At 33.5% G+C, this 72089-nt stretch overlaps 5 protein-coding genes, 3 non-coding genes and 3 pseudogenes across 8 annotated transcripts in view; 3 read left to right on the forward strand and 8 right to left on the reverse strand.

The window, feature by feature from the left end:
* The first annotated feature begins 7565 nt into the window (after positions 1-7565).
* On the forward strand, positions 7566-26994 carry LOC128165095 (myosin-9-like). Its single transcript, XM_052829305.1, has 9 exons — positions 7566-7649; positions 8380-8528; positions 10968-11112; positions 11251-11463; positions 11569-11766; positions 11877-11981; positions 12073-12240; positions 26110-26379; positions 26515-26994. Exons 1-9 carry the CDS (start codon positions 7566-7568, stop codon positions 26992-26994), a joined length of 1812 nt encoding a protein of 603 aa, XP_052685265.1.
* Positions 26995-28394: 1400 nt separating this feature from the next.
* On the forward strand, positions 28395-30645 carry LOC128164598 (uncharacterized; annotated as a pseudogene).
* Positions 30646-31495: 850 nt separating this feature from the next.
* LOC128164599 (P2X purinoceptor 7-like) lies at positions 31496-32682 on the reverse strand. The gene is made up of 3 exons (XM_052828530.1): positions 32240-32682; positions 31901-32122; positions 31496-31787 (listed from the first exon to the last, which is right to left on the reverse strand). Exons 1-3 carry the CDS (start codon positions 32524-32526, stop codon positions 31634-31636), a joined length of 663 nt encoding a protein of 220 aa, XP_052684490.1. The 5' UTR covers positions 32527-32682; the 3' UTR covers positions 31496-31633.
* Positions 32683-35902: 3220 nt separating this feature from the next.
* On the reverse strand, positions 35903-37241 carry LOC128164980 (prostaglandin E2 receptor EP4 subtype-like; annotated as a pseudogene).
* A 7981-nt stretch (positions 37242-45222) lies between these two features.
* On the reverse strand, positions 45223-46603 carry LOC128167401 (allatostatin-A receptor-like; annotated as a pseudogene).
* A 3287-nt stretch (positions 46604-49890) lies between these two features.
* On the reverse strand, positions 49891-52662 carry LOC128167400 (prostaglandin E2 receptor EP4 subtype-like). The gene is made up of 3 exons (XM_052833104.1): positions 52578-52662; positions 51347-52179; positions 49891-51098 (listed from the first exon to the last, which is right to left on the reverse strand). The coding sequence occupies exons 2-3, from the start codon at positions 52130-52132 to the stop codon at positions 50880-50882; spliced, it is 1005 nt and encodes a 334-aa protein (XP_052689064.1). The 5' UTR covers positions 52133-52179; positions 52578-52662; the 3' UTR covers positions 49891-50879.
* A 1369-nt stretch (positions 52663-54031) lies between these two features.
* LOC128164841 (prostaglandin E2 receptor EP4 subtype-like) lies at positions 54032-59797 on the forward strand. The gene is made up of 3 exons (XM_052828866.1): positions 54032-54126; positions 57109-57932; positions 59099-59797. The coding sequence occupies exons 2-3, from the start codon at positions 57129-57131 to the stop codon at positions 59306-59308; spliced, it is 1014 nt and encodes a 337-aa protein (XP_052684826.1). The 5' UTR covers positions 54032-54126; positions 57109-57128; the 3' UTR covers positions 59309-59797.
* Positions 59798-63566: 3769 nt separating this feature from the next.
* Positions 63567-72089, reverse strand: part of LOC128167656 (phospholipid phosphatase 3-like) — a 12228-nt gene continuing 3705 nt past the window's right edge. The window contains exons 4-7 of the mRNA XM_052833496.1: positions 68085-68302; positions 67653-67773; positions 66785-66961; positions 63567-64904 (exon numbers count right to left, since the gene is read on the reverse strand). Of these exons, the coding sequence (XP_052689456.1) occupies positions 64659-64904; positions 66785-66961; positions 67653-67773; positions 68085-68302 (762 nt within the window). The 3' untranslated portion in view covers positions 63567-64658. The remainder of the gene's footprint in view (positions 64905-66784; positions 66962-67652; positions 67774-68084; positions 68303-72089) is intronic.
* LOC128168453 (U4 spliceosomal RNA) lies at positions 68585-68723 on the reverse strand. The gene has a single exon (XR_008241390.1). It is a non-coding gene; the product is annotated as a U4 spliceosomal RNA (small nuclear RNA).
* Positions 69574-69712, reverse strand: LOC128168399 (U4 spliceosomal RNA). Its single transcript, XR_008241340.1, has one exon. It is a non-coding gene; the product is annotated as a U4 spliceosomal RNA (small nuclear RNA).
* On the reverse strand, positions 70567-70705 carry LOC128168409 (U4 spliceosomal RNA). Its single transcript, XR_008241348.1, has one exon. It is a non-coding gene; the product is annotated as a U4 spliceosomal RNA (small nuclear RNA).

A 72089-nucleotide genomic window follows, 5' to 3' on the forward strand; every position in this document is an offset into this window, starting at 1 on the left:
ATTTTTTAAACTATTAAAGAAACAAACAATACTTATTTTCATTTGGAATTATTTGAGTAATTAGTGATATTTAATCACAGGTGCTCACGAACAGAGGATCGTGTCCATACATGCACCTCATTTCTCAATGTATGCATAAAGGAAACGAAAGCAGGCATATATAAAAAAGAACTTATTCAAAATAAATATGACTGGACAAAACTTTCAGAATCAGAGGGGCAATCAGTTTTTGAAACGCAGTTCGCAGTTTGTCATTCGCAATTAAATTAGATTGGGTTGCTAGAACGCCGTTCGAAATTCAAAAATCAATATTCATATTCGAGGCCTGAGAGGGGAAACGAAGAGAGTTTCTACGTACCTGTTTAAATGTGGACACTCGTGTTACTTAACTTTTTTGAAAAAAGAATCAATGTCCAAGATATCAACATATTATTATAGTTTTTAGCTCACCTGAAACGAAGGATCAAGTGAATTCTCTGATCACCTTTTGTCCGTCCGTCCGTCTTTCCGTCTGTAAACTTTTCACATTTTTTACTTCTTCTCTAAACCCACTGGGCCAAATTTAATCAAACTTGATAAAAAGCATCTTTATGGAAACATGACTCTAAATCGTCAAATTAAAGGGCTAAACCCATTTTGAAAGGGAGATAATATTGTGAAACAGTGAGTATAGGGGGTGTGCCCTTTAAACTCTTCTTCTCAAGAACCACTTCACCAGAAATGACAATATTTAAAAAAGCTTGTATACAGTACAGGCAACGCGGATCCCGTGTTTCCCGCGACCCGTCACGGTATAAACACATCGAGGTGATCGGCCAGGTGAGACAGGTATACCGCGTTCCCATCACGGTAAACTCATCATCTACCTGTCCCCGCCACGGTAAAATTATCGATGGAAAAGTATCGTATACAAGCGGGAGTTATCTCCCCGAATGACAAATAAATTGCATGTTTCTTTATATTTAATGACGATATTTAACCAGATTTTGACATAGATTATAATCGAAATACTTGGAGTCTTTTTTACAATTTTTTTTTAATTTCATAGCTATTGAATAAATTATAAAAGTATTTAATTTAATACTTGTGCAGCAATTGCAAATAAAATATTTTCGAATCCATTATCATATTTTAAAAAGGTCGTTAAATTAAAAATTATCATGAAATGATTTTTAATTGCCAATAAAATTATAAATGTGTACGCAGTGTGATTGTGTTTTCTTAACAATTAATTGGTCCGCCTACATTTGTATTGTTTGTTGTTGAAGTCCATGCGTGTCAACTAATGATAAGCAAGTGATTAAAAATTAGAGCTTCCTATAAAATTACCAATCCAGTAATTTTAGAACGTTCCGTTCATTTCTTACAAGGTCTTCTGTGTGTACATTTTTTGTGAATTCACGTTTTAGTGAATTTGTGTTGCGTTACTTTAGGTACATGTATGGCTCGTCGTTTGTCATTGCGCGAGGATTCCCACTTTCTATAGCTAGTGCGTTACGTTTGCGACGACAATCTTCAAGTGCGAAGCCGTGTGTTCTTCAAGACTCAGTCTGACTTAAATATTCAGTGTGGAAATGAGTATGACGTTCAGTGGGGCCGGCCTGAGGAAATCGATCGAGCTGTGGTCTTGCATACTGGATGTGAGCAGGACATGAGGGCCAAGCTGCGAGAGATGGAAGATAGCGAGTGTCTACCGGTCTCTCCTTCCTCATCAACTTCTTTGCCACCTTCGAATACGCCCCATTGTAATGCGAAAAATCAAATTAACGTGTATCTCTCTGAACTGAATTATAACAAATAAAGAGTAAGGAGCCTTAGAGATACCCAGAATTGCATAATATTATGTAATCGAAAGATATTGTGGGTATCCCATGTCATGGTGTCGTGATGGTGTACCAGCTACCTGCCGTGACGGAGGTTATCGTTGGCTCGCGACCGAGCCTCTCTCTCTCTCTCTCTCTCTCTCTTAACAGAATAACTAGATAAATTTTTTTGAGAAGGAAATGTTGTTAAACCGTTCTTATACATTTCAAAGAAATTAAGAACATGTTTTGAAAGTTTTGCTGTTGATATTTCATGCCGATAAAAAACATTTCAGTAAATGTATTGATATCATTTTATGTGTGCATGTACATTTATTCTTATTGACAGTTACTACAAATATGTAAACCTGTTTCCTGTTATCGTAACCTTACCCCCCCCCCCCCCCACCGCTTTATGACTGTCGGAGTTAACTTTATTTGACTTTAGTCCCAATTGTTTTACACAAAGGTGTGAAACCGGTGGTCGCACTGACAGGAATATCACTCCACGCTTGAACGCACAGAATACACAGGAATGAGGCAGGTAGATAATCTGTGAAACGATTGACCAAGAAGAATTCTACATGCATATCAAACAATTTTACTGATAGTAATATCAAATAATTGATTCATTTTACTGCGTTCTTTAACCGCTAAACGTGTTGAAGATTTTCCTTCCCGCAAAAAACCTCCATTATAAACTAAACGAGAGATAGAGAAAAAACACAACGAATTAAACTTTCCAAACACAGTATATCATGCATCACGAACATTGTATAAAAAACTTAACTGTTAAACATACTTCTTATTTTCTTTATTAAAAATAAAACTAATAGAACGAAACTTTATCATGGAGGAAACAAGTGGTAGAGCTAGCGGGCTGATTTGATTGACAGATGCAGCACGTGGACTCAAATTTGCAATTGCATGATGGATTCAATCACAGTGTACCATATTCTTTTATGAATACTAATTTTATGAATATTTAGTATTGGATATTAGTATATTTTACATAAGTGTACGTTAATTACGCCTAAACGCCCCCCCTCTCTCTCTCTCTCTCTCTCTCTCTCTCTCTCTCTCTCTCTCTCTCTCTCTCCTGTAAGTTGTTGTGCAATTAGACGAAGCCGTACGCGATATAGACTTTTTCTTTGGTCGTGAATAGGTGTGAAAACCCTCAAGGGCATGTCGTTTTCTACCCTAAGTTTGTTAATCACTACATGTATACACAGAAAATGATCGTGACTTAAACTTTATATGTATACACAGGAAACGCATACTGATAACACGTTATGATTCCATGTGCTTTAACGCAGCACTAACTTTATATATGAATGATAATTTTATCATTGAATGAAAAATAGATTTGTTAGTTGATTCCCGACATTTGTTCATTTCTCAATTTAAAACATACACTTGTATTGACAGTTTACGGCGCTATGCGTGTCAACTTATAAAAAGAGAAGATGATATTGCTCTGCATTGATACGAGTTCATCTAATGAAAATATTTAATTTTAAGATTGTTATAAAAACAGGATTATCAACTAATAGAAATAATAACTGAAATAAGCCCGTCAAATCCAAAGTTATGTGTTCTTATTTACACATCACAAAATTTAACAGCGTATTAATCATGTTATGTTGTAATTCGAATGTAGTTTCCGATTTCATGATATTCTATTTCATAAATATAATTTATTAATTTTATAATAATATGGACCACAATTTATTTACAATGCAGCTGTTATGCTTAAATCTGAAGTCGCATATTTGATGTGGATTTACGCGACCCGCATTGCCTGTAATGTACAGTACAGGTAAAGTAACAACAACAAGCAGCAGCAGGAATAACGGTATATCACACCGTCGCGGTGTCATCATGGTCGCAATCCATACCGCGATCAAAAACCGCGATGGTGTATCGCGGGAACGATAAAAATACCGTGACGGTAACGCGGGCCAATACGGGATCCGCGTTGCCTGTACTGTATATACCGACGATACTAAATTGTATAAATTGTGACCCCGAACAAAACTGGGCCTCAGGTGGTGTTCAAATTTAACACAGAAACGCGTAGGAAAAATGTTTGAAAATCTTCTCAAGAACCACTGCACCAAATTAAAAATGTTAATATTTACACAAGTGCTTGTACAGTATATATAGTGAGGTTCTATGAACAGTCCTGTCCTTGGACATATGAATTTCTCTCTCTCTCTCTCTCTCTCTTTTCTCTCTCTCTCTCTCTTTTCTCTCTCTCTCTCTCTCTCTCTCTCTCTCTCTCTCTCTCTCTCTCTCTCTCTCTCTCTCTCTCTCTCTCTATTTATGCTATTTGAATGTGTCATCGCACGGATACAGCTGAGATACGTTTTCATGGGCTTACCATTGTTAAGATGGGTTCCAAACTGTTTAAGGTAGATTTTCTTCATTCCCCACTTTTATAGTGTCTTAAAAATTCTATTATTTATTTATTTTGGTTTGTAGCTGAAAACTACGAATAGATTGCGGAAATCTTGCTGTTTCTATAACAATCGGCAATAATGGGTACTGGGCAATAAGGGCTATTTTCACGTTATATCAATTAAATAAATGTATGTATTACATTGTTAAACTGAATTTAACAGTTTGGCGTATTTAATTAATTATTGCTGGAAAATACTTACTGCTGAAATATACAAGAAAAAAATCATTATGGCTCGGAAACATGCATATGAAGTAAATATGTATATGTGTATACCAAGTGAATTGGAATATAACACAAGAAAACTCTCTCTCTCTCTATCTCACTCTCTCTCTCTCATGACATTTAATCCATAAATAGAAAGTAATTTACAGATCATGTGAATTCTCGTTTAAACCTTTATCTTGCATTCAAAAGCGAAACACCGTATCATTAGTGTGCATTGTTGTCCATAACAAAATCAAAGGTAACTTTATGCATTTTAATCGATAGTACAATTTATATAGTCAATTATCTTTTAAACTATTTTTATACTATTCTAAACTATATATTTTCAAACTATACTTATTTTCATTTGGAATTATTTGAGATATTAGTGATATTTAATCACAGGTGCTCACGAACAGAGGATCGTGTCCATACATGCACCTCCTTTCTCAATGTATGCATAAAGAAAACGAAAGTGGGCATATATAAAAAAGAACTTATTCAAAAATAAATATGACTGGACAAAACTTTCAGAATCAGAGGGGCAATCAGTTTTTGAAACGCAGTTCGCAGTTTGTCATTCGCAATTAAATTAGATTGGGTTGCTAGAACGCCGTTCGAAATTCAAAAATCAATATTCATATTTGAGGCCCGAGAGGGGAAACGAAGAGAGTTTCTACGTACCTGTTTAAATGTGGACACTCGTGTTACTTAACTTTTTTGAAAAAAGAATCGAAGTCCAAGATATCAATATATTATTATAGTTTTTAGCTCACCTGAAACGAAGGATCAAGTGAATTCTCTGATCACCCTTTGTCCGTCCGTCCGTCTTTCCGTCTGTAAACTTTTCACATTTTTGACTTCTTCTCTAAACCCACCGGGCCAAATTTAATCAAACTTGATACAAAGCATCTTTATGGAAACATGACTCTAAATCGTCAAATTAAAGGGCTAAACCCATTTTGAAAAGGAGATATTTGTAAATCAGTGAGTATATGGGGTGTGCCTTTTAAACTCTTCTTCTCAAGAACCACTTCACCAGAAATGACAATATTTAAACAAGCTTGTATATATAGCGAAGATACTAAATTGTATAAATTGTGACCCCGAACAAAACTGGGCCCCAGGTGGTGTTCAAATTTAACACAGTAACGCGTAGGAAAAATGTTTAAAAATCTTCTCAAGAACCACTGCACCAAAAATGTTAATATTTACACAAGTGCTTGTACAGTATATATAGTGAGGTTCTATGAACAGTCCTGTCCTTGGACATATGAATTTCTCTCTCTTTCTTTCTCTCTCTCTCTCTCTCTTCTCTCTCTCTCTCTCTCTCTCTCTCTCTCTCTATCTCTCTCTCTCTCTCTCTCTCTCTGCTATTTGAATGTGTCATCGCACGGATACAGCTGAGATACGTTTTCATAGGCTTACCATTGTTAAGATGGGTTCCAAACTGTTTAAGGTAGATTATCTTCATTCCCAACTTTTATAGTGTCTTAAAAATTCTATTTTTTTTTTATTTTGGTTTGAAGTTTTAAACTACGAATAGATTGCACAAATTTTGCTGTTTCTATAACAATCGGCAATAATGGGTACTGGGCAATCATGGCTATTTTCACGTTATATCAATTAAATAAATGTATACATTGTTAAACTGAATTTAACAGTTTGGCGTATTTAATTAATCATTGCTGGAAAATACTTACTGCTGAAATATACAAGAAAAAAATCATTATGGCTAGGAAACATGCATATGAAGTAAATATGTATGTGTGTATACCAAGTGAATTGGAATATAACACAAGAAAACACAATCTCTATCTCTATCTCGCTCTCTCTCTCTCTCTCTCTCTCTCTCTCTCTCTCATGACATTTAATCCATAAATAGAAAGTAATTTACAGATCATGTGAATTCTCGTTTAAACCTTTATCTTGCATTCAAAAGCGAAACACCGTATCATTAGTGTGCATTGTTGTCCATAACAAAATCAAAGGTAACGTTTTGCATTTTAATCGATAGTACAATTCATATAGTCAATTATTTTTTAAACTATTAAAGAAACAAACAATACTTATTTTCATTTGGAATTATTTGAGATATTAGTGATATTTAATCACAGGTGCTCACGAACAGAGGATCGTGTCCATACATGCACCTCATTTCTCAATGTATGCATAAAGGAAACGATAGCGGGCATATATAAAAAAGAACTTATTCAAAATAAATATGACTGGACAAAACTTTCAGAATCAGAGGGGCAATCAGTTTTTGAAACGCAGTTCGCAGTTTGTCATTCGCAATTAAATTAGATTGGGTTGCTAGAACGCCGTTCGAAATTCAAAAATCAATATTCATATTCGAGGCCCGAGAGGGGAAACGAAGAGAGTTTCTACGTACCTGTTTAAATGTGGACACTCGTGTTACTTAACTTTTTTGAAAAAAGAATCGAAGTCCAAGATATCAACATATTATTATAGTTTTTAGCTCACCTGAAACGAAGGATCAAGTGAATTCTCTGATCACCTTTTGTCCGTCCGTCCGTCTTTCCGTCTGTAAACTTTTCACATTTTTGACTTCTTCTCTAAACCCACCGGGCCAAATTTAATCAAACTTGATACAAAGCATCTTTATGGAAACATGACTCTAAATCGTCAAATTAAAGGGCTAAACTCATTTTGAAAGGAAGATAATTGTGAGACAGTGAGTGTAGGGGGTGTGCTTTTTAAACTCTTCTTCTCAAGAACCACTGCACCAGAAATGACAATATTTAAAAAAGCTTGTATATATATAAAAGGAATCTGGAAATTTAAAAGAAAAGTCTTTAAGAGTTGTTGAATTTGAAGTTTAAAAAATATGTAAAAACAATTTTAATGTCAATACCATGCATAAAATTATTAATCGTGATTTCAGATTGGAAGAAGAGGAACGATCAAGACAAAAGTTACAGCTAGAAAAAATCTCAGCAGAGTCTAAACTCAAGAAATTAAACGAAGAATTGGCAGTTCAAGATGATACTTTTCAGAAGTTGAACAAAGAAAAGCGTTGTTTGGAGAAACGTTATAGTGAAGTGCAGAGTCAACTTGTAGAGAAATAAAAAATGGCCAAACAACTTGGGAAACTAAATGATAAATCTGAGGCCATCATTGGTGATCTACAGGAGCGGTTAAGAAAAGAAACACAGGTATCATAAATAGTCACCTTCAGCTTAATTTCTGGGAGTAGAAAACCAAGTGATAGTAAGGGGATTAATAGCTGTGATATATGATTAAGAAATTTTTACAGGTTGAAGAAAAAAAAAAAGACACCATTACTTTCCACACATTTACTTTGATAATATAAAATTAAAAAATGAAAAATGCATCAGGACAATACTTCAACAGAAATTAAGGTAAATTTTATTGTTATTCAGAGACATCATTTAAAGTAAGGTATTTACACTTGAACACACGCGATTATGTTCCAAATTCCAAACTACTGAGAGAGTGGGGTATAAACTATCATTTTTCAATAGTATTTAATCAGTAACCCATATGTAATGAGTGTTTGTTACATAAAGGTATCCAAAATACGGTGAAATCGGATGCCATTTTATAGTTTGTAGAAAACGTTAAAGCTACGGGAGAATTGAAGACATCAGAATTATGTGTGAATTTGATATCCATTGTAAAAGGTGTATTTTACTTTAAAAATCATTGGCTGTTGACTGACAATTATGCATCGTGAATTTGGTATTGATTTATAAGTGACATTAATTAATTAGTTTAAAAAACTACCCCATATCCTACTAATAAGCATGAGGTATATATAGGCAACCCCATATCCGACTTATAAGCATGAGGTATTTATAGGCAAGTATATAAGAAACACAAATTGTAAGTAATCAGTTTTCATTATCTTCGTGATTTTTCAAGGCTCGACAAGAATTGGAAAAAATAAAACGGCGTTTAGAAACAGAGATAAATGACCTCAGAGAACAGTTGCTACAAAAACGACAACAAATGGAGGAACTTCAAGGTGTGCTGTCCAAACGTGAAGAGGAGGTGCAGTTCACTCTCCAGAAGTAAGAGTGCAGTTATTACTTGCATGCAAACATTGCAACTTATAATACCTACACAGGGCGAAAAACCATCTTTAAGCAAGTCCTTAAAGGTGGCTTAAAGGTGACTTAAAGGAGCTTAAAGGCTATACAACCTTTAAGCCGCCTTTAAGTCACCTTTAAGGAAGTGCTTATAGGTCCTTAATGTCCAAACTTCTTTAAGCCACCTTTAAGCCACCTTTAAGCCATCTTTAAGCATCTTTAAGTGGCATTTACGCTCTCTTTACACTGCCTTTACACTCTCTTTAAGTGGCCTTTAAGTCAATATTGATCAAGCTGAACAATAAAAACATATATTAAATGCAAAAGCTCTTTTATAGAGATGGGAGGGGGTCATCCGAGTGATAATATAATTTCCAAGGAAGGGGGGGGGGGGTGTGTGTTCCAGGCGGTTTTAATCGTCGCTCCATTAAACATAGATCGCTATCATCAGCACCGCTCCGATGGACACAGATTGCCGTTATAAAATTCTTTATAATATTTTGGGGGTTTCAAAATTATTGTAGGGATGAGCGCAGTCTCTGTATCTTAATATGTGCATAAAACTAATTAAAGTATGTTTGTTTCCTATTATAAATTAATCGGTGAAAAATCTCTCTCTCTCTCTCTCTCTCTCTCTCTCTCTCTCTCTCTCTCTGTTCCTCCGGTTATTAAACAAAATAAAGATAATGAACCAAAAATGCATGATTTAATTTGATAATCGGTTTAAGGTTTGTATTTTTTTTTTTCAATTTTCATTATTTCTAACTCTAGATCTGCTTGATACATGTTAAAGATGAAAAGACTCTCAACTGCCTTTGTTATATCGGGCAGGATATTACTGCTTTGTTTGTCTAGACATAGTTTTGTTCGTTTGTGTATATCTAATTAGAGTCTATTGTTTGTCCAACTTAAGAAAACCCCTGGAACTAACACAGAATATACAAGATATACACAACAGTTGTGTCGTGTGCCCAGGTGCATGTTTGTGTATATCTAATTAAAGTCTATTGTTTGTCCAACTTAAGAAAACCCCTGGAACTAACACAGAATATACAAGATATACACAACAGGTGTGTCGTGTGCCCAGGTGCACGTCAGGGTTTCTAAAGGCGTTGAATCTTAGTATGTACGAGTATACGATGTCTAGTGAATAAAAGTTAATTTACATTTGTAATTCATTTTCAAAGTATTATTTCCTAGCTCTGGGTTTCAAAGATGTTACGTCTACAAATTAACGATACATGTATGTAAGAGTAAAATCTTGAGGCTAATTAATTAATGTACCGGTGATCATAAATAGGGGTTGATTATTTAAATATATGTATAAGGGTAAATATGTCAAATATACCCGACCTGGCACATCATACAATTGTATATACAAGTCATTTGCAATTGCCACATGCAGTAAATACGTCACCGGTAATTGGTAATTTTGTTTGTTATAGAATTGATAGTTTAAAAATCATGTACATACAATTACATGTAAATATTTAAACATATTGGAACGGCGCCGCGATCATGAAAACCGGGAAATTGCGGGAAATTGAACAAATACCCTAATAGTATCAATGCATTTCATAAAAGAAATGATTTCATTTTCTTTCTCACATTTTTATAGCTATAAATTAGATGAACGTATATCTACTCGGTTTAAATTTATTAACTAAGAAAGCCTACTATAGTGAACCTAACGGTTTCCATTTAGGTATAATATATTTTTGTTCACTGAAGACCAAGTTCCGTATTTCATTCTAAATACACGCATGCATGTAATTTATAGATTAGATATAATTGATTGTTACAAACTGAATGGTTTGTCAAGATCTGTTCAAGTAAACACATTCAATACAGTGATTCAATATCCACTGATATATAGGATATAAAAACACTCATAAATATGTAAGTTGCCGTGGCGCAGAGGAAGTGTGTTGATGCTAGTAAACTAAGGGTCCCAGGTTCAATTCTCGACGTGGCCGGTGTTTTTTTTTTGTGTTTTTTTTTTTCATTTTTCTTTCTAGAACAAAAACCGTTTTAATACATTTTCTTTCATAAAGTTAATACATTTTGTTGGAAATTAAGCACAATATTGAAATAAAAATTTTTTAATGGCTTAAAGGTGGCTTAAAGGTAGCTTAAAGGTGGCTTAAAGGTGGCTTAAAGAAGTTTGGACATTAAGGACCTATAAGTTGTCCTTAAAGGTGGCTTAAAGATAGTCTTTAAGCTGCCTTTAAGCCATCTTTAAGCAACACATATAGCTTAAAGGTAGCTTAAAGGTGGCTTAAAGATCATCTTTAATCTACCTTTAAGCATCTTTAAGCTATCTTTAAGGAGAACTTAAAGATGGTCATTCATCCTGTGCTAAGACAAATCGGATATTAGTGGATTTGGATTAGATGATTTTAACTCCTCTTTTTTTTTAAGAGTGGAAGAGGAAGGAGCTGCTAAGAGTACATTCCAGAAACAGCTCAGAGATCTCCAGACACACTTGCAAGAGTTGCAGGAAGATTTAGATGCTGAAAAAGAAGCCAGAAACAAAGCTGAAAAACTGAAAAGGGATCTGAATGAGGTAGGTTTATACAATGAAGGAAAAATGAGCTGTTTTCTGTCCGTGTTTCCATCTGGTCAGACAGAGAACTATTATGTGATGTTCCAATGAACATTCATGTACTGCATTGAATTCAGTTTATTGCATTGGATGTTTCAGGAACTTGAGGCTTTAAAGACTGAACTAGAGGAGAACCTTGATGCCACTGCAGCTGTCCAAGACATCCGAACCAAGCGCGAGGATGAACTCAGAAAACTCAAGCAAGCATTGCAGACCAGTCAGAAACAGTATGAGACTAATGTACGTGATCTCAAACATAAATATCAACAGCAGGTAGATCAACTTAATGAAGATCTGGACAATGTCAAAAAGGTAACACTAGTTGTTGGTTCGATGACTGGGATTTTATCTCATATTGTGGTGTATGATTTGAAAAAAAGTGTATTTATCAATTTTGTTGAAAACTTTTTTTTTTAGAATAAACAAACCTTAGAGAAAACTAAACAAACCCTAGAGACAGAGAATCAAGATTTATGCAAATCTGTTCTGATGGCTAAAAAAGAGTCTGAAAGGAAACGCAAACAAGTTGAGCAGCAGCTGCAGGAGGCCACTTTCAATCTACAGGAAACAGAACGAAGTCGAGCTGAAGCAACAGACAAATGCAACAAGCTCACTGTAGGTGTTTGACTGTGAAGGGACACTGAAAACAATAATGACACTTGATACAGCATAAACACTTGTCTTCATGCTTTACATGTACATTATTTATTCATTTAATATTTTAGCTTGAATTGGAATCTGTCAGTAAACAACTTGAGCAAGCTGAAACAAAAACTATACAAAACAGCCAGAAGATCAACTACCTAGAGGCTCAGCTGTTAGATGCACAGGTGACTTGTTTGTGCACAACTTTGATTATCTACTCTTGAAATAATTATAAGCAAGTAAAAAACTTCTTTATAATAAATCGGTAATTTTCAGGAACTAGCAAATCAGGAAACGAAAGCTAAATTGCTTGCTCAGTCTAAACTCCGGCAAGCAAGTGAAAATATTTCTTCATTCGATGTGCGAATGGAGGAGGAAGAGGAAGGCAAGAGACAGCCTGAAAAACAAAAGTCAGAGCTGCAAGCCAATGTTAGTCACAAAGCGGTAATTTTTCAACAGTCAATATAAGTCTGTATTTCGACCCTTCCCACTTCCAAATTTCACCTATTTTCCCCCAATATTATTTAGCCTGTACTTTTTAGCTCACCGAAGCTGGAAGCTCAAGTGAGCTTTTCTGATCACATTTAGTCAGTTGTCCATCTGTCCGTCCGTCCATCTGTAAACTTTTCACATTTTGAACCCGTTTTCTAAAACCACATGGCCAATTTTAACCAAATATGGCACAAAACCACCTAAGGAAAGGTGAATATCAATTGCAGAAATGATAAGCCGGTTTTCATTCAAAGCCGAGGATACCTCGAGACTGCAGTTTATAAAATCTTTATCTCCGGAACTACTGAGTGAAGTAATTTTGCATAAATCATTATTATGGAAAGGAAAATATAAACTGTATTTCAGTTCCAGATTTGAGCTTATTACAAAAATAATAATAGCTTTTAAGTCTGGGTTCGTTATTCCATATCTCGAAAACGAGGTTCGTTGTTTTAAGCAAATTCATATATTACATTGACCCAACTAATATTGGATGAGTTTAAAGATTTGTGATAATACTATGCAAACATTCTAAGATAGTGTAGATTTTAAATTGTTTAAATCATATTTTGCTAAACTGAACCGAAGGTTTAAGTGAGCTTTTCTGATCACCCAATGTCCATCCGTTCGTCTGTCTGTAAACTTTTCACATTTTTTACTTCTTTAGAACCACTGAGCCAAATTTAACCAAACTTTATACAAAGCATCCTTATGGTAAGGGGAATCTAAGTTCTTAAGGTAGTCCATCCATAACTAAGGTGAATTTAACAATTTTTATTGATATATACTACCTCAAATACACATTTCAAAGCTATTATGAGGCTGACATAATCCAAACTTGGGTGTATGTATGTAGTCAATTAAATGAACTTTTAGCACTTAAAACTTTTTTTAAGAGTTGTCTGCCCTTTAGGAAAATTAAAAAACTCATTTTCTGAAAATATGTATGGTAAACTATGAATTATTTTAGCATATTCGAAAACGGAGAAAGCTTTTACAACTTTTTACCAAGAGAAATGTGAGAAAATTACTTGTACTAAAGAAATTGTTTAAAAATGCATTTTTCACATAGACTTCAATGTTAACTTTAACATATGATAAATCTATTAAAATTAATTTTCTTTATTATTTCATAAACTCCTTAAAGTCACACTAAGAATTTAGTGATGAAACTTGCAATCTACTAGATATGAAATATGATAGTTATGGATGGACAACCTTAAAATAAAGGACAAATCCCTTTTTAAAAGGGAGATAATTGCAAAACAGAACAAATAAGGTGCATGTCTTTAAAAAATCTTCTATTAATGAAGATTCTCAATTGTTAAGATTGTGACCCCCGGATCAACACTAGGGTCCGAAGAGGGGTTCAAATTTTAACATAGAAATATATTGAAAAAATGTTTAAAACTATTTTTCCTAAGAACAACAATGCTCCATTAGTGATATTTCTATGCAAGCAACTTCAAATAATGTAGATTCTAAACTGTAAAAATCGTGACCCCAGGACCAATACTGAGGCCCAAAGAGGGGTTCAATTAACATAAAAATATTAAGGGAAAATGTTTAAAGATTGTCTTCTCGAGAACTACAATGCTACAATTCGTGAGATAACTATGCAAGCATCTTCAAATAATGTAGAATCTAAATTGTTAAATTTGTGACGCTTAGACCAATACTTGGGCCCCAAGAAGGGTTCAAAGTTTAACATAGAAATGTCTACGGAAAACATTAAAAAATCTTTTTTTCATTAACTATAATGCTACACTATGTGAGATTGCTAATCAAGCATCCTTAAATAATGTAGATTCTGAATTGTTAAATTCGTTACCCCAGGGCCAATACTTAGGCCAGGAGAGAGGTTCAATTTTAACATAAAAATATATAGGGAAAATGTTTTAAAATCTTCTTACGGTCCCATGAACTACAAAGATACAATTCGTGAGATTACTATATGCAAGCATCCTCAAATTATGTAGATTCCAAATATTTAACACTGTGGCCCCCGGACCAATACTGAGGCCCCAAAGGGGGGGGGGTCAAAGTTTATCATAGGAATATATAGAAAGATATTTCAGAATTTTCTTCTCAAGAACTACAATGCTCCACTTTTTGAAATTACAATGCAATCATATTAAGATGATGTAGAAAGAAAATTGTTAAAATTATGACCTTGGAATAATTCTTGGGCCCCAAGGTAGTTTAAAATTTTACATAGAAATATATTGGAAAAAAGTTTTAAAAACTTATATAAAATAATGCAAAGAACTGTTGTTCAGGTGAGCGATGTGGCCCGTGGGCCTCTTTTTTGTGTGTTTTTTGGAGTTGATTTTAATCAACTCTCTTATGCAGTTACTCAGGCAAACCGAAAGTGAAACAGTGCTTGGACCTAAGCACAAATCAACACCGCTGACAACATTTAAAAATAAAAAAATAATCAATAAATTCGATGTAATGAGTTCTTAAGCATTGCTTTTTAAGGAAACTGATTTATAGATACCTTGTAAATAGTCAGATTTTAAATGGTACGAACAATTTAGATATTTTTTTGCACTCGTACATTGTAGGTATTCCTACGCCAGAGTTCAATATAGTCTCGTTCAACCAGACGCTCGGCTGTCTCCGTAAATCTCCGACATGCAGAGTCTCTCTTGCTTGTCGGAGATTAACGGATACAGCTGAGAGTCTGGTTTAACGAGACTAGAGTTCAGTTTTGCTTGGATCCATACAATTTCTCATAACTATTTCGATTACTGATACGTAGTTTGATGGAATTAATTCTTTGAATATTACACAACATGATTGATATTGGATTTTCACGAAATTCCTGTAGGAGAATTCATATTAAAAAAATGTGCATAATTCAAATACTTATAGGAATTTACATGCCATGCATGCAAAAATAACATATCGTTGATTTCAAAATAAATAATAATCGATAAAATCAACTCCCGTCAGTACTTCAGTACTTTGATTTTTAAATTGATGATGAGCAGAAACAAAAGGCGGGGCGGGTATAAGAAAGGAAGGTTGGTTGTTTCACTCTAAACTCTAAATGATTTTGTTTTCTTAAATTACTCTCAGCTTAACAGCCTATCAGTATGCATTGTACAATACATATTCCATACAAATAAGGAAATAGAACTGGATAATAGGCAATGTTAAATTTTCGTTGCAAATCATTTAATAATTTTTTAACTATTGTCTAGTATACTTTCCAAGATTATTTATAATTTTTCAAATTTTCTGAGCTTTAAGCTCACATGGTTGAACCTTTTGAACCACACAGGTTTGAAAATTGAGGACCTAGCTTCTCCAAATATGAGTTTTATTTTATATTTTAACAAAAAAATATCATACAAAGGACACACTTATATAAAATGAAATCTTCCATACAATTTTAAATATTACAATATATACATTTTGTACATTTCTCAGATTTCTGATTTCTGCTATTGAATCGATAAGTTTCAACAGCAAGGTTTTGTGAAGACAATTTGATTCTAAAAATACATTTCAAAAGCATTCGTGAAATAAGTACAAATATTTACTAGAATTTTCAATCCACTCAAATATTTATTGTATTGCTTGGTCAAATATTATTTGTGTAATATTGGTGTTCTTGCTGGTACTATCAAGAACATAACACAGGTTTGATTGAATATTGTCAATTTATTTGACTATAAAGAAAAACAGACTAAAGGGAAGGTCTTTGCAATAGTGAGATCATCCGACATTGGATTTAAGATCAAATAAAGTACGAAATGTAACTTCCCCTGCACACAACTAAAATAAATAATTTATATACAACATACGCATACAACCATATATTGATAAAAAATACAGCCGTCAGAAGCAAACATACTGTTTGCAGAAGGGTCCCCACAAGGTGGACTAGCCCGATAATGACAGACAACAAAAACACAAGTACAGACAGAAATGGAAGAAAAACAAATATAAGCACTAAAATTAAAACTCATAGAATGTATAGATACAAGACTTTACCCGTACTACTTGCACTACAAGTGTGTGTTGAAAAACACAATATGATGTTGAGACTTTAAGCTAATTAACATATTTTTGGGTGATTAACAGTAACACAGCTTACCAAAAACTCATAAAACAATAAAACTAGCACCTGTCATCTATAAATTAACATACATTTTCCAACTATCATGCAAAGTCCACACCATGGTGAAGAACCAGTAGACAAAAATGGAATAATAATAGTTACCAATAAACTTCAGTTGACCTCTGACCTGTGTGATACCTGATTGTACGTTAGAATGGGACTATAATACGAAAAAAAAACAGTCTGTGGATATTGATTTAAACCCCCAAATGACATCATACAGATAGATACTATGAGAGCACAGCAGTTGACATTTGACTTATGTCTCAAATGTTAGATGGGGAATGTGGGAAGGGGGGGGGGTGCAAAAATCTTAACTGGATTTTGCACCAGGGATATATATATATTAATATAATACTGGAAAAAAAGGACTAGATAACACAATAGTTGCTTTAAGAGTTCTATTTACTTTTGTATTATTTCTTACTTGAATTAAGTAAACTATATGGAAAACAACACTGATAAAAAAAAAGCAGTTGACGTCTAACCTGTGACTAGCTAACCGCAGTAGTCATTGCACTTTGAGAGGGTGGAATTAAAATGTAAAGCGTGACAACCGAATGTATCTGCGAATTGCATCCGATTTCCATCCGCTCATCTTTTGAATGCAGTTTTCAGAATAACCTAATTGTATCGCATGAGTGACTGCCCCTATTTTAAACTGTGGCCCTTGTAAGGGCAGGGTTCAAACCAATGAAACGAGAATTATGTTCTGAAGATGTTTTGCTATAAATGCATAGGTAACTGGCTTACCTCCAATGAATTGAAACAAGGGACCAGACTTATGACCAAAGGTTTGAACATATTTGCAGAGTGTTTTAACGGGGCACATATCTTCACTACCTGAAGCCATTAGATGGATTCGAAAAAGGTCATGAGTTTTATTTGTTTTTAAATTTCTTAACACAATTACCACAGCTATTGGTGCTGCATGCGACATTTTAAAGGTGATATAATTTCTTTGTATTACTTTATGCTGATCAGTTTTTGTTTTTACAACAATCTCTCCCAAGCGTAGGAAGGCATTGAAGGCCAACAGAAAAATTGACTTGAATAGTAATTTTGTATACAATTTTTGTATTGAAGTATCTATACTTCTCATTATGTTTCCTAAAATGGGGCCAGTAACAGGTAACACCCTTGTAGAATTTTCTTGACTAAGAAAGCTTCACCTGGATCCTGCAGATTGAGGATTCTGTGTACATTACTTATGGCTGAAACAAAGAGAGTAGCCAAGTGAAAAAAGTTTTGCAATGAAATTGCATAATACTGTAGGTGATAGAGGAATGGATGTTATACATGGAAAGCACTGTATAAAGAGACCCCGTGTTCTTTTGTAAGCAGTCTCTGTATTATCTGATAAAGCTGCGGCTAAAAGATTCTGTGCCTGAGTAGTCAGAGTTCTAACATTAAAAGAGGACAGCAAATGAAATCCAAGTGTCAATATCAGCTTGGTTTCATCTGAAAGATCTATCACGTCCTGTTGAAGCCCAATCAAAGATTGCAGCTCACGAAAATTTGTTTTGTCTTTACATTGCATGTCTAAAAGGTATTTTCTAATCTTATCAACTTTTTCAACAGGAAGACGTGCTTCCATTTTGCATAAGTCAATTTCAATGCCATATATATAATGATTGATGTAGTAGGGGTTTGAGTTTTTGACATTTTGATATGGACCCCAATGGTTTTGCAAAGGTCAAGAAAATTTGTAAGATCATTTTTGCAGCTTTGTGAATCAGCTAGACCGATGAAGAATAAATCATCCAAATTGTGTGACATTGCACCAGCCTTGTGTTTTGACTGCATCACACATTGTAAAGCCACATTCACTATTTCAAAAATTTGACAAGAACTACTAACCCCCATGGGTAAACATCTGTCAAAATGATAAACATTTACAGTTTCCCAAGAAAAACTTAGCAAATGATTATCTGCAGGGTTCACAGGGATAATTCTAAACATATTTCTATGTCTGTTTTTGCCATCAAGAAGTTTTCTCCATAATTTCGCACTACCTGTATAATGCAATCGTACCAAAGAGTTTTCTTTTGTGACAGAATTGTCTTTTGGATATGAGAGGTCATAAATGATTCGAAATTATTTACAAAATTTACAAGGTTCGGATTTAGGAGCAACACCTAAAGGGGAAGATACAAATGGGGTAGATGGTGGGGTTGAAAATGGTCCTACAATTCTTCCAAGGCTAAAACTTTTTGTATATGGTTTTTAATTACCTCCTTATGTTTTAAGGCATAATTGTGTTTTTTGACAAGGGTGCAGTGGGAGTCTCAACACAGCCTATAGAGAAACCATACCTAAAATCATTTACCAAATAAGTGCTTAGCCCCTATGTCATAGCCTAATTACCTTGCTAAATGTCATGTATAAACTTATCTCAGGGTGCATTAGTTATAGAATAGTATCTACCCTTGATTATCTTATTTCAGAAACACAGTCAGGTTTTATGAAAGGCAGATACATAGGTGAAAACACAAGGTTTATATATGACCTAATGGCATATACAGATTCATTAAAAATTCCTGGTTTACTTGTTCTCATAGATTTCGAAAAGGTAATTGATTCTATTGCATGGGAGTTTATTTACAAAGTGATGCATTTTGGGGGGTTTGGAAAAAATATAATTAGCTGAGTTAAGATTTTAAATACAAACTTTAAAGCAGCTATTTTGCAATGTGAATATCTGTCTGATCAATTTGACATACAGAGAGGTTGCAGACAAGGAGATCCAATCGCTCCATATTTATTTTACTGTGTGCAGAGATCCTAGCCATACTTATCAAACAGAATAAAAACATTAAGGGTATTATAGTCAATGGTAAAGAACACAAGATAACTCAATATGCAGATGACACAACACTGACACTTGATGGTTCACCAGAGTCTTCTTTTAATTCTCTGGATAAATTAGATTTTTTCTCAAAACTTTCTGGATTAAAAATAAATAATCCAAGGTGGTTTGGATAGGCTCAAGAAAGTTCTCAGATCAGGGTTTTCACCATACTGGATGGAAACTCGATTGGGGTAGTACAACTTTCAATCTGTTGGGGATAAATTTCTGTTTAGAATTAAAGAAAATTACTAAGTTAAATTACAACATTCAACTGCCAAAATTCTTTCACTGATTCAACAATGGAATAGAAGGATTCTAACTTCTGTTGGTAGAGTTACCGTGGCCAAGACTTCAATTTTGCCGAAATTGAATCATCTATTTATTTCACTTTCCATACCCAATTAAGCATTGTTATCCTTATTGAATACAGCAATATTTAATTTTATATGGAAATCTAATGGTTATAAAGTAAAAAGACAGATAGTTCCTCAAGATTACACAAAAGGTGGTTAAAAAATGCTATATGTCCATAATTTTGTGTTTTCTCTAAAATGTTTATGGATTAAAAGGTAAACTCTCAAACAGAAAACATGGATGGATATTTTTTTGGCAATTAATGGGAAATAGGTTGTAATGAAAATGTTAGAGTTTGGGGATTATTTTATCAGAAAGATGATTAAACAAAATAATTTTTTTGGCAAGATGTTTTTCAATCATGGCTCCAGGTAGTGAACATGTTTAACAAACAGCCTGGTTATATTCAGAAAAATATGATCAATGTTCCAATATGGCACCACTCCTGTATTACAGTTGCCAATAAATCTTTCTTTATTAATGTATTGTACCAACGTGATGAAAAGTTAGTTTGAGATTTCTTATCTACAAATGGAGCTTTTTTGACATACGATATTTTTTCTTTACATACGTTTAACTTGCCTGATTAAATGTCATGCAACACAACAGTATAATTAGTGCTTTTTTAAAGTTTTTAAAATCAGTTTATGTTGAAAGAGTAAATATTGAAAAAAATTGTACTCCTTTTTAACAATGTATTTTGAAGTGATTTTATTGAATGAAATATGTACCAAGGCAATTTATAAAACTTTGAGCTATACTGAAGTGGTCCCAACTGCAATATCAAGATGGAATAATGAATTACCACATGGACTTAAAATTGTGCATACAAGACTGTTTCAAAATATATGTTTAATGACAACTAATGATACATCTGTTCAATAGCTACAGTACAGAGTTCCCGACAGAATTCTTCCTGTGAACTATTATTTAAAAAAAAAAAATCAAGATCATTGCAAATGATTGCTGTACTTTTTGTAAAGAAGTAATAGAATCAATAGAACATGTACTTTTTAGTTGTACTAATGTTTTACCCTTGTGGAATAATCTTAGTATGTCTATATATAGAAAAACAAAAGGGAGAGTTGGATTCAATGTTACCAATATACTATTTAGAGAAAATTCTCTAAACGTAGACAATAGACCTGTGTACTTTATAACTTTACATATAAAACAATTCATATTCATATGTCTGAAGCAGAGTAAGATTCCAAACTATGTTGATTTATTACATCATTTGAGTTTTGAATACAATATAGAGAAATATGCATCAGTTCAAAATTTTCAACTGAAGAAATTTGAAAAATGCTGGTCACTGTGGGAAGATTTATTTTGTTTATAATTGTATAATTATACCATAGAAATAGAATTTGCTATGAATATTATTGTTTCATATTTTTTTCTACCCATTTTAATATACAACCTCAGGTTCATTTCCTTTTGATTTTCGAATGAGTGTGTGAATGAAAGTAGTATGGAAAGAGAGTGATTAAAATATTTTTAAAAATTTACATCAGTTTAATAGAAATTGTGTATGTTTGAATTTGAAAAATGTAAATAAATTTTTTTTAAATGGTCAGAACTATCATTTGTGGTCATGAAATCTCTCAGACGACGATTGTATGAATGTCCAATTATGCACACATCAGTTGCCATCGTCAATGGTTTGGACGGACCGTATGGGACGCCGTTTTAATATTTTTTAGGCATTTCATAATATCAGAAAATGTTTTTTTTTATATCAAGAATTCGAATTTCTGATATAAAAAATTCGAATTCTTGATATCAGAAAATTCAATACATTTTTATATCGATTTTGTGAAATCAAAAACCCCTTTTCTGATATCAGAAAATGATTCGATTTTTTGATATAAAAGATTCAAACTTATTTTTTGATATCAAGATTTATATTTTCTAATGTCAGAAATTCAAATAAAATGGCGAATAAATTTCACGTTTTTAATGAATACTCCCTTGATCCAAAATAAAATTGCTGAACTACAGCATGAGCCCAGTTTGCATTTTAATTTTGTTTTTTATTTGAATATTTATTTAGTGTAAAAATTTATTAATTGTTTTTGATAATTCTGGGCTTATCTATTGAAAGCGCTCACTGTGCACCAGTATAGTTCCTTATTATAATAAGACGCCATCATGTTTTAAGGAATTTCATTCAATATTCACAGCAAATCGCAAAGAAAGTAGTGCTATTCATTGTATATGTGTATAACCTTGCCAAAATGAAAACAGGTTTAGAATTAGGCATAGATTATTGTTCTTATCATGCATCTACAGGTTTGAAATACAGTTAGAAATTAAAAAAGTTGCATCACAGGGAGCATTTATAAAGTGGTAGCAATCTTATGTAGGTCTTATTTCCTGATATCAAAAAATCGATTTTCTGATATCAGATAATACAAATGATTTTTTGATATTAAAAAATGATTTTCTGATATCAAGAATTCGACATTTTCTGATATCAAGAATTTAATTTTTTGATATAAAAAAATCTACTTTAATTCTTGATAACATAAATCTATTTTGTGATATCTGGAAATCATTTTTTGATATCAAGAATTCGAATTTGTGTTATCAAAAAATGATTTTTGATATCACAAAATAGATTTTTTGATATCAAGAATTATTTATTGGTATCAAGAATTGTGCTTTGATATCAATAATGCAAATTATTGATATCATATATTTATTTTTTTATATCAGAAAATATTTCAAAAAAATTTAAACGGCGCCTCATAGGAACCAGCAAACTGAACTCTTGGAATTTGATTTTGGGTATCATGTTGTTTTGTAAAAAGGTTTAAAAAATTCTCTGATAGTCCTGGGGGTCAAATAATTGGTAAAAAATGACGTTTTTTCACAAAAAACCTTCCTCGAACTCTTCCTACATTTTCAACAGTAGACAAATCATCTTTTGGAATATGTTTTAGGGTATCCTATAAATGCGCAATAAGGTTTCGGAATTTTTAATTTTGTTCTTGGGGTCATTTAATGGCTGAAAAATGACGGTGTTTTTTTTTTTTTTTACAAAATAGCTAGTTTCAAAAACGTCATTTTTTTGGCAGTAGCCAAATGATCTTCTAGAATATGATTGGGGGTGTCATATTGAGGTGTGATCATGTTCCAGAATTTTTATTTTTATATTAAGGGGATCAGTGGGCAACAAAAAATGACGTTTTTTTGCAAAAAAAGTATGGTTCCCAGAACTCTTCTTACAACTTTTGGAGTAGCTACGTCATCTCTTGGGATATAATTGGGGCTGTCCTATAGATGTGCAATAAGGTTTTAAAAATTTAAATTTCATCCAGGGAGTCAAATAGTAGCAGAAAATTGACGTTTATCACTTTAAAAAAAACATATATCCAAGAGCTCCTCTTATGATTTAATGGATAGACACATCATATCTTGGGATATGAACGGGACTGTTCAAGAGATGTGCAGTAAGGTTTTAAAAATTTAAATTTCATCCACGGAGTCAAATAGTATTTATCACTTCAAAAAAACATAGATCCTAGAACTCCTTTTATGATTTAATGGATAAACACATCATATCTTGGGATATGATAGGAACTGTTCCATAGATGTGCATTACAGTTTTGAAAAATTAAATTTAACCTTGAGGCTCATTACCTACATACCTTTTGATGCCCTTTAAGGATCAAGAATATATATGGTTTAAGGGTGGGGATCTCAATTCTTTTGAAGATATTAAGGGACTTGCTGTTTGAAGGGGTCAGGACCACCCACAGGGTCCATGACCTACATAACATTTGATACTCCTTGACATCAGAAACATGAATATATATATGGTTAAGGGGTCATGATTATAACAGTTTCTGAGATATATAGTAATTTCAAATTCCTGGAGGGTGGGGTTGACCCCAGGGGTCAGATCTAATAAACCCTATATATTGCCAGTAACTGTCAATATATGATTATGAAAACCCTATATTATTATCTTTGTCCGTTTTCAAGTTACCATTTACAATAGAGTATACGATTCTTCCTACAAGTTTCAATGTTAGACCCCACACCCTTTGACACCCCCCCCCTCCAAAAAGTGGTTGTCTAACCCAAAATGAGAAAAATCAAACCAGAGTGCACAACTAGATATGCAGGCCTATCATATCCTAGAGTTTTGTACTATTCTGTTCAGCCATCTCTGAGAAACAAGTTCAGAGCGGGAAAGAAGAAAAAGAAGAAGACGAAGAATAATAATACATGTATTAAGAACTGTACAAAAACAATAAGTCTCCAAATTTCATTCGGGAGACTTAATAATAAAGATTAAATAGAGATAGGATCATCAAACATCAATAATTTAAAGATAATTGACAATTTCTGATTCTAATAGGGTCAGGATGACCCCTTTGGGTCATGACTTACATGCCATAATGATCTGATGCGCCATGACCTAAGGAGGAATAATATCTTTGGATAAAGTTGGGGATCTCAATGGTTTTTATGATATTTGATAATTTCAGGAAGAGCACTTGGGATCATGACCTACATACCATCTGAAATGCCTTGAAACAATAATATAATATGTACATGATATATGATTCAATTTAAGAACCCAGATATAGATCAATCATCTATGTTTCGTAATACTTCCTATGTATATATACATGCATTACGGTAGTTGTGTTTTGTTCTATACTATTCATGTTCATGACTTAGTATGGCTATAAGTCTTATTTTAAATTACATTAAAAAATTGTCAAATATATGACTTGGAACCCCCACCCCCAAACAAACTCAATTATAAACTGTTATATATAAATGATTCAAATTATAAATGTTTATACTCATCATTCACCCCCCCCCCCCCCCCATCTAACCTGGTTCTAAAGATTCAGTCTTCTTAATACATTCTTACATGTGTACAGTAGCAAATTTCAAACCATTGGTTGATTGCTTTTTCTCTCCTGATGCACATTAAAATTTTGGAAATTGCTCAATTCAATTTTCTGTGGGGTCAGAACAGTCCTATAAGGTCATGACCTACATTGTATTTGATGCATTATAATACATTAAGAAAGAAATACTCCTTCCTTTCTATTATAACTCATATAAAAATAATAAGTGTCTACACTTACTTACATGTAATACACAAATTTAATAAGAAGTTGTTTATACAGGGTCAATATGGGGTCAACTCAATAGTGCAAGTCTGACAAATGAAAAAAATAACTTTTGCAACTAAAATGACAGAAACTTTACAAATGCAATAGGATAGGTAACGATGATAAGCTTATTTTAATATTAAAAGATGATGATACAGTATGATGTCAAAGGGAGATCACATTTAGAAAGTGAAAGTAGAACTTATGTATGCCGGTATCTCATTATATTGTGCTACTGCTACTACATGTATTATGCTTACCTATATTGGTCAACATCATAATGATAATCCAATTAAAACACAATAATGAATTCCTTTTGCTGATCTTAACTAATCCTTTTCTGCATATGGAAAACACAGACATGTATGTAATGACATGTATGTATACAATCGAAGAGCTGGGTAAAACTAGTACCCGCTAAGGGGACCTGCAGACCTGTGTTGTGTACGTAACTTCAGACAAGATCAGTTATTTGTAACATGCATGTATTTTTATGACCTATTCTTCAAATCCACTTGCACTATTTTATTAGGTAAATAACAGCTTTAAGGTGGTGCAGGACACCTGCAATATTGTGATGTATACTTCCTATTGAGATAAACAATAAAGTATATTAAATATTAATTAAATATTTACCCTCGAAATAATGTTACCTAACATTGAAGAGCAATGGCTTAGAGCGTTTACATGTCTGTAAGAGCATTGGGGTCCAAGGTGTATTTTTGGTAATTTTACTATTGATATAAATGAATTTTCATTGGGGGGGGGGGGGGGAAGGGGGTCTGGACCCCTCACTCCCACCCTTCTCTAAATCTGTGCACACGATGATGTACATGTAGGTACACAGAAGCAAATCTGAAACCGGCAACCGCCACGGGGAGGGGGCATAATTTAATTTTCAATTTTGTTTGTAATAATTATATAGACCATTATACTTTCTATGACATGAAATGTTAAGATTATTGATTAACTGAAAATTCACTGCAAACAGTTCAACCCCAAATTGCACATAAAGTGCTGCTCATGTGTATTATCATATGGGAAGAGATCTCATCCTTCAGTTATGAAAATTATAATTTTTAAATGTATTACCGGAGCTTGCATGTGGCCTTCATTTTTAACTAAAATGGTACAAAACAGTGTTATTTAGGGGCAAACACTTGGTGCGGGTATTACTGTTTAATGACAGCAACTAGTTTTTTTCTGGGAATGATTTCTTCCAATCAATCCATCTGTTAACTGTGGTTTGTTTTAATCTTGATTCAGTTGATTCTATGAATACTTGTATCACCCATGCTATTGTCAATAATAGAATTGTATTTCATTAACGATCTTTACAGATGGCATTTTCAGAATCCAAAATACCATTCACACCCCAGCACTACTTGGCATGTGGTATTGAAAACTGTGAGAAAAACTGCCAGTTTTACTGCAATGATTGTCACCGACAATTGTGTGGAAAATGCAGAGATGAACACCAGAGGAGTCCAGATAGCAAGAATCACGAAGTAGTCCCATATCATCAACGCAAAAGACAACTGCCTGACGTGAAATGCCAAATTCATGTAAACAAAGATGTAGACATGCTTTGTGAGCCGTGTCAAGTTCCGGTATGTTCAAAATGTGCAACTCAAGACCATGGTGGACACACATTTATAGATTTAGAAACAGTATACATTGAAAAGTGTGCAATTTATGTAAATGTAATAGCAGAAATTGAAGAGTATTTTCTCCTAAATTCACAGGATTTACATAAGTCCACAAAAACCGATTCTACAGAAATAAAGAAGATCATGGAGAGCATACGCAAATCCATGAGGACTGAAGCTGAGTCTCTCAAAAGTCTGGTGGATGCCGTAACATCAGATAATATAAAACAAGTCAATGAACAAGAAAAGTCTCTCCTTCAGCTGTTAAATTCCCAGGTCAAAAAGTATATTGATTACATTTCTTATCTTAAGGAACTTCTTAAAAAGTTCCATGGCTACCTTTCGTTTGAAAATCTTCAAAGAATGATGAGTGAAGATACAAAAAATCTCAAAATAAACCCCATACCAGTTGTCACCAAACCAGTCCCTCCAGTATTCACTGCTGGTCAGTTCAGCAAGGAGGATGTCACCAATCTACTGGGTAGAGTAACTGTTCCTGACACTAAACCAGAAAACAGAAAAACAAAACTCATGGAGCAGGGATGGAGTCAATTACAATGGAAAGTGATTAATTAAAAATATAAATTACAATAACTTGCTCAAATCCTTCAATTAAATTACCATTACCATTACAAGAGTTTTCAAATGTAATTAATAAATTTACTAAAACCATGAGCCAAGGCGAATAATCTTCATTTGGGACAACTCTTTACCAACAAACTGACAGTGTACAAGTATCTGCAGTGATTTTTACAATGATTCTGATAATATGCAATATTTGAATATTATGTTGTTAATGAACTAAATTTAGTGGGAATTACATATCTAAAAGGCTGTAAATATTAAAAGAAAAAATGTATAAAAACATTTTGTTTCAATTTAATCACAACAGTTACGGGTACTTTCAAGGTTCATATGGCATAAACTAAAATGCATACTAGTAAACCTTAAAAAGAAAATGATCAACAAATTTTAGAGGAAAATATTGATCAGGTATATTATAAATAAAACATTCTAGCTTTGACTGCATGTTGCAAGCGTTTTATGAATAGAGACAGATTTAGATATTAACTTATTTATATTTTGAAATATGCATATGATTTTATTATTTACCTTAATTATTTTTTGAATAACTGATAAAGTGATGATACTTTTAGCACGTTACCAACTTCAAACATCAACACAACATTATCTTAAGGAATTAGAATGGTTATCATTATGGTTTGAAATGTGTTTTTTTCCTTTATTATATACAGATTGCATTGTTTAAAAGATCTGGTACATTATGCATACATAAAAGCAAAAGGTTTTACCTTAAGAAATACCAAAAAATGTACTTGGAAAATATATCTATATAAGGTAATATTTACACTCGGTGTATATTTCCCATTATGTTTGTATTAGAAATCTGTGAGGTTCTTGACTAACTTTATAATATGTTTTATGACTGTTCCACCTATTATTCATATCGCTGACAAAGAGCGTATACGTATAATGGCTTTAAAGTGACAATGCACAAATATTTCATACAAATAATTAGATAAAGTGGTTGATCACTGGTGCATTGATAAAGTTAAACGATCCTATGAGGTATGATCTTCAGGATATGACCTTTGGGTCAAACATGACGAAACCTTTGTATAATTCTTGAACTTTTGATGATTTAAATAACTGTTATATGGACCAAATTCAAACTTGATTGAGAGATGAAAAAAATAATACGGCATACTCTCCAATAACTGCAATCTGTATCCCTACATCAGTACCTATGTTTATGTCACGCCTAGCTATATCAGTTGCTATGATATATCGGTATATTTTCAAATTCAACCCCTCACCTTCATGTTTTGGTTTAAGGTCACATCATGAATTAATTTGGCAAAGAAAAGAATTTGTTTGCCTCTAGGTCTTACTAAGTGGCAGTTTTATCACGACAATTCCGCGCCTAAAGAAATAAAAGCATGAAAAATCTTAAAGGATTTGTGACACAATTTTGTTAATCTTTTATTTTCCTGTAAAAAATGCTAATGGAGCTGATAAAAAAAGAGATAACCAAGCATTTCTATTAAGCTGTTTGTATATCCCGCGGTGTAGTGCTGATAAGACAGCTGGTCAGAATATGCATAATTCTAAACTGATAAAGAGGCTCTACGTCAGAGGTTCGTCCCAGTTATCAGCATCAGTTCTTTGTTTACAATTGAGATATAGAGGTTACACACGTTTTTAATGTATAATGGTCAACTGTGCTGCATTTGGTTGCAACAACAAGGCAGGAAAGGGTAGTGGACTTAGTTTTTTCCACTTTCCAAAAGATTTTAATTTGAGGAAGCAGTGGATTTATTACTGCAGAAGGAAGGATTTTACACCTGGAGATGGACATAGACTGTGCTCAGTACACTTTTCAAACAAGTGTTATGATCAGGATCCTGAGATGCTGAGTACTCTAGGCCTAGAGTACAGCTTTAGGAAACGTTTAAAACCTGATGCTGTGCCAGATATACCACTTTTGTTTGAAGAAGAACAAGGCAATTCAGAAAAACCTAGAAAAGTGCGAGGAGCATATGCAAAACGGCAGCGAGCAGAGGTAAGTTTTTTAAAGTAAAATTTACACTATAGAAAAATTTGTTTTTCTGTATTACAGTATTTATTCATATTCTTTATTATTATATTTCAAGTCTCTCAATATGCTTTTGTTAAGCATAGATGACAGTTAATATGTGCAACTGAAGCTTTGTTTTTAATACTGATACAGGTTCTAAATGAAGCTTTGAATGAAAGTTTGTCACTCCCATTTGATGATTCTTTGGAAAATATAAGTATCCCTGAAAACCTTTCCACAGAGCCCTCCAAAGAAACTAGAAACAAAAAAGTTCAGGTTGATCTCCACCCTCCTCAACGCACAAGGTCCAATCAGACAGACGAGCGAATAGTTTCATTGAAAGTAAAGCAGAGATCATTTGGCACTCAGACAGATGACACAATAGCCCAAGTTCAATCGACTTCATCATTGTCAAACCAAGTTATGGAAGATATTCCAAGTGATGAACTTGAAGATAATGATGAAGATTCAACTGAGGAAGAAGAGGAAGATTCAGACGAGCTTTATCTTCCAGATGACTCTGATCTTGAAGCTGATGATGACGAGGATGGTGAAGGGGAAGTTCAGACGGCGACTTACAAGTTAAGACAGGATACAGCACCCATGGATGAGAAGCAGTTCTTAGTCAGTGAAACTGCACTAGCTGAATTGTTGTCTGTATGTCGCTACTGTAGTGCAGAATGTACACCTGTTATCAAGTTTTTTAGAGGGACATTCATTTACACATCTTCAAAATGTTTAAATGGGCACGAATTTACTTGGAGTAGTCAACCATGCCACAACACTTTGCCTTGGTCCAATCTTTTCACAGCTACTGCCATACTGACTAGTGGCTGCAATGCTACCAAAGTATTGCAAGTATTTAAGAACATGAACCTGCAGATGTTCACTGCTAGGACATACAACAGACTACAGGCATATTATGTTGTACCTTCTGCAACGAAAACCTGGGATTTTGAACAGTCCCAGTTGTTAACAGAAATAAAGGATGGACCAAGCCAAGATGTTGTTGTAGGTGGAGATGCTAGGTGCGACTCACCCGGATACTCTGCTAAATATGGGACAAAATTCTAGATTTTCAGCTTGTTCAGGTAAAACATTCAGATGGCATTTTACCAAAGTTATGCACATTTACTATCATTTTCATAGATGGAAACAATTTTCTTAAATATACTTTGTATCATATACTTTATGGGTTTTTTTTTTTTGCAGAGTAATGAAGTCAAAGGATCATCCCACATGGAACTTGCAGGTTTGAAAAGAGCTATGGGATTTTTAAAAGATCATGTGAACATCAAAACACTAGTCACTGATCGCCATTCCATGGTCAAAAAGTACATGAAAGACTGTCATGCAGAGAAAAATCATTACTTTGATGTCTGGCACATTGCAAAAGGTAATTCAGGTTAATGCATTTCTAAATATATTGAGATTTTCATTAAATTTCTATTTAAATAACCGGCTTCTACTTTTATACTTTACTAAGGTGTATCTAAGAAACTTGAAACAGCATCAAAAAAGGTCAGCGGTGAGCAAATACGACCTTGGATTAAGTCTATTGCTAACCATTGCCACTGGACAGCTTCATCAAGTGAAGATGATGGTGAACTGAAGCAAGCTAAGTGGGCATCTGTTGTCAACCACATTGCCAACAAACATGAAAACCACTCCAGGAAGTACCCTAGATGTGAGCATGCTCCAATCAATGATGAAAGACTATGGATTAAAGAGGGTAATGTTTTCAAAATCAGTTCGGTAAAATCAAATAATTTATACTTGTTGCATTCAAGATTTAACATAATTTTTTTTAACTTCAGGTTCGGTCCCCTACAAGCTGATGAAAGAAATCATTTTGAGCCCTTTCCTTGTAAAGGACATTGCCAAACTTTCACCTGCTCACCAAACCTACAGCCTTGAAGTGTTCCACTCCGTGGTGAATCACTATGCACCAAAGAGCACTCATTTCTACTACCCGGCCATGTATGCAAGGTATTCACCAAAATACATTAACATTGCATGATAATTCTATACAGTTGCAAATACAATGTATACCATGCATATTTTTTTTTCTCTTAAGATTGTTGCAGCTCTGCATTTTAATGAAAATAGTGGAAGACAGCAGGCAACTTCCAAATCTGGTGAATTGCAGTATGGAATATCTTATCCGAAAGCAAAAAAGGGATTAGAGGCAGTCGTCAAACCAAAGAAAACACCTCCAACATTTAGTATGTAAATCAGTATTTACATGTACTTTTTAGAATACTATTATTGTATTATAAATATCTATAAGTTTTGTTTATTGCATATTTTTTTCATTTTTTAGACTATGTGACAATAATTAAACAAGCTGTTCATGAACGGAGAGGTTCAGAGTGCCCATCATATAGATCAGCTGCACTGGATATTTCTGTCCTAAATGAAGATGTTCCAGTGCCACTCACTCAGAATTTTGAACATTTCGAGAAGGCAGCATTAATTCGCAGGCATTCATCAAGATATGCAAGAAGATAAATTATGAACACTATAAAAAACTACATTATACAAACAAGATGAAATGTATAACTATTTATTAATGATAGGACTGATTGTGTGAGATGTGCCTTTTCTGTTTGCTTTTCATCTGGCATATCTAAAACCACAATATTGTTCTGATGGAAATGTCTCTCTTATTTTGGATACCACACATGCAGGTAATATTTTTCTGTTGCTTTTTCCTAAGAAGTGCCATATCCACCTGACAAACCGTCTATAGTCAAGATGTCTGTATACCCTGGAAACAAAAAACATTGAATGTAAGACATATAGAAACTGGGTGTTTGGTGCACGATTTTTTAATGTCAATGTACATATATTTTCAAAAATTTATAAATTCACAGAACTTACTGGTGAGATGGTTGATTGTCATCGATTGGTCCCACATTTTGTAAATATTCATACATTGAAACGTGTAAAACATGTCGATTTAGACAATTGTCTGTAAATATTGGACTTTCTGTTATGCATTGGTGGGCCCCTGCCTCAATTTCTGCACTAATTGCTGCTATTTCCTGACAACAAATGCACTCTTGTTGAGTTGCCATGGATATGCAAATGCCACATTCACACCTACAATTAGAAAATAAAATCTTGTTTTATATATTATGTGATTTTCTATAAATTGTTGTCATAATTATAATTTTCTATCTGGATTAAAACTGATGAAAATCAGAATAATTAACTTACCAATTAGTATTGACTTGTCTATCCTGAAAGTCCTCTACATCAGAACTATCATTGTCTGGTGTAGCACTTCTTGGAGTTTCACTAGTGTTAGCCAAAGGTTCAAACTGATACGGTCTAATGTTTTCAGCATCAGAAAGATCAACGTTTGGAATTTCATCTTCCAGTGTTTCCATTATTTTAAACTTGCTTGAATGATTTGCTGTGTGTTTGATAACAGAGAGGAGAGTGATGTTTGATAACAGTGGGGAGAGTGCTGGCGAACCTCTGACGTCATGGCCAGAGCTCATTAACGCTAGCTGCTGGACTCAGCAGGCTGCATTTATCTCTGTGTTATCAGTGAATGCAGTAAAACCTGACCAGTGTTACATTAATTACAGACAGAAACTGATTTATCAGAGATATTTATAGGATATATAAAGTTAATAAAAATTGTGTCACAAATCCTTTAAGAGTATAAATTATGGAACATTGGTTTTTACAGAATTAGGGTTTTAGATTTTTTAATGCTACTCAGAAAATTATTTTAATGCTGGGTATAAAATGTGTGTTTGGTATTTTTGAAGTCTGTAACAACGAAAATCTTTTGAATAATGAAAACAAAGAACGTATTTTATTTGTACAGATATGTCTCGACTGTTCTTGATTATGACTCTGGAGTTTCATTCTCTGTAAGAAAACAAAAAGAGCAATTCAATGTTAAACTTTATTGTATTCTTAAAGTTATTGGACATTCTTAGGGGGTGTGATGCGTCAATTTGAAGTTATAAGATATTAGCTAAAAACCCAATTTTCTGACTATTTATAATATTCCTTTCAAAAAAATTAAGATGATAAAACCAACATATATTGAAAGAGCACACGCGCAATCGAGAATAGTCTGAAAGAGCGGAGCTATGGATAATTTGTTTTTGCGGGGGAGGGGGGGGGACTTCAAGACCTTCTTTCCATAATTTTACAATGTGAATATAATAAGTTTAAATTTTCAACGGATTCCTATGACCCTGTATAGATTTGGGCATGGAGACATAGGAAACAATTCATATGTTTAGGGATATAATCATTTGCTCTCATGCCCCTTCTTTTACATCATTTATAGAAAACTACTATGTTCTTGATAATTAAAATTAAGAGTGAATATTAAATATGCCACATCCTGATTAGTGTTAATAGCTGTTATCTTTTTTTAATTGTAATGATTTACACATGATCAATGATTTTGTATACCCTGTAACAGTAAATTTTGTTCTTGTTTGTGATCCTGTCTTTCCAATGAATAAAAATGAAAAAAAATGAGTTAACATAGTGCAATAGACGATATGCATATGAACGAAATAAGCAGATCGGACAACATTCGTTTAAATATCACGTGACTAATTTTATCGCCAAATTCTCAGCAATTGGTGGAAATAAAATCCGTTGATAATACAACTCATCACTAGTGTATTCACATAAATGAAGGTAAATGACATATTAAGTCGAACACGCTTGCCGAAATCTATTCATGTGACACAGCCGAGTAACATAACAGGTTAAGCGAGTTCACACCAGGTAAACATCTTCAACATATATTAGGGTAGACACACTGGACTTTTGCATTTTTATTTATATATGTTTGCAGTGAGGTACATTATTCTCCTATCAAATATAGATAGAATTCATTGACCAGCTGAAGGAGAAAAATGTATCTGAATGCGCTCATGTATTTTACAAACGTGGAGCGGAGATAAAAGTTTTCGTTGATTGAATAAAAAAAGTGTATCCCTAGCATAAACAATGATTTGAATCACCCATGTGATTGGTTTTTTTTATATGATAAGAAAGGAAATCTATAATAGAGGTCATATCACAGATTAAGTTCATGCGAAATTAAAAGAGAACTTCCGATTTTTCCCCCAATTTACTGGGGACCGTATTACAATCATCTTTATTCTATAGCAGAATTGTCAGAGTTGAACTTACTTTTAGATAATATAACATTATGAAAAACAAGGATTACTTGATTGATTAAATTGTATTTAACATGTAAATAGGTACCACTCCCGCTCTTCACCGATACAGTACTTAATAAGAATGACACGTACAGTCAAAATGGCTTGAGGTGGAGTGGTCAACAATTTAATTAAATCATCAGACCTACCTTAATTTGTTTTAAAGAAAAACGAAGATTTAGAAGTATTTATTCAGCTTTGAGACTTGAATATTTTCTTAAATCTTTATAAAGAGCTCTTCTTCTAAGGAGATCAATATAGTCCAAAAATGGCCACGACCATCCAGCCCTCTTGATTTAAACATCAGTCGATATATGTTATGAACATAATCTAACTTGTATCAATTTTGCACATTTAAAATAAAAAAGCTATTGATGATAGTTTCCCAAATCACACGTGACACGTAACACGTTAATGTTGTCTGGTATATTTTCATGACAATCAGAAATTTCAGTTTATTTAACGGAAATAACTATTTTCATGCAATAATATTTGTTTCTAATACAATGTTATTCAGAAAATTTGCCAATCTCAGTAAATATACTCTGATTAACGTCCAAAAGCATATTTACCGACAATATGAAGATATGTCCTGCACATGTTCTATATGTATATAAATTAAGTCTGGACATACGTTCACATTTCCGATGAAATTTATCTTAGGCTTTATAACACAAAAGAAAAATATAGATCAGAGAAGAAAAAAACACTTGATATGAACAACATAAAATATTGTCTTTTAATTGTGTCCTATATAATAGTTAATCTCAGCTCCCTTGTACATTGTACAAATATTGTCAACAAAATTGATAAAACAAAGTAGTGGATAACACAAATAGCTATATGAACGCATTTTTATTGTAAATTTTCAAGCATAGAATTTAAAAAAATGTATGACTAATTCTTACCAGCAAAAGCACAAAGCAGACTGCAAAAGGAGCTAAAATTGCAAACAAAAAGGCAATCATTATTATTCAACTGGTTGTTTTACAAATACCTACCACAATTCCTTTCTTTCAAATTTTTCTTACGCCCCCCGCCCCCCCAAAAAAATTTTCTGACGGTTATATTTTTTCCTGTCAGGGAATCAGATTATCAGCCTAACATGCAGTAATTGATGGAGCACATGCGCGGATCCAGAATATTTTTCCACTGGGAGGGTCCTTAGAATAATTTTACTATGTGAATTAAGTAATTTTGAAGTTTCAATGGCCGCAGGGGGGATGTCCGGACTCCCCGACACCTCATTCTAGATTTGTGCATGAAAGAAAAAAATCGTTATATAATGAAACTGCCAGACGCAATAAATATTATGAACATAACCTTACATGAATCAAGTTTTCAATTTTGAACTTTTTAATAGAAAAAAAACCATACAAAATAAACGATGATTTTCATCATTAATACTGAAATTTCAAAACACAAATGTTGTGTGCCCTGTAATCATGATAATTAGAAATTTGATTTGTTTTAACGGAAATTGCTTTTCATGCAGTAATATTAGTTTCGAATAATCCAGAAGCTTTGTCAATTTTAGTACAAAGACGCTGATCAATGTCCTAAAAGCAAGTAAATTTCAGTGATTCAAATACATATCTTCAATTCTGATGCTAAGAAGTATCTAATATTGAAAAACTTTTTTTTATTACATGATACATAAAACACGTAAACAAATCTACAGTGACACTGATTCGGTGGTATTTTCTTGGTCTTTGACTCGACAACACTGTCGCATGCAGGGAAATCTCTGTAGAAACATAACAGTTTCTTTCCTGAGAAGGATGTAAAGCCAGGGATTCAAAACGGAATTTACGTAGGCCAGGCGGAGACCCAATACCTCGAAACTCTCCATTCCTTCAAGGATGCGCAATGGGCGAGCAAACACGTTGATCTGGAAGAGATAGACATAGAACATAAAAGAATAAAACATAGGGAATGAAAATTATCAGATATTTTGTTTTGATTATGTTACAAATATTAGCCAACCTCAGCTCCCTTTCCACATTGTACAGGATATATTGGTACAATTGTTTAAGCAACGTAGAGGATAGCATAAACAAATGGATACATTAATTCATTTTTATTGCTATTTTTCAAGCATAAAATTTTGGAGGGAAAACCTCGTGAATTAATCTTACCAGCAAAGGTATAAAGCAGACTGCAAAGAGAACGACAATAGCAAACAAAAAGGCTATCATCTGTTTACTCTTCTTGCTTATTGTTTTTTGTTGTTTCCTTCCGTTTCGTGTAAGCAATGTTGACGTACAAGAGTAATGATCACTGAAATATTCAGAGCGGCAACCAAACATAGAATTATAAAGCCAGCGGAGGCGTAAGTCAAGGAAATGCCTCGATCAATCCAGGCGTCAGACATAAAATCTACGAAGCACCAAGAACCCGGATAAAAACTGCGACTGTGTCTTCCCGCCAAATGTGGAACGGTCGATAGAAGGAGTTATATGGCGCCACCAAACATCAACAACAAGTGAGTTCGCCGTTCTTTGACGGACACACTGTATTTCAACGGAAAAACAATCGCAATAAATCTATCAAGAGACATGGATAATACTACACCAGCCGAGTTCAAGATAGCAAACATCTGAATAAAAGCCATATAGTAGCAGAGGCCGTGGGAGAAAGTAAACGTGAAGTTCGAGGCGTATCGAGCGATTCCAAAAGGTGCTGCTAGAGCGATCCCTAAAAAGTCGTTTATGGCTAATGCCAGTACGAATCTGTAAAAAGGACGCCATTTGTGCTCTCCAGAAAAACGACACAGAAGAAACAGCACCAGTCCATTTCCGAGCGTTCCAAGAATTAGAAATAGAATAGGAGGTGCAATACTAGCTTGTGGTTTTCCCTCACTGAACCCAGAGTCTGTCGTGTTTGTAAGGTTCATGTAAAAACTGCCGTCGGTTCGGTTCATTTTGATGTGTTGTAGTTTAATCCACTAGCTTTATGATTTTGACAAAGATCTGCAAAACCAACATTTGATTAAATACCGTATGTAGAAAATAACATATACTTAAGGACCAAACACTATTCTGTTTGTTTTCAAATTTGAAACAGGAAACGGAAATCACACTCAACTCCCTATTTGTATAGCAAATATGCAGATGTCATATTAACAAATTAATACCACTTAACCTTTATTTTATGAACTTAGATGATTTACATATGTAAGTATATCACTGAGAGAAAAAGAGCACGCTTAATAAAGCTTTATTATTGGAATGATAAATATAATCTAATTTCTGCAAGAAAAGAAAGAACCAGATTAAAACATATTTACCTGGAGTGTTTCTTTTCCCGACAAATTACAGTTAAACGTCTGTGTTTACTTAAATGAACACTTAAAATATATATATTGAGGAAAATGTCGTCTCGTCAGTTTTTGTAGCCTAGGCAAATAGCCAAGAAAATCTAAAAAAATATACAATTACAGACCTTTAGTATTCTTTTTTAGCATTAAGAAAACGGGAAAGTCACTTGACAGGTTTTGTGTACTTTGATTGGTGACGTTTGCTTGAGCTTGAAACTTAAGAGCGTTATTATATACCTGTAACAGAAAGCTACTTGATTTTGTGAACGTTTAATTGACTTAAATTTATGTTCAAACATTATGGGTAATGTTCACATCCACTAAGTATTTGCCTTAAATATTCATTAAGAAAACCGATTGATATTCATACAGAAACTGACATGACGGAAATCTACGCGATCCTCTTAAACTACAGTCAATGACAGTGAACATACGCATTTGTTAACTCTTAAACAATTCGTAAATCCGGATTTTTTTTTCAGGGAGAAGGATTCGATGGATGATGTTGTTTTCAATGGAGAAGGGGGGGGGGGGGGGGTCCGAAGGATATCAATTGTTTTTTAACTTCAGTATAAAAATTAAGAAGAGTGAAGATTAACCCACTCCGATTTCCTCTATTCGCGCATAAAAATACTGATTTCAAATGCATTGTTTAGCAAATTTAATGTTAACTTTAATTCAAGTAACTATATCAAATCATTTTAACATCGTTAATTGAAGTTTTTTTTGTACTTTTGGTGTTGACTTGCACGGACTGATCTCATATAATTTCTAAGTACATGTAACTGTGGTTACCAAACTGATAATGCAACTTAAATCAGTTTCTTTTCAGTTTCTTTTCAATAGAGGGTGTTTAAATTTGCAGCCTTTCGCTAGCAAAAAGGAAAAACGAATTAAAAAAAAAACCAATTTACTCTTCGAATTTTCTTGAAACAATCATAGTCGTAGACCCTTAAACATGTATTTTTTAAAAAGCATGTTTTAAAGCAATTTTAAAAGGCGAGGGTAGTAATACGCCTGTAGTTCTCATTTTCCTCGCGGAACAAGTTGTCAATTGATAAGAAACGAATAGCTGTCAACTTTACAAAGAAAATAAGACTCTGCAATGAAGGATTGGAATACTACATTCCTAGACTACTACATTTTTTATTGATAATAGCTGGACCGGTTTCAATGTATTCCTGTTTGCTGAGAGAATGTTGGAACACGGAGGGAGAAGCAAACACGGACTACCTTATCCAAACGAAGTATTCGCATAAGACGAAGTCGTTGTTGCCGGGGGAGCTTGAGTGATGATATCTTTCTGCATATAGCGAGCCATACCACGAAACTAGTGCGGTGTAACCTGATACATGTAAGACGACATGACGTACATGTCTTTATGCATATCAACATAACATTTGATGATGATGATATTATGTATAGTTTCATGGATACCAGCGGAAGACAGGTCAAGGAAAGATGGTTCAAAAACGATTCCCAACATTAAAACAATTTAACCGGGCCATTTTATACTGATGTACTGATTAAGCACCATTAATTAAAAGGGAATTTCCAAAATAAACACCGTCAGCAAAATGAAAAGCTATGAATTTTCAATTGTATGCAAACAATATAAAACAAAAAAATATACCAAATGAAAAAGAAAAGTTTTAACTACATCAAGACCATAGGCGTCGGAACCGGGGGGGGGGGGGGGGGGGCTAGGGGCTAGGGGGCGGCCCTACTTTTTTTGCAAAGTTAGACCTAACCATTAGGCACATAGCACCCCCCCCCCCCCCCCCCCACGGATTAGGATTTTCATGATTTTGGGAGTTATTTTTTTTTTCGCTTGTCAAGATTTCTGAGGATAAGTCTAGCCCCCCCCCCCTCCCACTTTCAATTTGCTTCCGACGCCACTGAAGATATCACATCTACATCAACTATTTTTTAAGACACTACGTAACAAAATGGTGATTTTAACGTTTTGCTTAATGTTTGTATCGATAGATTTGGTTGCTAAGTGGTTAGAGGATCGGGCTTGTGAACAGCAGGTCACGAGTTCGAATCCGCCTAAGGTTTTGTTCATATCTACTGAATTAAACTTTTAAAATTCATTTTTTCAAATCTAAGTCTGCATATTTTTTCGTCTATTTGAATAATATTCTTCTAATGAATCATGCTATCTATCATAATAAGGTAATTTTCAGCTGATTTGAGAATATCTTTCAAGGTGTAGTGAGCCTCCTTAAAAGATAAACAATAAATAAATGTAATTATGTAATTATATGTATTTACGAAAGAGATAAGTAAGTGAATTCTCACGAATTCGTAGTCTACACATACGATTTGACAACATTTATATGGGTTGATGGCTGTTCCAAGAAACGGTTGATTATATTTTATTTTGCAATTTTAATTCCCAATCGACGAAAATTCTTGGATTTTGGTGCTTGCTACACTGTATGTTTAGAAGTCAATCTCAAATCTTAGTAGTTCCATGGTTGTTGTATAGTTGATATTTCCTTAGCATTTACTTCCTCGTTATATGAGATATTAAGCTCAATTAAATCCAAATAAGAAGAATAAACGCTCTTCTCTTCTTTAAACTTATTAAGAGTTTTTAACTGGAGTTCATTCAATCCAGCAATGACAGATGGCAATTTGTTTTTTCTCTTAACTGCTTAATTTACACTGTTGTAATGCTCGCGATGATTATTATAAAAAGCTGTCAAAAAATATATCCGAGTGTAACGACTCAAGGAAGTGGTGGAATATGGTAAATAAAATATCCAACACTCAGATTCGCAATGACTTACCTCCCTTGGATGTTAATGGCAATGTAGTCGATAACAATTTTGAAAAAGCAACTGCTTTTAACATCTTTTTTACAAATCAGTCAAATATCGACGATTCATCAGCGACTCTTCCAAATACTAGTACTAATAACAACGCTTCTAACCATTTATATACAGAAATAATACTTTCCGACGACGAAGTAAAAAATGTTCTTCTTTCATTAGATACGTCTAAGGCTACTGGGCCAGACCTCATAAATCCTCGACTTCTTAAGGAAGCTGCGTCGATTTTAAGTTTTCCATTGCGCAAATTATTCAACAAATCACTTCAAAATTCACATTTTCCTACGGAATGGAAACAAGCTAACGTAACACCTGTTCACAAAAAGGGTAAACGTAATGAAATTAACAATTACAGACCGATTTCATTATTGTGTATTACTGGTAAAGTCATGGAAAGATGCGTTCACAACCATATTTATAGTTACTTTGTAGAAACAAAATTCTTGTGCAACAATCAGTCAGGTTTTATCTCCGGTGACTCAACAGTCAATCAATTATTAGACATATCTAACGATATAGGAAGAGCCTTAGACTCGGGAAGGGAGGTGCGTGCCGTGTTTTGTGATATAAGCAAAGCGTTCGACAGAGTTTGGCATAAGGGTTTGCTTTATAAACTTCAACAAGCCGGGATAGGAGGTAAACTTTATATGTGGTTCGAAAATTATCTCCAGAGTCGTAAACAAAGAGTTGTAATAAACTCATCAGCATCGGGTTGGCGCGACGTAAAGGCTGGTGTACCCCAGGGCTCAATATTGGGTCCATTGTTATTTCTTGTATATACATGTATAAACGATATAGTGTTTGACATAAGATCCACTATCAAATTATTTGCGGATGACACCACCTTATACATTATTGTCGATAACCCGGTCATCGCAAGTAAGACATTAAATAGCGACCTTGACAAAATCCACAAATGGTCTAATCAATGGTTAGTTACCTTTAATCCTCAGAAAACTGAAAGCATAACAATTAGTACCAAACGAAACCGAACTCTACATCCAGACTTGTACTTGAATGGACAAAAGATAAGTGAAGTGTCACATCACAAACACTTTGGATTACATTTTTCCGACAACGGACAATGGTCATATCACGTTAATATTGTCGTGGCGAAGGCATCGTCTAGGTTACACATTCTACGACGACTCAAATTTTTATTAGATAGAAAATCCTTAGAAAAACTTTTCATTTGTAAGACCAGTCATTGAATACGCAGATGTTGTCTGGGACAATATCTCAAACGATTTAGCCGATAAACTCGAAAAAATCAATATTGAGGCAGCTCGCATAGTCTCAGGTGCGACAAAACTCGTAAGTTTAAATGATCTGTATCGAGAGGTTGGATGGGACACTCTACACAATCGTAGACAAAAACATAAACTAATCAAATTCCACACCATGGTCCATAGAAGTGCTCCAGATTATCTATCTTCTCTAATCCCCTTAAGAATCAGTGAAACACATCATTATCCCACAAGAAGATCGCACTGCATTACTCAACGAAAATCTAATACAAACCACTATTCACAATCTTTTCTACTGTCCACTACAAAGCTTTGGAACGATCTTCCGATAAGTGTCCAAGAAAATCCTTCAGTATCCAATTTGAAACGTGTGCTTAACTCAAACTGTTGTAAAACCCCAAGACACTTTCTATTTGGTAAGCGCTCAGAACAGATCTTACACACACGACTTAGACTCAATTGTAGTATACTTAATTCGCATTTATCCAAAAAACATATAATAGATAATCCTAATTGTGCCTGTGGACAAATTGAAACAACACTACACTTTTTATTAGAATGTCCTCTATACACTGATGCAAGGAAAAAATTCATTGACCCATTAAGACCGGTCACTTTAAACATTCTGTTATTTGGCGACCCAGATAGAAATTATTCCTATAATACAAACATTTTCAAACATGTACATCATTTTATTTCTGCTACTAAACGATTTGTAACTTAATTCCACTTGCTACCGTATTGTCGATTTTGTTATTTTTGCATCGTACGACTGTTTATTACTCGGTCACTTTTAATGTTAATTCAAGTTATGATATCTCTCTCTGTATATTTTCTATCATATTTTTCCCTTTTCATTTTTTGGTTAAATTTTTCCATCAATTCCATCTTTTTTTTCATTTGTTGTTCCTAATATACTTGCCATTCAGCAAGGGCAACTATCGTTTTTAATAGTTGAAAGTCAATTTAAGGAAACGGATTAATATAAGTTGTAACAACTTGTTTCCGAATCCTGTTTGCATTATTATTTTTTGTTTATATTGATGTACAATTCAAAATGAAATAAAGTTTAAACTAAAATTTACACTGTTGAGAACAATTTAACGAACAATAATACATATTACAGTACATGCGATGAAGAGTGAAAATGGAAAAAAAAAGTAAAAAAAAAATTTAAACATTGACAATTAACCTTAAGAGCTAACTCCCTTCAATATAGTTTTAATGAATTTACAAAGATTAATGAACAATTTTTCATTATTGATAATGAAAAGTTGTTGAAATTTAATAATGTTGAAATTTAAAAGTATGTATAAATTTCTCGAGCTCTTATCTTTAATTGTTATATCTGTACATTGAAATAATAATGAAATTCGTCTCCTATCTCATTACAGTTACATATGGTATACATTTATTGTTTTTACAAGCTGCATCACACTATCGACCTCTTACAATAGGCAACGTTGCATTACCAGTAAAAAAATATTTTGATATTTAATAGATCTAATATGCATTTTACCAAGGTTTATGGGGTTTTAAAAATGTTATAGTTAATATCTTTTGATGAATTAGACATTATACTATTCCATGATCGCCAAAGGAGAAACTTTCTTGCCTTGCAAGGGAGATATTTTGATATGAATTACTCACTTTTCTGGCTTTCTGATTTTTTTGACAATTTCAATTTTCTGAAATAAATTGTTAATTTAATGAAATTTTTTGGCCAATTTTACTCAGAAATTTAAGTACAGAAATGAAATTTCAAATTCATATATTACAAAATTGGCTTCTTAAAGTAACAGTATCATAATTTAACCAAAATATTGATAAAATCAACACTTCAAATTTTATATTTTTTTATTTTTTAATTTGAACAGAATGTGGTTACACATAAAAAATACGCAATAAAATTATCCTAAAAACTTCATATATCAACCGTAACATGCGCTAAATAAGATATGAAAAAAATTAAGACCACTTCCATATATTTATGATTATTTTAACCACTTACACTGTATGCATTTGCACATCTTCATTTCTAAAATTGCCAACGTTAAAGAGACAGTACGGCGCATCTTATCAAAAACCCGACTTGAAAAAAATTTCCGATCGGGTTTGGTATTTTTGTACTACTCATGAATGTATAAACTTTCAGAAAATTACAAAGTTCTCCGTGCAATAAATCTAATTATATCATTAAAATTAATAATTACGTATAACCTATCACATAAATACATTGCAACGTGTTCGGGGTTCAGCCTTCTATACTATTACGCATGCGTATTTACTGTAAACAAAATACATGCAGGGCTCGCGAAGAATCTCCTGGGCAGGTTTGTTGATAAAAATATATCTTTTCTACTTCTCATAGGTAAAAACTGTTCAAAGATCTTAAAATAACCTGAATTATTATTTTGTAAGCATGTATTTATCGTGTTTATCATAGGAGTTGCTACAACCTAAATCTATTTTTATAAATGAGGCCCATTGAGGGGTTATTTGACATATATATTATGTCTATTCATTTTGAAATGAACCTGAATTGGTAAACCATTTATAAATTATCGAGTAAGAAAGGATGTGTTTCATTTAGGGAATCGCTTTAACCTCGTTTTCCATGATGACCGTAGTGGGACGAAGATCTTGTAGTTTTCAGCACGTGTCAATTACTGTCAATCAAAGTCCACGTGGTACAAATAAACGATATAAGATTATTCCGGTTTGTACGACCCTTGAATTTCCGGAAGGTCATAATTACGTTAATTAAGTATGTGAAAGAGATTTTCATGTATTTCAACTATTACAATCAACGTTATTTCTTATTTCCTAACATACAATAGGTAAATCTGAAGTTATTCACACATGTGTTTTCAGCTGTACTGTCTCTTTAAATTTTGCCATTAAATTTACATTTATGTAGGAAAATATAGTACAACTTATCAGAATCTGTCAGCCTACTTAATTTTCTTTTTTTTTAGAAAAATTGGGTTTTGCGGGACACAAATCAAAATGGAGATGGTCTTTTGTTTGTTTGTTTGTTTGTTTGTTTTTTTTTTTAACAAAACTAAAGATTATATAAACGATTTAAACAATTTGACTTCCACAATGTTTATTACCTATTACTAAATATTCTGTAATAATTGTCATGTGGTTATAAAAGTAAGGTGATCAAGCTCCTGTCTTCCCTTAAACTGATCTAGGAGTATATGGAATGAGTTTTCTGAAGCTACAGTACTGGATATTCATATTTTGTTGGTACAAAATAAAAAAAAATAGACAAAGTCCTTAGATTTAAGCTATACACGATATGATTTTTATCAATTATGAACGACAGTGAAAACATGTGATTTTGTTTAAGGATCGGATGCTTATTTTGGATATCGTCGGTCCTATAACACACCGGGTCGTACAGAAACATTTAACACTGTGTGTTAGCGCGGTATGATAATTGTCTGCAGCCTGTTATGTATAGGACCGACGATATCGAAAAAAATATTTAAAGCATACAATTATTATATTTATTTACTTGTATACGTATTAGATGAAACTTGATTATTACATAAAAGATAAAACATATAAACGAACATGTTTACAATGACACTGATTCGGTGGTATTTTCTTGGTATTTGGCCTGCCAACACTGTCGCATGCAAGGAAATCTCTTTAGAAACACGATAGTTTCTTTTCTGAGAAGAATGTAAAGCTAGGGATTCAAAACGAAGTTTAGGTAAGCAAGATTAACACCTAATGTCTTTAAACTCTTTATTCCGCAAAGGGCGAGCAAACATATTGATCTGGAAGAGATGGTGAACATAGAACATAACATAAAAACGCATGATATGAAAATTATCAGATAATTTCTTTAAAGTATGTCACAAATCATGCCCACCCTCAGCTCCCTTACCACATTGTACAGATACTACTGTGAAATCATTAGATTTCGTGGTGCCTTATTTTTCGTGGAATTCGTGGGTACCTCTCATCCACGAAATAACATCCTTCACGAATTGATGAATTAGGGTAATAAAGTCATATTCCCTTTTGTAGATATATATGAATACACGAAATTACGTCCCCACGAACCTGTAAAATTTAAGTCATCCACGAAAATTGGCCCCCACGAAATTTAATGATTCCACAGTATTAGCACAACTGTTTCAACAAAAAGATATATGAATGCATATTTTATATCTATCTTTCAAGCATAAAACTTTGAAAAAAAAACGTGATTATTCTTACCAGCGAAGGTATAAAGCAGACTGCAAAGAGAACAACAACAACAAACTAACAACAAAGCTATCATCTGTTTACGTTTCTTGCTTAATGATTTCTGTTGTTTCTTTTCGTTTCCGGTAAAGCAATGTTGAGGTAGAAGAGTAACGATTACTGAAATATTCAGAACGCCAAACAAACATAGAATTATGAAGCCAGCGGAGGCGTAAGCCAAGGAGATGCCTCGATCAATCCAGGAGTCAGAATTAAAATTTACAAAGCACCAATTAAAACTGCGACTGTGTCTTCCCGCCAAATGGGGAACGGGCCTAAGAAGGAGTGACAGACGCTGTATGTCAATGGAAAAACAATCGCAATAAATCTATCCAGAGACATGGAAAGTACGATGCATGCCGAGCTCAAGATAGCAAACGTCTGAATAAAAGCCATACAGTCGCAGAAGCTGTGAGAGAAAGTAAAGTAAAAGTTCGAGACGTATCGAGCGATTACGAAAGGTGTTGCCAGAGTGATCCCAAAAAAGTCGTTTATGGCTAATGCCAATACAAATCTGTAAAAAGGACGCCATTTGTGTTCTCCAGAAAAACGACACAGAAGAAACAGCACCAGTCCATTTCCGAGCGTTTCAAGAATTAGAAATAGAATAGGGGCGTAATGATAGCTTGTGGTTGTTCCTCATTGAACCCACTGTTTGTCTTGTTTGTAAGGTTCATGTAAAAACTGTCGTCGGTTCGGTTCATGTCGATGCGTTGTAGTTTAATCTACTAGCTATATGCTGTTGACAACAATCTGCAAAAGTAACATTCGATTAAATAGCTTATGTGGAAAATAACATACGCCGTAACTTAAGTACTAAACACTGTTTTGTTTCTTTTAATGTTTAAACTAGGATACATTGCGTAAATCACTCTTTTGCACAGAAAATATACGAATGTTAGAGAAACCAATGTCATTTAAATTTCATTTTTAATGGGATTAAAATTTGTCAAATTATCGTGGAGAGAAAAAAGGCGTGCTCAAATAAAGTCTTTTTTATTAGTATGATAAATATAAATCGTTTTTTCCTAGAGAAGAACAGAATTAGTTTAAAACATGTTTACCTTGAGTGGTTCGTTTCCTCACAAAAAAATCAACAATAAATAACAGTTAAACATCTGTGTTTATGTAAATCAACACTTAAAATATATATTGAGGAAATTGTCTTTCAGAATTTTTTAACCTAAGCAAATAGCCAAGAAAATTTGTAAAAACTGCACCAACTGCAGACTTTAAGTCTTTCCTGTTATAACATAGAGAACACGGAAAAGTACCTTGATAGAAATTGTGTGCTTTGATCGATGAATTTTGCTTGAAACTAAAAAAAGTTATTACCTATAAAAAAAAATACTAATTGATTTTGTGAAAGAAGATGGGTAGATAAGGCGTGTAAAATGCCCATACACGGTCGGACAAGCTTTTGAAAGATTAAAATATCAATAAATCTGATATTTATTTTTATAAACATCATTTAAAACAATATATATTTAACATATCATTGATTTTTAACCTATAAATATGTTCACTACTTGGAATACGTTGCCTCATACAGACGTATACGTATCAAAACCTGCAAATACTGTTATTTTTTAGAACTTCAAGGCATTTTCTTTTATAGAGTGAGTCTGTGCTCCATATATTTCTCATAGTCTAAATAAGGTTTATAGGAAAACAAACCGATTTTGATCAACAAAAACATGGAGAGATGACCCACTATACATTAAAAATATCATTTTGTATCCCAACAAATGAACTTTTCATACAGAAACTGACAGTACTGAAATCTATGCAATCCAGTAAAAAGACAGTCGATTATAGTGAAACTATGAAACTAGCAGCCTCTGAATTGCTCGTTGTCGATAGTTATAAACTGACTGTCGGAAAGTGCATACATTTCTGTCGAATACGATAATAAAGCAGAACTAGCCATCTCTGGTTCATAGTCCAAATCAACGTAGCACAATTCTCCTTGATGTCCCGGACGATTTTTTTTCGGTTGTTGTGATGGTTCAAAATGATCATTCAAATCACGACCTGCGAGAGTGAATATCATAGTGGAAATGAATGGAACTGATAGGCTGGGACTGCATGAGACACACTGTATCCGGAATGAAGTACAATACCAGTTGTTAGAGCGATAAAAAGTAGAGCCAGTACAGCCCGATTGACAATGAAAATGGCTGGGATGTTGACTTTTTGAAACATGATCTGCGTCATCTGTTGTCGAATTGTCCTAGGGTTATACAGGATCCCAGTCAGGATTCTGGGAGTGTATAAAGTGTTCATCGTAGAAAGTGTGCTGCCAGATAAATTCCATGTCATCCCAATTAGTAACTATGCTGTTTTCTATGGCATGCTTGAGGGAAAGGGCACTTCTATTCCGAGCCTCGGATCTTATTAAATTGTCGTCTAGGATCATAGCAACAGTCTGCAAAAATCTGGATCATGCTTATTTGGTCGCTGATAGTATTACTGAAACAGCTTTGTTTTGTTATAAGAGTTACCATATCTAATTCATACACTTGCTTGTTAAACACACTTGAGTAATTTATCTGAATCTGTATTTAACAACTTTACTGATTTGATGATAAATATAATGGCTAAAAATTGGGGCGTCCGACAATAGAAGAATTAAGCATATTTAGTCATGTAAATGTTCACATGACCTATATGTTATTGAGGATGATTTCCGTAGATATATGTCTGTATGTTAATGTATTTTATAGTTCTGTTAACAGCATTCAAGTGGACGGCCGTTAGAATGGTTAATGACACATGAATATGAACTAGACAAACATAAATACATGTAATATAAGCATGGCAAACTCTGGGTTTGGTGAATTAAAATCTCCTTCCAATGACATTAAAATTCAAGCGACTTAATGCTGTATGCCCTTTTTTCATACCAATAATACATTTGAATTGTTTTAAAAGAAATAACAAAGCAACATAATTAGTTTCAAATATTCCAGAAACCAAGTACAAAGACTCTAATTAAACATATTTTATTGAGTAATCAAATGGATTAGGCAACAGGCAAAGCCTATATAAACCCTCTCCAAAATACAAAGTCAAGAAGTTGTGTTATAAAATAATCATAGAATATAGTATATAGTATGTAGTATAATTTACCAGTTTATAGAGTGATATATTATTGATATATTTGTATACGAGACAAAGGATAATTGGATAATAAATAATAAGCTTGACTTTTGTCATATGATGATAAATTAACTAGTTGTTTAACATATACACAACTGTACATGAACACATTCATTCCTACATTTATAAACCCATCACCTCATTCATTCATACCGACAGACAGACCTAGAATATTGGTGTCATGATCCAGCCCATTTGAAGAAAAAAAAAAGACTCTGACTAAAAGCAAGCAAATTTGAGTGATATATGTTCATATCTTTAATGACAATAATTATGAAATATCTAAAATTATTACACATGTAGAGGCGAACGATTGGAATATGTTACGCACATGTTCTATTCAGGTACTAGTATATAGATTCGGTCAGGACAGAAACATATCAGATAACACTTCTGCAGGCACATAAAGGACACTGGCGTCGGAAGCAAATTGAAAGTGGGGGGGCTAAACTAATCCTCAGAAATGTTGAGAAAAAAGTAATTCCCAAAATCGTGGAAATCCTAATCCGTGGGGGGGGGGGGGGGGGGGGGGGGGGGGAGTATACCTATACTTACAAGCGAAAAAAAAAAATTACTTACCCAAAAAAAATTTTTCTTCCAAAATCATGAAATTCCTAATCCGGTGGGGGGGGGGGGGGGGCTAGTATGCTTCTGAATCCAACTTCTCTATCTTTCAAGGTAAATTTAGGATCAAAAATCTTTCCTGCGAAAAAAAGTGGGGGGGCTGAACCCTCTATCATGCTATGTTTCTAATAGTTAGGTATAACTTTGCAAAAAAAGTGGGGGGGCTAAGCCCCCCCTAGCCCCCCCGGTTCCGACGCCTATGAAGGATAAACCATGTAAACAAGAAATCATATTGACGCAAGCGTCAATGGGCCGTAAAAAATATAATCATTGGTTGTTTACATAAAACACACCACAAAGAAGAAAATAAGAGTTGGTTGTACTAATTTGTATGATAAATTTTAATATACTTTCAGCAACTTGTTTTGAAGTTTAACATTTTACTATCATCATAAGGAATCGAGTTCGTTACTGTAAGCATTTCTAACGATAATTGTATGTTCAAAGCCATAGTATGAAGTAATGGAAACACATTGATTTGTACATTACTCTAATACAAAGTTCACCTCATCATTTTTTTCTTGGAGATTATATATTTCAAATAATTTTGGGGGTTTTTTTGGTTTCATTGTATTGAATGAAAACTTAATGCATTAGTTTATATGATTTCAAGGGACCACATGATAAAATAGAAATGGATAAGTTCAAATTTTCCAGTCAATTCAAATTTTCATTTCTGTCATAATTTCGCGTAAATAATTGATATGGATGTCATTTCATAATATTTTCTATCATATTTTACATGGAAACATAATAAATACAAAAACAAAGTCATTTTATTTGACACGGCACATAGAAATTCAAATATATCATTTATATAAAATTTAATGACATTCAAGTCTTTAGTATTTCAGGTCTTTAGTATGTCCCGCATACCGATCCCGATGCATTGTTTTGAAAAGAATGAAGAACTCCGAAATTTTCCGAATAGAGTATAGTCTCGATAAAAACGCGTCAAACACGACAGTCTACGAAGTATGACATATTTTTCATTTACGAGTAAAACAAAAAATATGTGATATTTTTTAAAAAGCATAAAACATATTTCTACATGCAAATTTACTTTCAATTCATAAAAAGAAGCAAAATATTACTTCTATTAAAAAGGAACTATCCCGCAGAAACGCAGTAACAATATTTAAATGTATATCAAATAAAGGACCGCCATCCGGCGGCCCGTAATGAACAATGTGTTTACAGTGACACTGATTCGGTGGAATTTTTGTTTTGGCTTTTGGCCTGACAACACTGTCGCATGCAGGGAAATCTCTGTAGAATCGCCAAAGTTTCTTTCCTTAGAAGGATGTAAAGCCAGGGATTCAGAACGAAATTCACGTAGGCCAGACGGAGACCTAATACCTCGAAATTCTCCATTCCTTGAAGGATGCGCAAAGGGCGGGCAAACACATTGATCTAGAAAAGATTACGAACATAGAACATGAAAGAAGAAAAACATCTGAGAATTATCAGAAATTTTCTTCTAATTATGTCTCGCATAAGACTGACCTCAGCTCCCTTTCCACAATGTACAGATACTGTCAGCATAAATGTTTAAGCAAAGTAGAAGATAACAACTAAACAATATTGATCTATAAATGTATTATTTCTAGTTATTATTTAAAGTAATATGTTTAGAAAAAAAACCCATGAATTATTCTTACCAGCAAGGGTATAAAGCAGACTGCAAAGAGAACGACAATAGCAAACAAAAAGGCTATCATCTGTTTACTCTTCTTGCTTATTGTTTTCTGTTGTTTCCTTTCGTTTCCGGTTAAACAATGTTGACGTACAAGAGTAATGATCACTGAAATATTCAGAAAGGCAACCAAACAAAGAATTATAAAGCCAGCAAAGGCGTAAGTCAAGGAGATGCCTCGATCAACCCAGGCGTCAGACTTGAAATCTACGAAGCACCAAGTACCCGGATAAAAAATGCGACTGTGTCGTCCCGCCAAATGTGGAACGGTCGACAGAAGGAGTGACAGGGCGCCACCAAACATCAACAACAAGTGAGCTCGCCGTTCTTTGGCGGACACGCTGTATTTCAATGGGAAAACAATCGCAATAAATCTATCAAGAGACATGGATAATACTACACCAGCCGAGTTCAAAATAGCAAACATCTGAATAAAAGCCATATAGTCGCATAGGCTGTGAGAAAAAGTAAAGGTGAAGTCCGAAGCATAACGAACGATTCCGAAAGGTGCTGACAGAGCGACCCCGAAAAAGTCGTTTATGGCTAATGCCATTACAAATCTGTAAAATGGACGCCATTTGTGCTCTCCGGAAAAACGATATAGAAGAAACAGCACCAGTCCATTTCCAAGCGTCCCAAGAATTAGAAATACAATGATAGGTACAATACTAGTTTGTGGCTTTTCCTCAATGAATCCGGAGTTAGTCGTGTTTGTAAGGTTCATGTAAAAATTGTCGTTTGTTGGGTTCATTTCGATGCGTTGTAGTTTATCCACTAACTATGATGTTGACAAAAGACCTATAGATACAAAAAAATAACCTCACTTGATCATACAAAAAACAGATCACATGTGGAACAATACTTTGTTTGTTTAATTTTATAGGAAACAAGTGCAAAAACCATACTCAGATCAGTATTTTGTACATTTGTACCTAAAATTTTCAAATTACACACGTTCGACATCTACGCTTTTCATTTATAAGCGAGACGATTAACATTTTGTAAACCTATCGCAGAGAGAGAGAGAGAGAGAGAGAGAGAGAGAGAGAGAGAGAGAGAGAGAGAGAGAGAGAAAAGAAGAAGTAGTAGTAGTACACTCAAAAACAACTTTAAAGCTTTTTATCATAAGATTATTTGTAGGGTAAATATAAAAAATATCTCAAAGAGAAAACGAATGACATTAAAAAAATATTTACCTGTTGTGTTACTATTCTTTAAGACACATACAAGTTATACATTCTTTGTGTTAGTTTAAATGAACACTTAAAAAATCTATTGAAAAAAAAACTAACTCTCTTACATCACAACATCAATTTTGTAAATAGGCAAATAGCCAAGAAAATCGATCAAAATGTACCAACCGCAGATTTTTAGTCATTCGTGTTTGAACATAGAGATAACAGGAAAGTACTAACTTGATAGATAACGTGTAATTCATCGGTGACTTTTGCTTGAAACTATAGTGTAACGTTTTAAAAACGTTATTACATGTGACACTACATGTTTTTGTGAACATCTGACAAATAACAAAAATTATACTACAAAAACTGTTATCTATAAGGGGGTCATTATACTACAGGGGTCACTTTTCGTCATGTAGAGTGTGCTCATTTTTAATCTACGTCGAAAAATGACCCCCGGTCATTATTCTACGGGGGTCATTATTCTACTTTACATGTCATGTTTAAACCAATGAAAGTGTGACATTTCAGTCCGAGGGAAAACAATATATTCGATTCAAGATTCAATTTGTCATATATAAAAGTCAAGTGTTTTATTTCCCTTTTCTTAATTTTGATGGGTAATATTGTTTACAAGCGGACAACATTGACATTCCAGCTCCTCACTTTTTTCGATCATGTAAGATTATATTTCCCGAGAATCAAGTGTCATTCCATTTAACTGAAGTAAATGACATATATAAATATGTCATTAGTCGTAATTTGGATACAAGACTTAGTATCTTTTCTCAAAATTGATATGATGTATAACTATAAACGACACCTTTCCTATATCAGATGTATTAGACGAGTGTAGCAATCTATGAAGCATACATGTATAAGACTAATATCAAATTTCAGTCAAAAATATAAATGTGAAATAGTAACGACAAGGATATGGCGAAGCAATAAACTCATCTGTATGGCGTATATACACTGAACATCGTATCTCCCAACTTTGGGCACGTGTTGATTGATTTAAACATATTTCATAATTGTATAAATACATTTTATACAAAATGTTTGAACACAGCTTCTTTCAACTCACGCGGGGTTCTCATCCTATATACAATTGACCATATCCTTATTACTATGATAAATGAACATAATATTCCTTAATTACAATAAATAAATAAAAACATAAATAAATACACGTGTGTCAAAGGTCAACTATTTGAATAAAACACGGTGTTAGGTACTACTAATAGTAAATCTACCAGAATCTCTGACGAGCATTTGAATAGAGCAAAAAGTTTGCCGGTTGATATCGACATGTTGAGATTCATCTCACGGGGACTTGTCAGCTGTCTTATGTTAACTGACACAACCATTTGTGCATCATGCGGTCAGGAAGTAAGGCACAACTCACAAACGCTGAATCTGTATGTATTCGTCGCAATTTCAACCCCTATATCCCGTATTTTATATCAAAGAAACCAGTATACTGGTTAAGTTTTAAGTGTCTTGTACAACATTTCCAAAACATTGTTGTTTTATGTCACTTCTGGGCGCAGTTATACTGAAGGTAAACAAGCTTTTAATTTCAAATTTTAATATTTTTTTTCTTTAATTGCATTATTTCCTACTCTTCGATATTAAGCATCGGATCTATCTATTTTCAATTATGAATATTTTTAGCTCACCTGAGCTGAAAGCTCAAGTGAGCTATTCTGATCACTTTTTGTCCGTCGTCCGTCTGTCCGTCCGTCCGTCTGTCCGTCCGTCCGTCTGTCCGTCCGTCTGTCTGTCTGTCCGTCTGTAAACTTTTTACATTTTGAACTTCTCTAAAACCGCTTATCCAATTTCAACCAAATTTTGCACAAAGCATCCTTATGGGAGGGCGAATATAAATTGCAGAAATAAAAGTCCGATCTGTATTCAAAGCGGAGAAAACCTTGAAACTGTAGAAAAAGGGGGGTGCATTTTTAAAAATCTTCTTCTCAAGAACTACTGATTCCAATTCAACGTAGTTTAGCATAAATTATCCTTATGGGAAGGAAAATATAAATTGCAAAAATTAAGGTCTAATTCTGTTTCAAATCTGAGTTATTACGAAAATAATAATAAAGGAAAAGTTTAATAGCTTCGGGTTCGGCATCCGGTAAAATGGGTAGACAAGACTTGGCCTGGGCAAAACAAAAGATTGGCAGTTATTAATCTGCCAATCTCATTAAAATTTCAGGATATTTGATGGACCAGTATATTTGTATTTGCTGTAAATATTGCTGCAAAATAATGCGTATTTGGAATTGACGATTGCCGATCTGCCCCGGCTTTTATTTTGCCACGGTCCGGGTTTGCATACCCATTTTACCAGGACTCGTATTCCATACTTCTAAAACGAGGTTCTTTGTTTAAAGCAGCCATGACATTATACGAAAAAGGGTCGATCTGACTATGATGAATTTGCTTGTTGTGCAACAGTTCGCGAATGAAGGGAAATTTTTGAAACATGCAAAATATATTGGTGCCGATTTTGTGAAGTAAATTGAGGCTAAATATTTCAATGCGTTGACAGTTTTCACACATGACGTTGGTGTGAGCTTGTTCTGATTTTCGTTTCGTTTTCATTATTTATGCTTTGTAACCTGGGAACTATCGTCTGTATTTCGTGAATTTTACGTATCAAATCAAACAGAGACTTCGGTAAATCAAACTGTTTACCTGCGCAAATTAAGCAAAATCTGATGTATCAAAAAAGTACTGAAATACGATTCATTCTATCGGTAATTCGGCATTATCTTTGCGTAATCATGGTAGATTAATGCAATAGGTTTTGTTGAGATGCTCGGCATTTTCTCGAGTTTATTCAGTTTAAATAGAGTTTGATATCGCTGTCGGAAATATGTAGGTATATACATGTATATATATATTATTCATTTCGAAAAAATAAATTGTGTTCTTTATTTGTTATAGTGCATGTTTCTTGTGTTTAATTGTTTACAATTTCTATTTACTAACCATATTTGAGTGTTAAGCTTCGAATTATAAGCAAGATACAGAGATTTGCTCACAATTCTATGTTTGTACACAGATCTTAAAAACTAAAGATTAAAAAAGTAAAAAAATTGTCAATATTTATTAAGAAATTTTTCAAAGGCTGTTCTTCCAGAAGCCAACTTTAACAACTTATTGTATTGTAAACTTAACCTTTTTTCGTCATTATTACTCCTACTGTACATGTGATCCTTGACTGTGTTTGTGTACATTTGTATATTAAACTGATTTTGAACCTCAAATACAAGTGAACTGGTCTTGAGTGAATAAACGAATTGAAAATGTTAGGCCATTCTTTTTTTCCATTTTAAATGCTGAATAGGAAATACCAAGTTAAAAATCTTAAGCTGAATATAATAAACTCATGTGAACAAAATATGACTCAAACCTAGGCGAACTGTGAGCTCTGTATCTTGCTTATAATTCTACGATTGACGCTGAAATTTTGGTTGAACATTAGAAATTCTATATGAATTAGAGTATGTTAAATACTTGTACAAACAAACTAAAGAATGATATTCTGTATATACCTACTCTCTGGGGCCCTCTCTTTATACAATAAATAACGTGAAATCTACATCAATTTTGATAGTTTTTCAGACATGGGTAAATAAAAACGACATCTTTAAAACAGTTTCCATAGTTCTGACACATTTCTGTTGCGGGGATAAAGTAATTATCGCTATTCCTAAGAAAATATCACAGCGGAAAATTATCCTGGTTTGTACGCGAAGTAAATAACAGTCATTTAATTATAATGGAGAAGACAAATAAATTTTTGAATGTTTTTAATTTGAGGAATTGAGCACATTGAGGTACAATTTTCTTCTTCACATCTATACATGTAGGATTTTTAAAATAAAAAACAATAACTATTATATATATATATTTTTAAAATACAATAACTAGTAAGTAGTTGATGAAAAAAATGTACCTATATGCTTTCATATATTTTGATCGCTTTACAAAGTGGGGGGGGGGGGGGGGGCAGAACGAAAATATAGGGAATTGGAAGTTAACAACTTAACAGTGTACTCCTACCAAATGTTTAGTTTTATATCTTGCGTAGGATTTTCTTATTCTGGTAAAAAATAGTATTTCATGAAGGTACAATGTCAAAGATTACGTGTATGCAAAAATAAGTGCAAAATTCGAATACTTTACAATATTTATTTTTTGTTATTCTACCGAGGGACCATACGGCACAATATCTTTTGAACGCCCATTGTTGCTCAGGTGAGCGATGTGGCCCCATGGGCCTCTTGTTTTATATATTCAGTGTACAAAATATATTGCGGATGATTTCTATATAAATATACAGCACAGGGAAATTCACCAGGACTTGAACTCACGACCAATGGAACTCACTCTCGTAGCAGTGGGCGGCTACCGCTTTAACTATTCGGCCATCTAGGCAGAACCCTATAATGTACATATATCTATATCTATGTCCGTCACTATGGGCAGGTATATGCCTTATATTAATGTATTTTCTCGTTTCTGTTAACAGCATACAAGTAGACAGCAGATATGTTTACGACACATCAAATGAACCAGACAACTGATAGCCTTCACATACATAATTCAAGCACGACAAACTCTGGGTCTGACGTGGAAAAACCTGCTGCAAATATTGTACCTTCTATTCTTTTTATGACATTTGGGACGCTGGGAAATGGACTGGTGCTGTTTCTTCTCTGTCGGTTTTCCGCAGAACACAAATGGCGTCCTTTTTACAGATTTGTATTGGCACTGTCTATGAACGACCTTCTAGGATTCACATTTGCAACACCCTTTGGCATCGCTCGATATATCACAAACTTTAACTTTGATTTCCCTGATAGTCTTTGCAGCTACATAGCTTTCATTCATATGTTTGGAATTTTGAACTCGGCTTGTATAGTATTATCCATGTCTCTGGATAGATTCATAGCGATAGTTTTTCCGTTTAAATACAGCACGTCTTTAAAAGACCGCAGAGCTAACCTGTTGTTGTTAATTGGATGCGTCGTTTCATTTCTTATGTCGACTATTCCACTTTTGGCGGGAAGACGCAGTCGCAGATTTTATCCGGGTTCATGGTGCTTCGTAGATTTCAAGTCTGACAGCTGGGTTGATCGAGGCATCTCCTTGGCTTACGCCTCCGCTGGCTTTATAATTATGTGTTTAGTTGTCGTACTGAATATTTCAGTAATCGTTACTCTTGTGCGTCAACATTGTTTAACCGGAAACGAACGGAAACAACAGACAGCATTTAGGAAGAAGAGAAAACATTTGATAGTTCTTATGTTTGCTGTTGTCGTTCTGGCTGTCGTCTGCAACGTACCATTGTTGGTGAGAACGTTTGTCTTTTTTTATGACACCCACACAACAACACAAGTTAGTAATTGAGTGTGGTTTGTTCGTCGTTTGAACATCACTCTTAACTTCAGGGAAATTAACGTGCCAATCCTGACAATTTTACACAGTATCTTTTACAGAAGGGAAAAATAATTAAAATAATGTTAAAAATATATCATCCTTAACCGTAATATCGTATTAAGGTATACGTTTACTCAGAATAAAAAAAATTCCACTGATGATAATGAAAAATCATCTATTGTGTGTTAAATACCTATCATGGTAGTGCTATTTTTCACTTTCAGAAATGTAGGTCAATGACCTACTTTTTGAGATAATGACCATAATTTTTAGAAAATTTAAGAAAAGTCCCTAAAAAATTTACACTATGATTGAAATTTTCTTAATTGTGAAAATAATACAATTTGCTAAACTCTTTTAAAAATGAAAATACAGTTTATGAATGAATGAGACACTAAACAGACACAAAGCATTAAGTTTTCATTCACAGTTTTTATGAATATTCCAGTCCGAATTTCCTCTATTTGTTTTCAAATTCCTACCCTTTTTTTATTCAATTTTACAAAAAAAATTAAATGATGATAATACTAAAACATTCATAGCATTAAACTAGGTATATTGATCTTACTCTGCAGGCATAAAAGTTATATGAGGTCAATGATCAAAATTTTGAGATATGGTGTTTTTTATCGTTTTTAAGCATTTTTCAATATTTTTGTATTGTGTGCCATTCGAATATCTAAACGAAAAAGTGAGATAGAACCAACAGAAAATATGCAAAATTATGTTGACTAACAAATAAAATCTTAACTTTAATCTTAACTGATTGTTTCTAACAAACAAATAAGTTCTGTAAAATAGTGTCAAGCATTGTGTTGTAAATTTAATCGACAGGGTTTTTTGTATTATTACAATCGGGTTCGTTATCGGGTTGGTCTGTTGATTCGGGGTACAGAAGACGGTAAGAAATGATATTCTGCATAACAGTGCATTGTTTTCACAAATTTCTACAAACCGGTAGGGGACGTGTATTGCTTATGCAATACTCTCAGAATGCTTGTTTATATAAAAAAGAAAAGCATTAATATTTAAAAACATTCATTTATAATTTTATACATTTATCTCCATTTTCGTTTTAGATCAACGTGTTTGCGCGTTCACTGGGAATACTTCAAGGAATGGAGAGTTTTGAAGTGTTTGGTCTCCGCATGGCGTATGTGAACAATGTTCTTAACCCCTGGGTATACATCCTACTGCGAAAAGAAACTGTTGTATTTTTCCAGAAATTTCTACGCCTTCAAGTGTGTTGCAAAAACCGAGAAACTTCCACTGATTCGACGGCGTTGTAATCTCAGTGTGTTTTGATATTTACCTTTTTAAAAGGACAATTTATACAAATGAAATTTTCTACCTCTTCTGTCGAAAGTTCCAACAATAATAATATGTTTATTGGTTTTATTTTTCTTATTAATATTTATTTAAAACTCTCATGTCATTAAGACATTTTGACAGCAAAAATGAAAAAAAAAATTCAGAACTTGGGTTTTATCATTCATACTAACTTTAACCCATGTTGTAGTGATATGATGTTTGAGACCCAATCTGAGATTTAGAATCGAGCCTATTATAAAAAAAAACTGTTTGCAAATAGATTCACTTTTAACTGTTGATTATGCACATGTAATTGGATACTTCTTGTATGCATATACATGAAGATCAACAATTTGCCTAAATTAAAGGATAATGTTTATTGGCCAAGTTTTTTAAGTCTGTTTTAATTTACACAATTTGAAGACATTTTGATCCCATTCATGTTTTGAAAATATCATGTTACTAAAAGCTGCTAACATGCTGTGTGAATAAAATTTTGAAAATTTGTATATTGCAATTACTGTTAAACAGAATATTGTAATCAATATTATAGAGACGAAATCGTAATGTTCTCAATAAACTACAAGCTCAATAAACTGCAAACTCGGTAGATGTCTGGTAAAGACCCTTTATACAAAAACTATTCCGATAAAAAAATAATATCAAAAAATCAAACAATCGCCACCCCTTCTCCAATCCTCAGACATAAGTAGTCAGATGAAAGAGAGATAACTCTTGATAGCTTGATTAGGCTGGATGGTCGTAGCCATTTTTAACCTTCTTAAGAAGAAGAGCTCTGTATTAAGATACAGGAAAACATTCAATTTAATTTTTAAAACTAAAATATATGGAATTTTAAAATCTATTCTTAAATAAAAGTTTATAGCTTAACAAACAATTTTCAAGAATAGATACTGTATAGGTGGTTATTTTCACCTCGTGTTATTCTTGTCCTTCTGCACTTGCAAGTTTTTACGGTTCCACCCTGTCGTCTTGCATTTGCCCCAGTCGACACATTCATATTAAATCGCCTTTTGACAACGAGAGCGAAAGGGACGAAAATAAAACGGGAGCGAATATTTCCCTGTATACAGTAGTTGGGTGATGATCATGTATCAAGATAAGCTTTTACATTGTACTTGTCTTCCTGATCTCCTTAAGTTGAAGCTTTAATTTTATTTAACCTTTGAATTTTGCATGATAGCTAGGTTTAATACGGCCAGGTCAAATTAAAAGGCCAAGGCCACTGTGAAAGTTCCCAGTCAAACTGATCCTGAACTCCTTTTAAATAGGGAAGTTATCAATGTTTTGACCAGACTCGAAATTGACCCATCGATCGATTGATCAATGACGAATATATTAATCAATTGATTATAAACATACAAATCTGTCTATCTAGAGTGCTGTGATTTAAACAATAATCTACATGCAAGTGTATATATTGTACATGGATGTGATGTGGGGGAGTTGTTCGGATAAAAGGAAATAGATATCATCAAATCGCCTTGCATCATTAAATATCAGCGGGTTTTTTTTTATTTGTTCCATAAGTCAGTCTTATCCAAAAAAAAGTTACAATTTCTCTGAATTATTCCACGGCGATCACCACTCCCCGGCCATTCCATGCTGCAGAGGTAGTAACGATATAATAAATGACGTTAAGAAATTTAATTTGCGAAATTCAAGATACGAGATATATACGTGATAAATACATTGGGAAAACCATTTCGGTCAGTAGGTACCAATGTACTGTTAAATTGAAATTACGTGCTTTTATTCTGCGGTAATCGCTTCATTCAAAATCATTTTTCTTTGGAGGGAAGGAGGAGGGGGTTGGGGTCGGGTCGGGTCGGGGTTGGGGGCTTGGTAGGCTGAGATCATGTGTTCTCTTTGATAACTGGTGCCCCCTTTCTAAAACTCTCTTCACATGCCAGATCTACACCAGGCAAAGATCGATGCAGTTTTAAGTAAACATGTTCTAAGGCGACTGTAAAACATGAAAGCGTCGGCACATGACCCGACCTGACAGCACCCACAGCATTTACAAATGAGAAAGGACAAGATAAGTTTAAATAAACTTTTCTGTTAAAGTTTGCAAAGGGGAAAGGTTTGATGCATTTTAACAGTTGCTTTATGAGGATTGATTTGAAAGTTGCAGAAAAAGTTATGTAACACCTCGAATATTTGTACATTTATCTGTTTTTATTATCTAACATTGACATAATTAGATTAGATAAAACGGCAAGGAATTTCTTGACATTTCTTTAACATGAGTTCCAAATCAAATTTTTCCCCTTAAAAATTTTTAGAATATCAAAAAATAAAATTCGCATATATATCAATCTTTAAACGTTGTATTCCACCCTTTTGAAAGACATACATCAAATAAAATGTGCGAAGCATTTGGGTGTTGCTAACCTTCGGTAAAATGAATACAAATTCCATCTGTGCAAAAGACATAATATTCATTATCTGAATATTCGACCAAAAGTACTGTATCAAATATAGATAACCTGGGTGATAAATTTGGGGGGGAAAATGCGCTAGGTAATCGGAAAAAAAGTTTTCAAATGACCTTGAATCGCAGCTTTTTCTATCTGAATTAACGATAAAGAACACCTCTTCAGCGTACATGAATTCCTCTCAAAAATGCAAAGTCTTCCGAAAGCCACGTTTATGCCGCGCCTTAATTTACAGTTATAAATTTATGAAATTTTAAAATGTTAACATCAATATTTTTTTTTTGCTTTTAATGGGTGTATGGATGAAATGGTTTTACGTTTTGAAAATGCGTCGCAGTTATAATAATTTCTAATGATAAATTGCAAGAATTACATAATTATGTGTACAAAGATATTGCTTAATCTAGCAAATATATCAAAATTCTTTTGAATCATAACACATATTTTTAAATTTCCTCTAATGAATAAAAAATGTCTCGCGCGTTTTCACTTTTTAGACCCTTCACTCTGACATGCTTTTGGAGGTTCATGTACACGATGAAATATCCGATGTGGATCAAACAGACCTCCGGAGAGAAATTAGGCGGAACGAGGAGGTTGTCTGCAGGGTTTTTTTGATTTGTTATGCCTATCAACACCGACTGGAGAAGTTCATGAAAGAATTCTCAGAAAGCACAGTTCTTTAATTGGATTTTAAGTAATCAATCTTTGCATACATTTGATTAAAAAAAGAGATTTATTGTCTAGTCAAATTCTGCAAAGAAAGAATGACACATCATGCGTGGATCGAAATTTTTAAGGCGTGGATTCCGAAAGATAACTGTTGGGGGGGGGGGGGGGGTGGGTCCGGTCCGAGGCATATTTGCGATAAATTGACTAGTTATGAACTGGATTTTTTCAGGGGGTCCGGACCCGGTTCTCCAGCCGTACTCTCTCTCTTCCAAAAAACTCTGTATTGCGTAACAACGTAAACGAACTGGTTAATCTCGTTAATCATGTTTATTGCATACACTTATACACGGTGATTGGGCACTGAGCAGGTAATTAGTTTCGTCTGATGTCGTCGTCTCTGTTTGATCTTTTGGGCCGCCTGCATATCCGCTGCTGAGAGAAAAAGAGGTGATGTGGAAACCTCCTCTGATCGAGTAAGAGCGCAGAATTTCAACAACTGTTGAAGACGTTTTAATTCCCAAAAGCCCGTGTGATTATATAATCTCGGGTTTTCAAGTACTTGATCGAAATTTCTTGATTTTTTTAAATGATTGATACGATAACACCCCCCCCCCCCCAAAAAAAAAAAAATAAAAATCTTCGAACTTCTTTAGAAAGTTGTGAGAAAATGACAAAAATGAAACTATCATTCAAAACATCTGATTTAGATACATGTACATATGTGACTAAATCCTATTTTAAGAATATTCCAAAAATATTTGCAAAAATCACAATTTCTACAACTGAGTGTATATTTTGTGTTTTAAAAACCATCGTTCTCACGACCCGGCCGTTTTTACACGAGTTGTCTCCCTTTCACAATTCTCTCAGATTGTCTGATTGATAAGCGTAACAGGTTCCTCTTTTGATCAGTAACATTTCTATAAACAGGGAAAGTGACATTTACTTGTAGAACCGGAGGCTATTTAATGTTCTAAAGCAGATCAGATGAAAAAAATCAACTCGTAAAATGTCTGAAGAGTTATCTTGATGGGTGGTATCAGATAAGCTAGACTTTTTTCCTTCTTCTCAAATTCGACACAAAAAAAATCATGCAGCAAACTTTTTTCAGAATTTTCAAAATTTATTGTATCCTACATGTAAGTTCCTGAAATGCCATTATATTCCTGGACAAAAACATTTTCTACACAGAACAACATTGATTTCATGAACGTAACTCAAACATAAAAGCATCCTACCAAAAGTAATTCTGGTATCTCGGGGTTAATTTACGATATCCATATTCAATTAATTTCGGATAACATTCCTTTACTAAAAATAAAAAGGGGCCAGGAAAAATTCAAATGACCCACAACTTAAATTAAAGTAGTGATTATTCTTTGGCCTATTATATTGAAACATAAACAGTACAGGTTTATCGTAAAGGTACAAGCATGTCTTTTTGTTTTCTACATATCAATATATTGTATTTTATTGCATGTACAACGTTAAATATACAACATTCAAGTTTATATCACATATCACATGAAATATCATACATTTTTTTTCATTAATGACACCCGTTTCAGACACGACGCAAGCAAATCGTGTGGCTCTTTACAGTATATACTATAGAACGTGTACACTTTATAGTTTTATACACATTAGCATAATAATCTACTTAGATAACAGACATCCGTTTGAAGATCCGTGACAAAGATGTGACAAAGATTTTCGGAAAGATTTTTAGAGAATTTCCACATGGTAAACAGATACGATGACAGTTTCATGTAGATTCATGTAAAATGATGAATGTATGGTGACAACCATTTGCATGCAAATTCTCTGTTGTTCTATAAAAACATCCGCAAATACTGTTGAACGATTTTAACACGAAATGCAAAGAATCTTGCAGTTACCAAAGGACGGATATTGTAAAACTATTTTGTTTACAATAATTGTTTTGTAAGTATCTGATCCATGAAAATCGATTCTGGAACTTGTAAGATAGTACTTGATTTTTTAGAACTGTTCAGTGTTTGTACTCACAATTCCTCATCTCTCTTTCCTGAATAATACAAATTCTAGAAATGCTTATTCTTGAATTTTCTGAATATTCGTACATGGTCTGCAACAAACCTAAAGGAATCTACTGCAAACACCTACAAAGCCTCTGTTTGTATTTTCACAACAAGTCTGTGTGCGCACTCTCGACTCAAACCGGAAGTCCATCTCGACAAATAATTTCATTGGTCAGTGATGGACTTGACGAAGATTTGTTGAAACTGTAGTTGCCATTGCATTCATTTTTTTGACTTGATAGTCGGAGGAACGAAGTTCGGTCATGTTGCAATAAAGGGGTCGGCGTCCGTGGTTCAGAATCTGTATCCTGTTTCCTTAGAAACGGCACAAACAAATTGATCTCACGTGACCTTGCTGCCTTTTCTCCAAGGGTTTTGAACTGTAATAAAACATATTGGTTATTAATACACGAATGGTTGATCTTCTACATACCTAATGTTGATGTTTTGTTCTCTTTGTAAGTACATGCAGTAGATGAAGTAAGCTTGTGTGTTTATAGGTATTATAATGCATGTAGTTTGTAAGTTAACATATTGAATGACTTCGTGATAAAATAAGTTCACTAGCGCACCAAGCATTATAAAAAAACAAATTAAAAGGCAATATTGGCATGTTGACTGTATCCATTTTGATTAAGTTTTGATTAAATATAAAACTGAAATGGAAAGTTCAGACAAAAATTTGTTAACTTGAAATTTTTTTTTCGAAGAATTTGGATAAACTTAAGGCAATAAGTTCCGTCAATTTCTTCACAAGAAACATCATTTCTTTGTTTTTATCATATTAATCAAAGACAGTTTTATTCGCAGTAAAGAAATAGTTTTCACTTCTTCAAAGTACATAAAGAAAAAGAATGTTCGATACTGTATTGTATCGAAATTGGAAAAGGTAGATACTAGTTAATTCGCTAACCATGCAATCTTGATATCTAAAAAATTATTGATTTCGATATTTTTTTTTCAGAACACTAAATAATATTTGAAATTAACTTTTCATGTCCATGAAAGAACTTTAAAGAACTCAAATCCTAAAAGTCAATATGAACCACCGCATCTTTCTCATCCTTTGACACTTTATAGGCAATATGCATTATCGCAAAGCATTTTGAAAACAACCATCTACCATCGTCGAATTTTATCGGAAAACTTCAAAGATAAACCTGGGTCATGATAGATGTTAAATTCAAAGAAAAAAAAAGGTTGAATTCAGCAACCAAAGGTTGATATAGTACCATCAAAGGGTGTTTATTTACGACATAGATTATATACCGACACCTTGGTGAAGGAAGACCCCTTCTGCAAATGATCTTTATCAATCTGAATTCGCTCCAAGACCAAAAATAACTGCCCAAAAAGTTCTGATATATAAAATGAAAACGCGTGAAATTTCATCTTAGCAGACATATTAATTTTCTGCGAAAGAGTATACTTTGATCCATACACACTTTTTTCTCTATCTTTTTTATTTAAAGAGATAAAACATTTTGCTTCGCACGTGGTACTGGCAATCATTTGTAACGTGTTTATATCTCTGTAATTAGATTTCCTCAAACGCTAGAGAACATCTGTAAATCTTCCGAGAAGCATTTGTCTTCATCGCCATTCGTTTTAATCTACAGATGAGGTAAACAAACTTTTTCTATCCGCCATTATGAGGCAGGATTAAAACATAAGATAACTCAGTTAAAATCTATGCGTGCTTACACGGACTTCAAAGATGCCATTTGGAATAATTTAATTAAAGCAATTTAAAAAAAAACGTGTAGTTTTGATATACCTCTTTTGAAAAAAAAAAAAAAACCCAACGAGAGATTAATTTTGTTTCAATGTATATAAAAAACGTGCATCTGGATGTATTTCTAACAAAACATTACAAATTGTATACATCCATTCATTTTTAGTTTATAGGAGAACATGATTAATGATTGTTTTATCCATCTTCCTATTTTTTTTAAAACAAATACCCATATCAACTTTGTCCTTAATCTGACCCTTTTATCAAAAAAGCAACTCAATCTTTGCTTTATTTTGACGCATGTTAAACAAAAAAAAAAAATCGGCTCCCAATAGACAATGATATCGAAAGAATCAGACAGACTTTCCACATCATTAAAAAAGGCAAGAGTCGCTCATTGATAAAAATCAGTCTCTAGATTATCCACCGAAACCATCTGCAAGCCAATCTCGCGTGTAGGGAATAGGGTTAAGAAAAAGTTAGAAGGTTTTTTGTTTATTAAAAAAAACGAAAAAGCGAACTTACCACAAAAAGTCCTACTATGATTCCTAGGATCGATCCTGCTATGACGTCATGAGGATGGTGTTTATGATCCTGGACTCTGGTCACAGAGACTAGGACGGAGAACAAGAACAGGCAAGCTTGCATGAGAGGCTTCAGGGAGCGCGAAAACCAGAACGCACATCGTACCTCAAAGAAAAGCTATACGGAAAAAAGTAAAATAAAATAAATGTTTTTAAAAAATATTAAATCTTAAAAACAAACAAAAATGAGGAGAATCCCTGTCATCGTTGAAATATCTAAAATGAATTGTATTAAAAAATTGATGCTTCGTAATGATTGCATTGAATTACATGTAAATGTAATAAAGTGATTTAAGGACTTTTTAAAGAGTTGTAAGAGAAATTTCATGTATGTATCAAAATATGCTCTAGGAACGAATGTATTGTAATGAATTTTATACATTTGTAGGAAGATCGAACCTAACGAGTTTTTATAACCTTGTATGGAAAAGGACTTCTGGATTAAAAGCTCTTACAGTAAGCGCAGTACATGTAGTACTGTAGAATACAAAGGAAATAACCATTTAACCATCCTTTGTGTTTCATTCTTTAGAAGGTCAAGAACCCTCTTAAGTAATAAATATTTGGGGTCTCTTTGAAATTCACTTTTAACAATCTTATCCACTTATCTGATGAATATTCATGAACGTATTGGGGAATTATCGAATTATATTCACTGTCAAAATGCAATTTGGATCAGGTTTTATTGTTTTATATATGTAGAATGAAATGTTTACAGAAAAATTTAAAATATTTGAATTTCAAATATAAAATGCCCTATAATACAAACGCATTAAAAAAGATGCGCGTCAAAATATGCTTATACTTACTGACAAATACACGGCTATATACATCGAGAATGCTGCGTGCCCCGACGGAAATGACGTCCTACTTCGTCTCAAAATGGAATCGCTGAATTTGGTTTCGGTACACGTATATTGAGATATATACCTATAAAAATAAATCAAATTTTCAATATTTTTGAGGTATGAACAATATAATAAACAAACTACATATTCACTATGTTATGAAAATTATAAAATTAATGAAAGTATCTGATAATTCTTCTAAAAATATTCAATTCATCGATAATTTTTGAAAACAAGTAAAGGCATATAACTTTCAGTTAAACATGTAAAAGCAGCTAAAAGCACTGACCCTCCCAAATTCATGAAGCTTTTTCATTAAATAATAATGACATACATGCACATACATTGTATTTTGATGTATTTTCTAATTAAAATCAACAAAAGTTGGCTTACCCTTGACTACAATTAAATGCCGAAAAGTCCGGCTTGCAGACATCTAAGAAATGTGGACGAAGAGCTCCCACCGAGTATTTCAGAGACTGGACAAATCCCATAGTGATTGCAAACCCAAGCAGGGAGACACAGCAGGACTTGACACAAATCACAAGTTCCCGGGACTTCGCCATCGGTAGTTTGGAGGACATGTACCTGGGAACCTCAACAAAGATCACCTATAAAGAAAAATTAATTTCAGATATTGTTTCATATTAATTTGAAATTGTATATTTCAAGCTTTTCCATATGTTTATTGTATTTCAGATCAACTTCGCAATTAATATTTTAAACGATGCAACGTTTGCCAAAAAAAGTTAATATAACATCAGTCTAAGTTTTGCCTTATTTTTTTTATTTTTTTTTTTTTACAAAAAAATAGCATAGAGAGACTGCTCGGTTTTGCATCAATTTAAACAAGATTTACCTAAATATTATAATCTACTTTTTTTTTATTTCAGCCCCCGTAGGAGCGTTCAAAAATTGCGCTAGCGGCCATGTTTCAGGCCACTGCGCGGGGTATTGGGTATAGTTTTCAACTAGCAATAACCACGCCTCGGATTAACCTCATTGGCTATGGTACCGCCACTGCGCAAAGCTGACATAAGCATGCAATTTGAATCCTTAAGTAATTTGGATTGGAATACCTTTTTGTAGTGTGTAATAATCTACAGGCACTTGTTCGATATTTGTTTCAAAACTTGAAGTACTTTGTTCATCTTCATGAAACACAAGTGGGAACAATTAGAGAACTTGTAAAATAAAGTTTTGCAACTAATTCAACACTTTTTACAAATTAAGAAACAAAACCTAATCAATGCCGAAGTTTAAAAAAGGGAAACAACCGTTGTCGGTTACACGCGGAATTTCATTCGCGGTCAAACTGTTTATCCTCATGCCGTAAAGGCGGCGCTGAAAAAGGCTAAGCTGCAGTTTTCCGTAAAAAAAAACAACAAAAAACCTGCGGCTCTTCTGATTGTATTTCTGGTATAAAACTATCATTATCAAATACAACACCGCTTTTTATTTCTGAAGTATATTTACCATATGACAATGACATTTAGAAATTTCAACAAAGTATTGACATTATGCAAAGCTTATATGATCACTACTAGTATGCTAAATATGGCAAAGTCCGATTTGCCGGAGACTTCACCACAAGTTTGTTACATGAGTATCATACAAATGTTCTTAAATCTAAGCTACTCTGTGATGATTTTGTTGAATTATGCAATTTTTGTGTTCCAATGATTGATTTTTCGATACGTCCAATGTCCATGGTAAATAAGTTTTTATTCTTTTGACTATGTTATTTGTTACTGTAACATTAATCCCTAAACTGAGGAAATAAAAGATGCACGCCTTTTGTTTTAATTAGAAATGGGGAAAGTATTTCATGAAAATACACAGGATTACCTTAACATTATACTCTACTTTTGTTTGATTTCAGCCCCCGTAGGAGCATTCAAAAATTGCGCTAGCGGCCATGTTTCAGGCCACTGCGCGGGGTATTGGGTATAGTTTTCAACTAGCAATAACCACGCCTCGGATCAACCTCATTGGCTATGGTACCGCCACTGCGCAAAGCTAACATGACCATGTAATTTGAATCCTTAAGTAATTTGGATTTGAGTACCTTTTTGTAGTGTGTAATAATTAACCTGCACTTGTTCGGTATTTGTTTCAAAACTTGAAGTACTTTGTTCATCTTCATGAAAAACAAGTGGGGACAACTAGAGAACTTGTGAAATAAAGTTTTGCAACTAATTCAACACTTAACACAAAATAAGAAACAAAACCTAATCAACGCCGAAGTTTAAAAAAGGGAAACAACCGTTGTCGGTTACACGCTGCAGAATTTCATTCGCGGTCAAACTGTTTATCCTCATGCCGTAAAGTTGTCGTTGAAAAAGGCTAAGCTGCAGTTTTCCGTGAAAAAAATACCCTGCGACTCTTCTGATTGTATTTCTGGTATAAAAGTATCATTGTCAAATACAACACCGCTTTTTATTTCTGAAGTATATTTACCATATGACAATGACATTTAGAAATTTAAACAAAGTATTGGCATTATGCAAAGCTTATATAATGACTACTAGTATGCTTAATATGGCAAAGTCCTATTTCATGTATTTGCCGGAGACTTCACCACAAGTTTGTTACATGAGTATCATACGAATGTTCTTAAATCTAAGCTACTCTGTGATGATTTTGTTGAATTATGCAATTTTTGTGTTCCAATGATTGATTTTTCGATACTCCAACGTCCATGGTAAAAACGTTTTTATTTCGTTTGAGTATGTTATCTGTTACTGTAACATTAATCCCTAAACAGAGGAAATAAAAGATGAACGCCTTTTGTTTTAATTAGAAATGGGGAATATATTTCATTAAAATACAAAGGATTATTTTACCATTACACTTTACTTTTGTTTGATTTCAGCCCCCGTAGGAGCATTCAAAAATTGCGCTAGCGGCCATGTTTCAGGCCACTGCGCGGGGTATTGGGTATAGTTTTCAACTAGCAATAACCACGCCAAGGATTAACCTCATTGGCTATGGTACCGCCACTGCGCAAAGCTGACGTAACCATATAATTTGAGTCCTTAAGTAATTTGGATTGGAGTACCTTTTTGTAGTGTGTAATAATCTACGGGCACTTGTTCGATATTTGTTTCTAAACTTGAAGTACTTTGTTCATCTTCATGAAACACAATTGGGTACAACTAGAGTACTTGTAAAACAAGATTTGCAACTAATTCAACACTTAACACAAAATAAGAAACAAAACCTAATCAATGCTGAAGTTTGAAAAAGGGAAACAACCATTATCGGTTACGCGAATTATTCACATCGATACTCTATTTGGAAAGAGCAGTTTGTAAAAATACCATAAGATTTTATATAATAATCTGAATAAACGAAATTAAAATGACCAAAAATGCAAATCAATTCAAGTACTAAACATATTGAAATCGATAATTCGATTGTAAAAACAGACTTTATGGAGCATATCAAATTGTTGAAACCCAGTTTTGATAAGTGGCTGAAAGTACCCTATCTTTGACACTTTTTGTATATATATAATATGACAAAAAATAAGTTTAGATCGATTCTAGTTACAATACACTGTGTTTATGGTTTTTTTTTCATATTGCATTTTTTTTTAGGATTGTGACAAATTCTGAATGTTTCATAAGTCACAATCCCTTCTAACAAATACTAATATAATGTTCTAAAGTCTGTGTATTCTTAAATGTTTTTGGGTTGGGTTTTTTTTGGGCATAATACTTTTTCAATTATTAGCTTAATATAAAACCATTCTAATTCTTCAAACAATGTGATAACGTTGTGTCGTAATGTGTCATTCAAAGCACCGCATCATCAGCTATCCCTAAAAATCTTTATGTAATTTAAATAGACCAAAAATAAATTTCATCTGCATTGTGTTATTTTTTCTCAAATATATATTAAATCTAACAATTATTGTTTTACTTTTTGATATTGTGTAGTATTGCATGAAACCTGTAAATAATATAGTATTATATTAAAATCGGTACATCTGGTTTGTTCTCTGAACAATTACAAAAAAGTAGTTAATGTTTGACCTTTTACCTTGATAATTAATACAATTCTCGTGTTGGGTGGTCAAAAGCTAAAAACTCTTTTCTGCCAAATCTTCAAAATCTTTACGTTCGTCGACAGGTGCAATATACAACTAAGCATTTTCCGATCATAAATCTATTTTTCTTTATTCAAGCCATCGATTCATTTCTTCAAAAACGAAAGATAATATTCACACGGTTAGAACAGAAGGTATGTTTTCTACTTTATCTTTTGACTTGCTCATTGATAAGAGAACTATGCAATTCTTTAGAGACCTCCAGCATGAAAACCTTTTACTTAAGATCGATTTGCTTTTCCATTTTTTTTTTGGTAAAAACCCAGAAGCTGGCATAATTGGCT

The sequence above is a fragment of the Crassostrea angulata genome, chromosome 10 (genome assembly GCF_025612915.1).
Source record: "Crassostrea angulata isolate pt1a10 chromosome 10, ASM2561291v2, whole genome shotgun sequence".
In the NCBI taxonomy this organism is placed as follows: domain Eukaryota; kingdom Metazoa; phylum Mollusca; class Bivalvia; order Ostreida; family Ostreidae; genus Magallana; species Magallana angulata.

Bases quoted from the DNA above. Each gene is read 5' to 3' on its own strand.
- LOC128165095 (XM_052829305.1), top strand. From the start codon at position 7,566: ATGGCCAAACAACTTGGGAAACTAAATGATAAATCTGAGGCCATCATT. The intron at 8,529-10,967 runs GTAAGAGTGCAG...TTTTTTTTTAAG, and splicing joins GTGCAGTTCACTCTCCAGAA to AGTGGAAGAGGAAGGAGCTG. The intron at 11,767-11,876 runs GTAGGTGTTTGA...TTAATATTTTAG, and splicing joins ACAAATGCAACAAGCTCACT to CTTGAATTGGAATCTGTCAG.
- LOC128164599 (XM_052828530.1), bottom strand. From the start codon at position 32,526: ATGAGCTCTGGCCATGACGTCAGAGGTTCGCCAGCACTCTCCCCACTG. The intron at 32,123-32,239 runs GTAAGTTAATTA...TTCTAATTGTAG, and splicing joins AGACAAGTCAATACTAATTG to GTGTGAATGTGGCATTTGCA. The intron at 31,788-31,900 runs GTAAGTTCTGTG...TTTTGTTTCCAG, and splicing joins GACAATCAACCATCTCACCA to GGTATACAGACATCTTGACT.
- LOC128167400 (XM_052833104.1), bottom strand. From the start codon at position 52,132: ATGAACCCAACAAACGACAATTTTTACATGAACCTTACAAACACGACT. The intron at 51,099-51,346 runs GTAAGAATAATT...AATCTTTTCTAG, and splicing joins TCTGCTTTATACCCTTGCTG to ATCAATGTGTTTGCCCGCCC.
- LOC128164841 (XM_052828866.1), top strand. From the start codon at position 57,129: ATGTTTACGACACATCAAATGAACCAGACAACTGATAGCCTTCACATA. The intron at 57,933-59,098 runs GTGAGAACGTTT...TTTTCGTTTTAG, and splicing joins TCTGCAACGTACCATTGTTG to ATCAACGTGTTTGCGCGTTC.